Below are 72,089 nucleotides of genomic sequence, written 5' to 3'. Positions count from 1 at the left end.
AGAGCGAAAACTACCGCTGCCAACTCGAAATCATGAGTCGGGTAGTTCTTTTCATGCTCTTTCAATTGTCGAGACGCATATGCGATCACCTTATCTCGTTGGGTCAAAACACAACCCAATCCAACCCCAGACGCATCGCTATAAACAGCGAAGTCTTCAACTCCATTGGGTAGAGAAAGTATCGGTGCCTCACATAGTTTCTTCTTTAGCTTCTCGAATGCTTCTTTATGCTTATCACTCCAAGCATAGGTAGCTCCTTTGTGGGTCAAAGCTGTCAATGGACTAGCGATCAAAGAAAAGCCTTGGATAAACCTTCGGTAATATCCGGCTAATCCTAAAAAGCTTCGGATTTCCGTGGGACTCTTTGGTTGTTCCCACTTCATTACAACTTCAATCTTTGCTGGATCAACCATTATCCCTTCTTGGTTGACCACGTGACCCAAGAATTGGACTTCTCGAATCCAAAAATCACATTTGGAGAACTTACATACAACTTCTCCTTCTTCAAGACTTCCAACACTTCTCGCAAGTGTCTGCCATGCTCTTCTTGGCTCTTTGAAAAAATCAGAATGTCGTCAATGAACACTATCACGGATTTATCAAGGAACGGATTACAAAACCTATTTATTAAATCCATGAATGTTGCTGGAGCATTGGTTAGTCCAAACGACATAACCAAGAACTCGTAGTGTCCATATCATGTTCTGAATGCAGTCTTCACTATATCATGCTCTTTCACCTTCAGCTGATGATATCCTGACCTTAGTTCGATCTTCGAGAAATAGCTTGAACCTTGTAGTTGATCGAATAGGTCATCAATCCTTGGCAACGGATATTTATTCTTTATTATTGCCTTATTCAGCTCTCTATAATCAATGTACATCCTCATACTTCCATCTTTCTTCTTTAAGAATAACACCGGAGCTCCCCAGGGCGATGAACTAGGTCTAATGAAACCTTTGTCCAGTAACTCCTTCATCTCCGTCGGTGCTAGTCGGTAAGGTGCTTTGGTTATTGGCGTCGTCCCTGGCAACAAGTCTATTCTAAACTCCGCTTATCTATCAGGCGGTAATCCAGGAAGATCTTCGGGAAATACTTCTGGATAATCACACATGACATGAATGCTCTACATCACCTTTTTCTCCTTTTTAGCATCGATCACGAATGCTAGATGCGATGTACATCCTTTAGCCAAACACTTTCTGGCTTTCATCAATGAAATGATTCCAGAATTTACTCTGCGTTTATCTCCATACACCATAAACGACTCCTTCCTAGGTGGGTTTACTTTGACTATCTTTTTCTTGCACAATATCTCGGCGTCATTGGCGTTAAGCCAATCCATTCCCAACACGATGTCGAAACCATTAAGTTCTATAGGCAATAATTCCTCGTGGAACTTATTCCCATTCAAGTCAATTAAGATGTTTTTCATACGATGACTAACAGGTACAAACTTGCCACTAGCAACTTCGACTAATAAAGCATTATCTAGTCTATCAATAGGCAAAACTAGTTTTCTACCAAATTCATGCGATATAAAGGAGTAGTTGGCTCCAGAATAAAATAAAATTTGGGCAGGCAATTTGTTTACGAGAAAGGTACCTGAAGCGACATCAGCTTCATCTTTAGCAGCTTCTAGTGTCATCTGGAATGCTCTCGCCTTTGGCTTTGGCAGAATGTTGGGTCTAGCTGCCTCCTCCTTCTTCGGGCAGTCCCTCCACATGTGTCCCTCCTCACCACAACCATAACAAACTTTCTTAGTGAGGTTACATTCATTGGCATAGTGCCCTGGCTTTCCACACTTGTAGCACGTGGCCGCTACCTCACATTTTCCATGATGCTTCTTCTTACATTTGTCGCACCATTTCGCTTCCCCTCCTCCTCCTCTCGAACTAGACTTCAAGAGCTTGTTTTTCTTGTTGGACCCTGAGGTTCCATCAAACTTCCTCTTTTCACCAACATCTATCCTTTCCAGACCCTTTTCCTTCTGTTGGGCCTCTACATTCTTAGCTGCACGAACAACTGTTTTCAGAGTAGTTGCCATCTTGACCGTCGGGCCAAAGTTGGCAGGCAGTCCATTAGCAAACCTCTCAATCTTGGAGAGTTCCGTTGGCACTAGGTACGGAAATAACTTCATTTTCTCAGTGAATGCAGTAGCATAGTCATCTATGCTCATACTCCCCTTCTTCAAGTTTTGGAACTCATTGTTCAGATCAATCAGATCTATCTCTGAACAATACTGTACCCTTAATTGTTCAAAGAAACTCCTCCCATGACATTTTCAGGGCTTCTCCTCGTAGCATAGTATCTGCCAACAACTTCCACCAACTCAAGACTCCAGTCTTTAGTTGTCTAACTGCAAAGACAGTCTTCTGTTTGTTGCTACAGTCGCAACTTTCAAATACCATCTCCATTTCGGAGATCCAATCCATAATCTCAACAGGCTTCGGGATTCCAGAAAGACTTGGCGGCTTGGCGCCCAAGAAGTTCTTGTACATTCACCCATCCTTGTTGTTTCTCCTTTCCGGATCGTTGCTTCGTTCTCCTTGAGTCCCAACTTGACTCACCATGCGACTATTGTTCCCTTCCTCCGATTTCTCGAGAATCAATTTGGGTTCCTCAATAGGTATGATAGGTTCATCCCTATTATCCTGCAACATCTGTCGCATTTCATCCCTTTGCTCGGCTAACATAGCCCGAATCATGGCTTGCACCCCAACCATCGTTATTGGTTCTGGTGCTACTGCTACAACAGGTATTTGCTCAATCACTGGCGGTTGATTCCTGTTTTCATCCGCGTTTCCAACGCCACTCCTTGTTCTCACCATTTTTGATCTACGCACCGAATAAGGTGAAATTAGATCCTCATTCACGATAGATATTCAAATCATCCTTATTACTCCGAAACGTTTACATGTTAGTTCTAATACCGTAGACATACGCTTAGAATCCTACACACATAAGGCTTCCAGATCCGGTCGGCAACAAACCGTAGATCCGAACAAATAATATCATATATGGCAACATATAACATTTAGCACATAAAAGCATTTTAGGCAACTTTCCTAAAAATTCCTAGTTCACTTAAACTAATGCTCTGATACCAACTGTGACATCCCCAAAATCACGGCCAGAAAAGACCGATTTCATTTATGCTTTTAAAAATAATTTCAGAGTAAATCCTTTTGATTTAAAAGAGTTGCGGAAGTTGTTCCCAAAATAAAATATGATAAAATAATATTTATCAAAGCATTTCATCAAGAGATGCATTTTCATTATATAATCAAAACTCGGGATGTCATGTTCCGATACAGACCATAAAGCATAAACGATAACATTACAAGTCATTCAACAAACATATACATATACAGACTTGTAAACAAAACAACTCGATGATTCATCCATCTTATGCCCTTGCGACACTTCCTGTAATACAAATAAAACTGAGTGGGTCAGGCTTGGGAGCCTGGAGAGCATATAGGGTTTTCAACCCACAATAAATAAATTATATTTAATTTCACCAACCAACGATAACCCGATTACCCATTCCCGTTATCCTCACTTTACGTCCCTAAAACAACATCTATCTCAAGGGACCTAATCTAGGATTTTCATCGGGACGGACATTACTGCTAAGGGATTTCCTCAACAATAGATGTCCTAAAGGAAACCATGAGGGGGATAGAGTACACCGGTGAACACATCGTTCACAACACCTATAGGTTATGAACCTGCTAGCGTTCCACATGACTGTCTAGAAAGAGTCTGTGGTCGTTATCTATACTCCGCTGAGTAACTAGATCAACAACAACAACATCGAGGCCTCTCATCTATTTATTACACATCAACTATCTACCCATGTTCTACCCAACATATTAGTAGATAAAAAAATATATTTTTATACACAGTTTAAAACCTGTATAGCATTTTCATTCAATACATATTCCACATAACAAATGAGGCACGCCCACATAACACGTATTTCATAGAAAATAAATCAGATCTATGAGATAGAAGAGAGTGAATATACATTCACACACATAACAACAAAATTATACACATAACACGTATTTCGTATAAAATACTTCATAATTATGCGTTAGAAGAAAGTAACTACACACTCACATAATCAGAAGCTGATCGGACAGCACTACAACTTTTAGAAGTAGTATTCTTCGGTAGATCTGGAAGATCTTCACAAAAACCGGGCTCCTCGCGGGCAGGGCTTCGGCTTGGAAATCTCACTTCTTGGGATCCTCGGGGCTTCGGATCTTGCTTCGGGGCTCGGGAATGATATCGGGGCTTCGGGATATGATTGGCACGCAAATCGAGGCAAAAACTAAAGAGAAGAAAGAGTTTGTTGGGCGTACTCAGTACGCTGGGCGTACTTTAACGTCACTGCGTGCGTCAATTGGTGGAACTCGAGTATTGGCCAGACAAGTTGCACCCCTTTGAGTACGCTGGGCGTACTCAAATTACGCTCAGCGTAATTTGACTCGTCAAACTTCTAAATTGCGTAACTTTCGCATACGAGCTCCGTTTTCGACGTTCTTTATATCCACCCCTTTGTATTTATTTTTTATTATTTTTTTAGTAGGCCGGGACAGGAAAACTTCGCTATAAATTCATAACTTCTTCGTCCAACATTCGTTCTCGCCTGACTTTTCATCGTTTCGCTATTAACAACGAGATCTTCGATTCTCATTTAGATTGTTTCGGCTAAAAACCGCTCGATCTCAAATCGAGTATGTGGGCTGCATATCGCTAAGTCGAAACTTCAGAAAATCACAACTTCCTCATACGAAGTCAGATTTGGGCGTTCTATATATATTCAAAAACCTCGTTTCGGCCATTAAAACTTTATGTAAAGATATCGAGTTTATTTTACATTTAAATTTTGACGCTTATTTTTATTTTTAATTAATCAAATCACATAATTAAGCAATTAAGCACAAAACACATAATACTCAAATAATACACTTCTATTATTTCAAAACGGGTTAGAAAGGTTAACCTAGACTATTATATCAACATTAATGACAAGCCCAGAAACACAGGCGTTACAATCTTGGGTCTGGGTGTGGTACTAATGTAGAGGGGTTAGGTTATTGCTTACGCTTCAAGGCAGCTGAAGCCTCATGAGGCAAACTATCCCACTCATGATTCAGAGTTAGGGGCAGTGGTTTTCTCCCTCAAGATTTGAAGACATTAACTCTAAGGGGTTCGTTGTACCATCTACACAAATCACAAGAGCTTGGGGGACTTGATGGATCAACCAAATCTAAATATGAGGCAACACGTGGGGTGAATTCGATTTGGGTCATCATGGATCGATTGACTAAGAGTGCGCATGTTATTCCCATTCAGGAGAGCATCTCTACGGAGAAGTTAACATATGTTTATATCCGAGAGGTTGTGGAATGACGTGGAGTTCGGGTATCAGTGGTCTCAGATCGGGATGTGCACTTCACATCCAGACTTAGGAAGAGATTTCATGAGGAGTTGGGTACTCATCTGCACTTCAGCCCAACTTTTCATTCGCAAACCGATGGTCAGAGTGAGCCGTCTATCCAAAATTTGGAGGATATGCTACAGGCTTGTATGCTGGATTTTGACAGTAACTGGATACGTATCTCCCATTGGCTGAATTATTTTTTACAAGAACAGCTATCACGCCAGTATTGATCGACCTCCTTTTGAGATGCTCTACGAGAGGAAGTGTCGGACCCCGATTTATTGGGGCGAGGTTGGTTAGTAAGTCATGGGTAGTACAGAGGTGGTGCTTCGGAGTACTGAGTTGATCCAATTGGTGCACGGGAGATTGTAGGCCGCATAAAGTCGATAGAGGAGCTATGCAGATAGGCGCCGATCAAATTTGGAGTTTCGGGTCAGAGATATGGTACTCATGAAGGTGTCACCTTGGAAAGGTATCATCCGGTTCAGGAAGCGAGGCAAACTAGGCCCCATATATATTGGTCATTTCAGGGCTATTGCCAGGGTGGGCATGGTTGCTTATTTTTTGGAGTTTCCCAAAGAGCCCAGTCAGATCAACAACACTTTTCATGTCTCTTAACTGTGGAAGTGTTTGGTTGATGATTTTGTAGTGGTGCCTTTGGAGGACATTCAAGTGGATGAGCACCTGAACTACATTGATAGACCTATTGTGATCCTCAATAGGAAGACCAAAGCCCTAGGAAACAAGGCGATGAACCTGGTGAAGGTGACATGACAGCATCAGAGAGGCGCAGAGTGGACTTGGGATCCTGAGGAGGAAATGAGGGAGCACTACATGAAGCTATTTGCAGCATCGGACTTCGAAGATGAAGTCTGATTCATGAGAGGGATAGTTGTAACATCCGGCTTTGAGGTATGCTTTATTTTACTTTTAAAATTTGACTTTGGTGAGTCGCCATGGCATGGGATGGATGACCATGACGTGGCGACGCATTTTCTGGTCGTGGGTCTTTTTGACTCACCATGACTTAACGAGGAAGCCCATGGCGTGGCCACTACTGATGTTTTAAACCTTAATTATCTATGTTTTGCACCCAATTTAAAGGAATGAGGAGGCTAGGGTTTGCTCACTCTTAGCCTCCACCACCCTCTTTAACTCAAAAGAAAACCTAATTCATTTTCCTCGATTGTTGAAGCTTTCTTAAGTGTTTTTGAGAGTTTTGAAGGAAGAAGCAAGAATGAGTAAGCCAAGGATCAGTAAAAAAGTCCCCATCTCCCTTCCTATCTTGTTTCTAGACCCTTGTAAGTGTTCCAGACTCCACCTTTTTTATTATATGGTGCTAGATCTTGTATTTTGTCCCATTATCTTCTTAATCTTGTCATATGGGATGGTAAGATTTCATAAAGGTTTCAAATTTATGAATCTATGGATCATTTGGCATAGTTCATGGTTTGGATCTGACATTTGGTGGGTTGTTGAGCCATGCATAAGAGTTTGGTCATAAACCCCCATTTTGACCTAAATTGAATCCAAGACATGCATTGGACATGCATGTCTAAAAATCACTAATCTTTAGGTTGGTTGTAGTGTTATAAGCTCTTCTGGAGCAAATAGGCTTGAGAATTAAGGGATTAAGTGTTTCTTGATTAAGCCCATGCCATGGTTGTTCCTTTTGGACCTAAGATTTGAGATATAGACCCCTTGGTGAGTCTCAATGGATAAAGTTGGAAACTTTATCCATTTAGACAATAAAATGATCTAATATGGACTTTGGAACCTTTGGGATCGGAGGATTCGGCTTAACCCGTTAAGACACGTTGAACCCACCTAGTGCCCACGATGTGGCCTAAGTTGTCATAACTTGGGGACTCGGGAAATCATGTCTGTTTAGTCGATTGAGGTCCATGACATGGTCAAGGATGGTCATGATGCATTGATTCTTAATTTCCACATTTGTCATCATCATTGGGATTCTACATCTTGTATCAGAGCGGGTTCTTGAAGTTTTCAAGAAATTAATCCATGATGACATTTTTGATTTGGTGAATCATTAATCAAACTTCAAGTTGTAATTTTTCTTTCTTTGAGAAAGTTTTTTGTTCTATAAATCGAATTATTTCTTTGGTCTTGATTGAAATTCAAATTCCCTCTCTAGAATTCATGTGATTTTCACTTTCTCACTCTAGAATTTCATTTGAAATCACTTTCTCTCTCTTGAAATATCCAAGTTCTTCTGATCTTTTTTGTTTTTGGATTTGAAATGGAAAAGAAATTTTGTGAAAAATGGGTTGTATTTCATTGAGATGATTCATATCCATACAGTTTTGAAGGACTTCTCAATTGTTTTGCAACCAGGTTTCTTAAAGAAAATTCACTCATTTCTTATGGTGAAGAAGATGAATGTGGAAAGATGATTGGTTATCCTCTTGATCATGATAATCATAAAGTTTTTCTTAATCGTTTGGTTGAAATTTATCATGAGAGAATAAGGAATAACAAAGAAGATGAAATTATTAAAGGAATTCATCTTGATGAATGCAAATATGGTTTCCATGTGTTTACACTTTACCCAGATGTTTTTGAAGATCATAATGGTGTTCTTGAAGAAGTTTATCATGTTCATGATATTCTTGAGGTTCAAGACAAGGAGGTTCAAATCAATTCTCATGAAGTTGTGAAAGTTTTTGTTCAATTGGAGTTCAAACCGATGATTGTTTGTGTTCTTGTGATTCATTTGACGGAATGGTGCCTTATAGAAAGCCTTCAATACAAGATGTTCAAATGTATCAACTCCAAAGGATATGATTCAAAGATGCAAAATTCAAGTTGTGAAGAATGTTTTTGGATTCAAAATTTTAAGATCCAAAATTTTGAAGAAGAAGAAGAAGATTAAAACCAAGAAAATGTGGGTTATTAAGAAAAATTCTTCAAAATATGTTTTGATGTCGAAATCTAAATAGAAAATTTAGATTCCCAAGGAAAATTTGTCAAAAGTTGCTGAAGATTCGAATTTCAAAGTCAAAAGTGTTGATGATTATCAAATTCGATGTGATGATGAAGTTAGATCATGGAGAAATGAGAAGAAGTTTCATGGATGGTACAATGAGAAATTTGGAAATTTCTTAGTTCCAACCAAAGAACCTAGAAGTTTATATCATTCTCAAGGATATGTTGTTGGATCTTCCATATTCAATTCGTGTATAGAAAATGAGAAAAAAATTTCAAGGAGGTTTCTGAAATTATCAATCTCAAATGGATAAAATGAAGATGATGCCAAACTAGTCTAGAAATTTGATTTTCTACTATTCATTCAAGTCCATACTATTCATATCGATTGGTTAAGCCCAAAATTGGTTATGTTACTATTCATCATCTCATTTTGAAGCTGATTATCTCCATGTCGCATATTCCTTTCAAATCAGATCATATCGATGTTGATTTGATTTCGATTTCAGTTTTTGGAAATCGACCGTGGATTTCGATTGTGAATGGATTCGATACCACCGTGTTCCTGAGTTTCATTTAAAGGAAAGAAAAGAAAAGAAGAGAAATATGGAGAGAAAAGAAAGGAAATGAAAAGAAGGTAAAGTGTATTTTTCTGTTCCCGAGTTCGAGAGAAATGAAAGAAAAATTATTTTTCTTCGTGTTCCTGAGTTGGAAGGAAAAGAAATGAAAACTAAAAGTGGACAATTATACCCTTGTCCGTGAAGTAGCGATTTTTTTCCTGTAATGTTGTACGTGAATATAGAGGTAGTTTAGTAATCATATGGATTTTTTTTATCATTGATTCTCTTCTCTCCAACTCTCTCCGATTTGGGAGGAAGATTAGGAGAGAAAAAAATGTTGTGATTTCCTTTCCTTTCTTCGCAAATCACTCCAAAAAATAAACTCGGGAACACTCTTGACTCCTTCTTTCTCTCCAATTCTCTACTTTTCTCTCCAATTCTCTTCTTTTCTCTCCACTTCCTTCTTTAATTTCCACTTGGGAACAGGGTGTACAAGTCAAATGAAAAATCAATAACGAAATCGGAAGAATGAAATATTCAAAAGTCAAAATTTGACTTTTGATTGGGTCTCTTTTTTATAGTCTCGTTATTAGATCGTAGTTTATGGTCAAAATTAGATCTTTCATGTTTGGAACAATCTTTTGGAATTGCAACTCGATTTCAGAAGGTTACCATCGAATGGTGGTTATCGGGTATCTAGGTTTGTCTAGCGACGAATTGGAGATTACAAGTGATAGTTGATTGGAGATTGAAATTTTTTGTGAAGGTAGATAAAGGAGTAGAGAATTTCGAATTGAATAGTTTGAAGGATAATCGAAACGAAGGTTGTTGATGGAGTTTTGATAATGGTTAAAGATCAAATGGCATTGAATGAATGGTCGAATGCATTGGGAAGGTACTGAATATTGGATGAAGTTGAAAGGTAACTCTCGATTTATTGATATCCAAAGTGAAGATGGGTTTGAGTATCGAATGTGAAATTGATATCGATGTAGGTTGTTAAATGAAGTTTCTACTGTGAATGATTAATCTCGAGTGGCTGGAGATTTTTGGGATCGAAAGTGGATGATATAAGAGTCCAAAGTGATTTGGGTTTGATAGTCGAAATTTAAATTTCTTGGAAACGAAAGTGATACAGCTTGAGTGTCGAATGTTGTGAACTTGGGATCGAAAATTTGAGTGAATTGAGTTGGAGTCGAAGCTAAGATTTTAATTGAGAGATGATGTGTGCTTTCATTTTTGCATCTGCATCTAGCTAATTTGGGGAAGTAAAGGATTTTTCATTACGGGTCCTTGTACTTTGTGTAAAATTAGTAGTTTCTACCCACAGTCACAATGTTTAGCATCTGAAGTAAACTAGGTAAAAATTTTAAATATGGTCCCTAAAGTTGTTGCTAAACTGACACTTTATGCCCACCTTCGCAAATAGGGTAAAGTCCTGCATCTGGAATGAATTGGGAAGATGATTTTTCACAACTAGTCCCTGAAGTACTTGTGAAAATGGTTGTTTGTACCAAGTTTCAGAATTTATTGCAACTCTCACCGAAAAGTTGAAATCTTCACAACTTTTGAAGATATATTTCTCTCGGCTTTTTCGTGATTGTTTTTGGTGCAAGATTTTTCGTGGTTTCATTTTTGTCACGCATCAAGAGGAAGTTTCATATGGATTACTCCTTGAGTGTTTCTCATACCTTTTCGGGTTTTAGAATCATTTTTTGATTACAAAAAGGGGAGAAAAATGAAATGGGTATTCGAAAGATATTCATTTCAAAGCTGATTTGAACACCGATGTTACTTCGAGGGGGAGTTGGTCTTGATATCTTGGTGCTCGTTTGGATATTGAAGTCGGGACATCCAATCCCAAATTTGAGGGATAGAATGTTCTCTTTGGATGTGATGTAGGCTTACCCTCTTAGAAATGTGTAATGGGTTGAAATATTCCTATATATAGGAAGTGAGTTGCTCCCATTTAAGTAACAACATGAGAGATTAGTCAAATGAGAGAAATACTAGATGACCCACTTTGTAATAACTTTCTACACTAATAAGATCTTAAACCGTTTTATTTACCTCTTGTGTTCTTCAATATTATTTGATTCACATAATCATTACTATTCTGCATTCGTCATCGTTTATAAGATCATACAGTGGTGAGTCAACTTTGACCGCTGTCTTTGACTTCTGACTTGCGTTGACTATTGGTGAAGCCCCTATTTTGGATGGAAAGCTAAGGGTGTACTTTGTACAGTTTTATATGTAACACCCAGATCGGGTTTACATTATCTTTAATATTGTTAAGTTAAACATTTTAATATTTCCCCTTCTCACGGCGTGAGGAATGCCTTCTCACATTGTGAGGAGCGATTTCGACACGTGCATAATTTTAAGGCTCATGACGTAAGAGCGACTGATGGCCAAAAACCCTAATTTTTCAATATTTAAGGTGATGAGAGCGCTAGGGTTTCTCACCCTCAGCCTCTCTCACTCTCTAAACCTCTAGAAACCCTAATATTGCTCCTCCTTAAGATCCTTTGTCATTTGGGTACGTTTCTAGCTTGAAGAAGAAGAAAATAAGAAGAAGGAAGTGCTCTAGTGGTAGTGTGGGCAAGAATCATCATCACCATCTTTTCCTGCTTTTGGTCGCTAGTAAGTATCAAAGGCTCAAACTTTATTGCCTATCATAGATAGAACTTGAGTTTTGTTATTGCATGCTTCAATGGAGTAAATCCATAAAGTTGGCAACTTTACGGATTCTAAGTGTCACAACGAGCAAATTTAGGGTTGAGATGGTGATTCATGTACAAAAATTTCCTCTATGTAACCATGTATCTCTTCAAGCTAAAACTCATGTTTACACACCATTTTCGTGTGTAGCCTCTTAGAACATCACCCATTTTTGAGTGACCCTCAAGTTACACAAGGCTAGGCTCAACAACTTCTTTCCTCTTCTCCCTACAACTCATGAAAAAGACCAAGGTGAGCATCATACCCCCATCTTTTTGTGTTTTTCATACTTTTTTTTGGGGAGGGGGGGGGAGAATACAAGTCAAGTCTCGTTTACCCTTTGGATAATTGCATGCATCATAGTTATGGGTTGAAAATGGAACATGTTCTTGAATAAAAAGGTTCTTAACATGTGTTAAAATCATAAATTAAATGTTGATAACATCTTTGTGTTATAAAAGTTTTATGGTCATGATTTTACACTAAAAATGGCGAAAATATGGGTATTGTGCTCAAGCATGTTTAACTCTTGGACATATGCGTTTTCAACTCTTATACTTTACACAAATATTTGAATATAATAAATTTCAAGCTTATTATATGTGATCTTGTAAAAATCATGACTTATTAGAGTCACAAAAAAATAGATTATTTTGTGTTACAAAACTTTCAAACCCGATTACGGGGTCTTAAACAAACTACAAAGCTTGATATTTTTCTAAAAATAACTTTATTAGTAAAATAGTCGTAACTATGTTGTCACTACTTTGATGGCTTAAAACCTAAGATATTATGCTATTTTCACATCATATATTATAGTTATACATGTTCACTAATGATTATTTATAAAAAGTATTATAAATAATTAAACCAAAATGGTATGCAAAACAAAATTTATGACAGAAAAATTCGTGTGTCATAATCTGCCTATCATAATGCTTTTAAAGCATGAGTAATATGTTGTATGTCATAAAAGTTGTAAAACGCCTGTCATAAAACTTCAGTCATAAATTTACACTAGTCATGTCATTTTCATTATTCAATAATGGGAGTGAAAGTCCGCGTAAATTCGTTAAGGCTCTAGTGAGACATTATCTTCACCGTACCTACCTAGGGTACATTCTAAGTCCTGCGTTATAACCAGAGTGTACTGGATGGAGATCGAGATAGTTGTGTATAAATCTATACGGGGATTGACACCCCCACACCTGAGCTGTCCGCTACAGCTAGATGGGCCAGTCTAGGGTGACAAACATCTTACCTATTCTGACGCTTGAAGAACATCGTACATGCATAACTGTCACATCAAGCATGGTTATAATAACTCGCTTAGGGATTAACAATACTATCTTGATTTATGGGAAGCTTACATTCCACCGGTTTTATAAAATAAAACTGCATTTTTCCTCCCGGTACACTATTGTTTCCACTGCTGGTCTAGGGTTTAAGACCACAGTTTTTCATAAAATAGAAAATATTGGATTTTCTGAGAACATACACTTTACAATTACAAATAAAAGAAAACAAAGGACATGCATGCATATATTCACAGTTTTGGATTGAGACTTACAAACCATTTTCGTAGAAAATATCGGATCTTCTGGAGACATACAAACTATTACAAAAAAGGAAGTTACAAATATTTTCGTACAAATATGCTTATGAACCCACCAACATTCAATGTTGACGATTTTCAAAATGACTTGTAATCTTAGGGAACCAGTAACTAAGCAGGTACCTAAGAACCGAATTTGTTGTATTTTGGAATTCCATACTTTATGTCACTTTTGTGTAATTGATGAAAAGTTACGATATGTAAACAATGTAAGTTGGTATCTCTTAATGGATGATGTTTGGCTGCTATATTTCATTCATATTCAACTGTTATGATACTATATAATGACGTCATCCGCCCCCAGACGTTTCAGCCGTCCTAGTTCGGGGGTGTGATAGATTGGTATCCGAGCTTTGTTTATAGTGAACTAGTATATCTAACCATACATGATATACGACTATAAATATAATGGGACTAAAACACTCTGACTAAAAGTATACTTTAAAAATAAAAGTACTTTATAAAAGTGTACATACATACGTGCATATTAGAAAATAATAAGATGAGTTGGACATCGCGACTAAACATAGACAGTTATGTAATCATATCTAGGGTAAATATAGCCTGATCAAGTATATTTATTCGAGATATGACCAACATGTATCTAGGAGTGGTCAAGGCGGACAACAAATCTAAAACTTGCCAATTGTAAATCAAAAGAGTCTAAGAACAAAACATAAAGAAATAAAATACTATAGGAGAATTTAACATTTTGTGAATCTTTCATATGTCCTCCTATGCTTATATATTCTCGTACTGACGCCATGGCAGGCTTTTATCACCCAGGAGATCCTTACTTCCCCAACCAAGGGAATGCGGGGTGTATAGTTGAGGATCCTGAGGATCCCGAGGAGATTCTCGAGGAAGAATCAGAGGAGGAAGTCGAGGAGGATGTAGATGAGGAGATAGACGAGGAGGAGGAGGATGATGATTTGGACGTGGAGTCCGAAGTCATCGACCCCCCTACATGGCGAGGGCACCAGCACATCGATGGGGCTACAATGGACCTACACCCCCTGAGCATACGATCTAGAGCGATGGAGCCGGCACCAGGGACAGCGTCCACCTTTCAGGATTGAGCGAGGGTTTTATGACCTTCGCCATGGAGGGCTCGCAGACCAAGCCCATCCTGTCATGGTCGGGAGGATTACATGCATCGGAGACCAGGCTCAGACGACAGCCCATCGAGTCATGGAGATGAGGACTGCTATGGAGGTCACAGTCGCACACACTCGAGACCTCCGGAGGGATTACTACCCCATGGAGCAGCTCGTCAAGGACCTTAATACCGCGTAAGCAGAATTGAGGGAATATTAGGAGAGGCATGCTGCCCTGGAGGAGCGGGAGTGGGTAGTTGAGCACGATTTGGCCGAGTTGCACGACACCTCTAAATTATCCCAAGCATCACAGGGGACGTCTCGGCGTGAGTAGGATCTATCCTACTCACCAGTTGATAGACTAGATGTTTGGGTATGAGTTAGTGCTATCCCTTTTCATTTATTTTGTATAAAGGATCAACCCTACGTCTAAGTGATTACACTATTTCGAGGGTTGTTATGCTGTCAGATTTTATCTTGATGTATTGTAGACCTTATAAAGGTCAAATTTTCCAAAAATATATGTACCAAAAATTTATTATTAATGAAACAAGCATGTGTTTTATTTATAGATGATGTTATCTGCTATGTCTTATCCATTAATTTTTATTTGGTAAAACAAGATTTCAGTTATATGTACAAAATAACACTCGATAATCACTAGACTTGACATATCTAAGTGCGATGTTCCGTTATCCACATCATAACCCTTATCAAAAACTTATCAAATTCCACTTGTGGCAGTAGAATGTCGCCTGAAGATACAAACGTCGAAATAACAACGAGATAGCACCACCATCTCTGCCGCCTCCACCACAAATGGATTCGGCCGCATTCCAGGCAGCAGTTTCAGCTGCAGTAACTGCGGCTCTGGAACATATCAGGTAGACAACCGGGGATGGTGCAGGTAGCTCCAACCAGGGAGACAACCGAGGTCAACCAAAATAATGCACATACAAAGATTTTGCCAACTTCAATCCTAAGCCTTTTAATAGAAGCGGAGGTGTTATCGTCCTAACGTGGTGGTTTGAGAAAATTGAATCGGTGTTCGAAATATGCACTTACCCCTTAGTGAGCAAGGTGAAATTTGCAGCTTGCACCTTTGCGGATAGGGCCCTTACATGGTGGAACGACCATGTCAAGGACCTGACTCTCCCAGTGGCAAATTCAATGAGTTGGGAAGACCTCAAGATTCTGATGCTCGCAGAGTACTGCCCCCGGGGTGAAGTCCAGCATTTAGAACAGGAACTGTGGAATCTTACTATGGAAGGTTCCAACATCGAAGCATACACAACCAGATTTAGTGACCTGGCGATCGTATGCCCCGGAATGATCACAACGGAAGGCAAAAAGATAGAACGATGTATTTGGGGCTTATCTCCCTTGATTCAAGAGAATGTGATTGCTTCAAACCCCACAAAGTTTGACAACGCCAAGCACGTTGCCCAAAAACTTATTGATCATGGGATAAAGAAGGACACGATGAATCCTGCAACGGAACCAAAGAAGGAAAATGAGAATAAGAGGAAGTTTGGAAACAATAAAAAGGGACAGCCAACCCAGGAACCCTCCAAAAAGAAACAAATAGTGGTGGTTCACGTCGCTACTACTCCTGCCACATCAGCTCCCATGAAGCAATATGCTGGTAATCAGCCAAAGTGCAAAAAATGTCCCTTCCACCACCACGGAGCCTACAGGGAGATGAAATGCATGATATGCAACAAGAAAGGGCACACTGCCCGATACTGCAAGTCACTGGCACAATAGAACAACCAACCCAACAACACTGGGGAAGTCAAGCATGTTATGGGTGCGGAGAGACGCCACTTCAAAAGAAACTGTCCCAAGGCCAACAATTGAAATGCAGGGGGAACAAGCAAAATCCTAGTGATAGGACATGAGGAGGCTATAAAGTATCTGATGGTAGTCACGGGTACGTTCCTCCTAAACAACATCTATTCATGCATTTTATTTGATAGTGGGGCAGAAAGAAGTTTCGTAAGTCATAAATTTAAACACTTACTCAATCAAAATCCCCAAAAATTAAACGACACTTTCATGGTAGAAATGGCTAATGGGAAAATAGAAACAATCAACGACATATTCCTGGGTGCACGTTAACATTAAATGATCACTCATTTCAAATCAGCTTAATGTCGGTTACTATTAGAAGCTTTGATGTTATCATCGGTATGGATTGATTAAGCCCCCACCGTGCGATATTACGTGTTACGAGAAGGCCGTTCGCCTTTGCCTATCCAACAATGAAACCCTGATTATCTACGGTGATAAACCCGATGCAAACCTCCATCTCATCTCGTGCATCAAGGCACACAAGTGCTTGCATAAAAGGACCATGCCTTCCTAGCCTATGTGGTGGATAAAAAGAAAGAAGAAAGAAGCATCAAGGACATCCTGGAAGTGCGTGATTTTCCCGACATGTTTCCTGAAGACCTTCCAGGAGTACCTCCCGAACGGCAAGTCAAATTTCGGATCCTCTTGATACCCGGGGCCACACCAATCGCCACATCACCATATAGACTAGCTCCTGCAGATATGCAAGAGCTTTCCAGTCAATTGAGCGAATTATTGGACAAAGGGGTTTATAAGGCCATGCTTCTCTCCTTGGGGAGCTCCAGTCTTGTTTGTAAAAAAGAATGATGGTTCGTTTCGTATGTGTATGGATTACCATGAGCTTAACAAGCTCACCGTCGAGAACCGATACCCTCTTCCCCGGATCGATAATCTAATTGACCAACTGCAAGGAGAAAGTTACTTCTCGAAGATAGATTTGAGGTCCTATTACCACCAGCTACGGGTTCGAGAGGAGGATATTCCCAAGACCATCTTCCGAACTCGTTAAAAGCGTTATGAATTCATGGTAATGCCCTTTGGTATGACAAATGCGCCTGCGACATTTATGGACTTGATGAACCGAGTCTGCCGACCTTTCCTTGACAACTTCGTGATAGTTATTATCGACAACATACTGGTTTATTCTCGGAGTAAGGAAGAGCATAGCCAACATCTGTGGCAGGTTTGGAAACACTCAGAGTGGAGAAGTTGTACGCGAAATTTTCCAAGTGCGAGTTTTAGATTCGCAAAGTGGATTTTCTGGGTCATGTGGTCAGTGAAGAGGGGATACATGTGGACCCTTCCAAGATCAAAGCAATTGAAGGTTGGGCAACCCCAAGAACCCCAACACAGATCAGGCAATTCTTAGGCCTCACGGGTTACTACCGGAGGTTCATACAGAATTTCTCCCAGATTTCCAAATCACTCACCGCTTTAACTCAAAAGGGCGTACCCATTATCTCGGAGAGGAAACAAGAGGCTGCTTTCCAAACTTTGAAACAAGCTTTATGCAGCGCCCCTGCCTTGTCTCTCCCCGAATGAATGGAAGACTTCATTGTTTATTGCGACGCATCCAATCTAGGGTTAGGTTGTATACTTATGCAGTGCGGAAAAGTTATAGCCTATGCATCAAGGCAACTAAACACCATGAGGTGAACTATACCACACATGACTTCGAGTTGGGAGCAGTCGTGTTTGCGGTAAAGATTTGGAGGCACTACATCTACGGTACAAAGCGCATCATCTGCACGGATCACAAAATCCTCCAACATATCCTAAACCAGAAGGAACTAAACGTGAGACAGCGACGATGCGTTGAGCTGCTAAATGATTATGAATGTGAGATCCGTTACCATCCGGGCAAAGCCAATGTGGTGGCTGATGCCCTAAGCCAGAAAGAGTACTCGGGTCGCCGAGTAAGAATACTAACAATAACCATCCACTCCTATTTGTCTTCGCAAATCAAGGAGGCTCAACTGGAAGCCTTGAAGCTGGAAAACATCGCCACCGAAGCCTTGAGTGGGATGGACAAGAATCTTAAAATCAAAGAGGATGGAGCCTACTACCTCATGGACTTGATCTGGACCCCAAATTTTGGTGGGTTCAGAGACGTACCCCCCTTTGTAAAGGTCTGATGAAGTGCCAAGTGAAGACCAAATCATGTAGAAGACTAAATGATGCAGAAGTACCCTCATCTTTTCCCTAGATCTTGAAGGCTACTTTAGAACGAATTTCGGGACGAAATTCCCTCTAACGGGGGGATGATGTCACAATTAGCAAATTTAGGGTTGAGATGGAGATTCATGTACACAAATTTCCTCTATGTAACCTTGCAACATCAAGTTAGTGAAATTCAAACTACCATATTATTTGAATTAAAATGAGCATACATTTAGAATCAAGATGAAGTAGCCTCATGCAAGCCCAAAACTTGATCCAATAGCTAAGCCTAATCAATTTTGGGCCTTGGCCCATGAATTCTCGGCATAACACCCTATTGGACCGAAAACTCTTCCTTGGGCCTTAGCGGGCAGAATTTTTTTCTTTGGGCCTTATTGGGCCAATAACCCTTTTATTAGACCCAATTAAACCCAAAAAGGCCATACATACTCCAAAACGAAAACCCTTTTACCTATGTCATTTAATGGACCAACAACCTCTTAATGGGCCAAGCCAAAACCCGAAAGCCCATGAAAGCCCACTATGGCCGAAAACCATATAGGGTTCGGTTAGGGCATGAGAAAAAAAAGGAAATACCAAAAGAGTGACACCTCATTATTATCCCAGAAACCTCCAAGTAATTAGCCATTGTGACAACCCGAAATTTCTATTCTGTACAAACCATATCAAGCCAATAGAAGTAGAACAGTTACAGTGAAAACTCAGATTTCGAGTATAAGTTTGGCAGTTTTCAGGATTTTACACTTAAGGAGATATTAGGAGAGTGGATGCACTAGGGTTTTGTGCAACACTGTTATTCCAATACTCTAGGACATTAGAATTCGTTTCAGGAATAAAAATATTTTCTGCCAAAAATATCTCCGGACTATAAATAGAATTCTGAACCAAATTGGTTCATTTGTTTGATTCCATTTAGAGAAAATTCAAAATTCTCTCTCATGGATCTTCGAGTTTTTATCCCAAATTGTGAGTACTTCGATCTAGTTATGTTATATAGCTTAGATTGTGTTTAGAAACACCAATTACATATCAAATCTGTGAGATTCAGGAGTTTACCACCCAAGAACGTTCTTGGAGAGTAAACTCCGATAAGTGGCTTAAATGCTACCTAGTCCTTTCCCCGTTATTTGTAACTATCTTAGACTTGTATGCTAGTGTGTATATGACTAGAAAACATCAAAATCGGATTAAGACCCCAAGATTTGGGAGTTTACCGCCCAAGAACACTTGGGGAGTAAACTCCATTTTAAGGTCCTTAAGGGTTCCAATGACCCTCAAAGCTTTAGAACTCGAACTAGAAGCCTTCATTACATATTTAGGACACCAAAATCAATTAGAAACAATGATGAAAGTAAGTTCACGGCCAAGGAGCTTCTTGGGCCGTGAACTCCATGTTTAGGTGCCAAAATGCTTTGAAACACTTCCTAAGGCTTAGGCTTAAATTAGGACAAGTACTCTAAAGTGTTTATAGCCTAGAAAACAAAAGAATCACATGTATTAAGGAGTTTATGGCCAAGACAAGTTCTTGGGACGTAAACACCTATAAAGGGGTCAAATGACACCCTAACTCCTTCCTTATGCCTAGAACCCAACATAGATCATAAACCTTGAAATGTTTGAGTCTTGAAAACACCATAAACACCCTCCCAAGGGATTTTACGGCCGTAAAATCCAAGGGAATATGGTTCCAGGGCCGTAAACTCCTCAAAGGAGTTAATAGGAAGCCCAAACACTTGTTTAAGCCTTAAAGCAATTCACCACATGAGTTGTATAATTGTTAGAGTTCATTTAGGGACTTTGTTGAGAGTTTACGGCCAGGAGTTTACTCCCCTGGGCCGTAAACTCCAAAACATATGGTCATTTGACCATAAACTCCCATTAGAGACATTGCACTCCTTTGTTGCAACCCATTTGCCTCCTAGCACTTGACCAAAAGTGTTTTCCTCGCGTTTAAATGTTTATACTTGTATAATTAGTGTTTTAATCACTAATTATTTATATACATATGTCTTCATATGTAATTAGGATCATTGTGTGTGTCTAAAGTCTTCACTTGACACCAAGCACTTACCCGATCATTCCTTACGATAACAGTCCGTTCAATTCCAGTCACTTACTGCAGGTGAGTTCATACCCCTTAATCAATGATTTAAACTGTTTTTAAATGTTTTATGGGGGGATACAAGTAGAATTATGATAGTTATTATATCAATCACATGTGATTAATAAGTAGAATTACGCTAGTTATTATATCAATCACATGTGATTAATATGCAACATTCAAATGATTTACTACACATTAGCCGTTTTACCAAACAGTTTCCTTCAAATGATTTTTATAAACATTTTATATGTTTTAAACTCCTTATTACACTGTACTTTTTACTCTGTATATCACATTTCAAACTTATTTACAATTGTGTTCCAAACAAATGTTTCCTTATACTTAAACTGTTTTATCAAACCAGTGCCTTCAAACTGTTTTATTGGTTGACATCAAGTCGATCTTTTCTGAAAATAATAATTATGTTCAAATGTTTTACAAAACTTATTTATGCTTTTATATTATAAATTGCATGCTTCTATATGTATAGTTATATAAGAAATTTTTAAAAGACTTAGGAAGGCTATCCACCCTATTTCCTTTTCGCGCTTGAGATGTGGTCTGGTGGGATATCGGGTACTCGTCCGAAGGTCGTTTAAATATTAGTTATATATCATGTGTACATATATAGTCATAAAAGGTCCTTCCAGTTCATCCCATGCCCTTGGGTAGCAAGGGTATACACCCATGTTCATACGTACCAGTTAGATTACTAGTAAACTACCATATGGGTAGTTTAGGAAGATACTAGAACTATTACTAGAACGCGATATCATACAATGAGTCAGTTCATTCATGAGTCTATACTTGCTAGATAGAGAGCACATACATTACAGCTAGAACATTTCATTACTATGAGTACATATACAACTATACTAGGAAGAGAACATATATAACGATACTAGAACGAGTACATAACTATACTTGCTAGATAGAGAGAGAACACACATTACAGCTAGCACACGTCGAACATTTCCATATGTTACACTTACATTAATACGTTCATAAAATTGTGATCCACTATATCGGAGCATGCCTTAAATGTCATGGCCCGAGTTGTAGCCAGAGTCTCTTGAAGGGAGAGCGTGAGTTTGCATATAGATCTATACTGGATTGACTATCCTCCACCTTGCTGCTAGCTACAGCGGGACCTGCAGGTCTGCGGGTGCCAAACGTCATTCCTTATTACGACCATTCTTATGTCGTTGTTACCAGTCGATAGTATGGTGCAATTAATCACATGATGCCTTAATATAAATCCGGTTTAAGGTAGTTAGTACAGCAGTAGTTCTTATAGTGCTATGTTTTAGTACTACATTAATTTTCCCGTACATATATTTAGTGATCTTTTCACTTAAACTATAAATGTAAAAACTATATTTTGATAATGATAGTTACACTTGGGAAAAATTACACACTTTTACAAGAGACGAACATATAGAACAGTTAAGTCTTGGTAGAAGACTACATTGAGAACAGTTAGGTCTTGGTAGAAGACACCCTTATATAATAGTAGGAATCATAGGGATTTCTAGAGTTTTTCAAACGTTTACAGTTGTTTTACAAACATTTTCATACTTACAGTTCATATACATTTTCAATACTTACAATTCATTTACTTACAAATTCTTACATACAAATTAAGACACTAAATACTTATGATCTCACCAGCTTCAAAGTTGATACTCGCTTTCAAAATTACTTGTATCCTCAGGTCATCATAGACAGGTACCGATGCAAGGAGAAGGGAAGATGGAGCTTGTTCAAGACTCATCTTTCATTTTGATTTATGTTTTAGTGGTTATCAAAATTTAACAGAACACTTGTATAATAATTATATTATTAATGCAATGGATGATGTTGTTGCTTGTTTACTACTTTTCATTGTTGTGATACTATACATGACGTCCTCCGCCCCAGAACGTTTCCGCCGTTCTTGGTTTTGGGGTGTGACAGCCATCATGTATCTAAGATCATGTACTATTAACCTCCATATATCTAAGCTAAAGTAAAAGTCAACCAATCCCCCCATATAAGAGAGAGATCGGCCGAACCCTCCCCCTCACCCTCACAAAGATCATTTTCACTCAAGTTTACTCTCAAATTCTCTCTCACTTCCTCTCAAAAAATTTGTGTGCTACTTCCAAATGAAGATACATCTTCAAGGTGGTCCATAAAATTTGGTAAGTGTTCTTGTAACCTCCAAGTATTCTTACATCTCTTCAAGCTAAAACTCATGTTTACACACCATTTTCGTGTGTAGCCTCCTAGAACATCAACCATTTTCGCGTGACCCTCAAGTTACACAAGGCTAGGTGTGTCAACCCGAAATTTCCATTCTGAACAAACCATATCAAGCCAATAGAAGTTAGAACAGTTACAGCGAAATTCCAGACTTTTGGTATAAGTTTGAGTATTTCAGGATTAGCACCTAAGGAGATACCAGGAGAGTGGATGCACTAGGGTTTTGTGCAACACTGTTATTCCAATACTCTAGGATATTAGAGTTCATTCCGGGAATAAAATATTTTCTGCCAAAAATCTCAGGACTATATATAGAAATCTGAACCATATTCGTTCATTAGTTACAGTTACAACTAGAGAAAAGCCAAATTCTCTCTCACGGATCTTCAGGTTTTTATCCCAAATCATGAGTACTTCAATCTAGTTGTATTATATAGCTTGGATTGTGTTTTATAATATCAAAATCATGTCAAAACCCCAAGATTTGGGAGTTTACCGCCCAAGAACACCTTGGGGAGTAAACTCCATTTTAAGGTCCAAAAGTGTCCCAATGTCCCTTAAAGCCTCAGAACTCAAACTAGAAGCCACCATTGCATGTTTAGCACACAAAATCAATTAGAATCTAAGGGTGAAAGTGAGTTCATGGCAAAGGAGGTTCTTGGGCCGTGAACTCCATGTTTAAGTGCCAAAATGCCTTAAATGCCTTCATTTAGCCAAGAGACTAGCATAGCACATTACCTTGATGTGTCTAAGACCCAAAACAATCAAAATACCAACACCTAGGGGTCTTCACGGCCGCAAACACATGGCCAAATGGTTCATGGTCCGAAAACTCAAGTTATGGGTGTTTTGATGCCACAAACACTTCCTAAGGCTTAGGCTTGAATTTAGACATGTACCCTAATGAGTTTAGGACTAACACACTTAGAACACCAAGAGTAAGGTGTTCACGGCCCAAAAGGTTCTAGGGTCGTGAAATCCATAAAATGGTGCCAAATGGTGCCATAAACTCTTCTAAAGCCAAGTACAAAAGCCTAGTTTAGTTCCTAGTTAATTTAGGGACTTGAAAACACCATAAACATCCTCCCAAGGGAGATTATGGTCGTAATCTCCAAGGGATATGGTCCCAGGGCCGTAAACTCCTCAAAGGAGTTAAAAGGAAGCCCAAACACTTGTTTAAGCCTTGAAGCAACTGACCACTTAAGTTGTACTAATTTTAAGCCTCATTTAGTGACCCAAATTAGAGTTTACGGCCAGGAGCTTACTCCCCTGGGCCGTAAACTCCAAAACATATGGTCTTTTGGCCATAAACTCCCATACGAGGCCTTGCACTCCTTTATTGCAACCCATTAGCCTCTTAGCACTTGACCAAAGTGTTTTCCTCGCATTAGAAGGTTTATACATGTTTAATTAGTGTTATAATAACTAATTGTTTATATACATATTTCTTCATATGTAATTAGGATCATTGTGTGTGTCTAAAGTCTTCACTTGACACCAAGCACTTGTCCGATCCTTCCTTACGATACAGTCCGTTCAATTCCAATCACTTACAACAGGTGAGTTCATACCCCTTAATCAATGTTTTAAACTATTTTTAAATGTTTTATGGGGGGGATACAAGTAGAATCATGCTACTTATTATATCAATCACATGTGATTAATAAGCAGCATTCAAATGATTGGCTACTCATTAGCTGTTTTACCAAACAGTTTCCTTCAAATGTTTTTCATAAACACTTTATGTGTTTAAAACTCCTTATTACATTGTACATTTTACTCTGTATGTTACATTTCAAACTTATTTACAATTGTGTTTCAAGAAACGACATTTAGAACAGTTAAGTCTTGGTAGAAGACTACATCAAGAACAATTAGGTCTTGATAGAAGACACCCTTTATATAATAGTAGGAATCATAGGGATTTCTAGGGTTTTTCAAACGTTTACAGTTGTTTTACAAACATTTCTACACTTACCGTTCATATCCATTTTCCATACTTACAGTTCATATACATTTTCAATACTTACATTTCATATACATACAAATTAAGACACTAAAATCTTATGATCTCACCAGCTTTAAAGCTGATACTCGCTTTCAAAATTACTTGTATCCTCAGGTCAAACATAGACAGGTACCGATGCAAGGATTAGAGAAGATGGAGCTCGTTCAAGACTCATCTCTCATTTTGATTTATGCTTTAGTGTTTATCAAAATTTGACAGTACACACTTGTATAATAATTATATTATTAATGCAATGGATGATGTTGTTTCTTGTTCACTACTTTTCATTGTTGTGATACTTTACATGACGTCCTCCGCCCCAGAACGTTTCTGCCGTTCTTGGTTTTGGGGTGTGACACTAGGCTCAACAACTTCTTTCTTATTCTCCCTACAACTCATGAAAAAGACCAAGGTGAGCTTCATACCCCCATCTTTTCGTGTTTTTCATACTTTTCTGGGGGAGAATACAAGTCAAATCTCATTTACCCTTTGGATAATTGCATGCATCATAGTTATGGGTTGAAAATGGAAAATGTTCTTGAATAAAAAGGCTCTTAACATGTGTTAAAATCATAAAGCAAATGTTGATAACATCTTTGTGTTATAAAAGTTTTGTGGTCATGATTGTACACTTAAAACTAGCAAACATATGGGTGTTGTGCTCAAACATGTTTAACTCTTGTACGTATGCATTTTCAACTCTTATACTTTACAAAAATATTTGAATATAATAAATTTCAAGGTGATTATATGTGTTCTTGTAAAAATTGTGACTTATTAGAGTCACAAAAAATAGAATATTTTGTGTTACAAAACTTTCAAACTGATTATGGGGTGTTAAACAAACTACAAAGCTTGATATTTTGCTAAAAATAACTTTATTAATAAAATAGTCGTAACTATGTTGTCACTACTTTGATGCTTAAAATGTAAGATATATGCTATTTTCACATCATATGTTACAATTGTACATGTTCACTAATGATTATTTATAAAAAGTATTATAGATAATTTAACCAAAATGGTATGCAAAACAGAATTTATGACAGAAAAATTCATGTGTCATAATCTACCTATCATAAAGCTATTAAAGCATGAGTAATAAGGTGTATGTCATAAAAGCTGTAAACGCGTGTCCTAAAACTTCAGTCATAAATTTACACTAGTAATGAGTAATAAGTTGTATGTCATTAATCTTTGGCTTACAATCTGATTGTTATGGTTTCAGGTACATTAGAGGATAGAGCCAAGGCAAAGGCTTGATCGTGCACATCCTTCGGATTTTATGAGATTTGATTTTGGGATACTTTGATTTATTATTTTGACATTTGGGAACCATGTTTTGTAAACAATTATAGCTTTTGCTTTGGTTTTGAAATTGGAGAATTTACCTTGATTTTTGGGGTGTTACAGAAGAGCTGTGACATCCCCAATTTCACGGCCAGAAAAGACCGATTTGTTTATGCTTTGTTTTTAAAATCAGAGTAATCGTTTAAAGAAAACTGTTGCGGAATTTGTTCCCAAAAACAAAAATATGATAACCATTTATCCAAACATTTCTCAAAGAGAATGTATTTTCATTAAATAATAAAACCTTGGGATGTCATGTTCGATACAGACCAAAAGCATAAACAATATAAAATAGACCTTACAATAGTTATTTAACTACTGATCTATAATCCAAAATCTCTCGTCAAGTCCACCAACTTATACCCTTGTGCCATTACCTGTAATGAAAAGAAAACTGAGTGGGTCAGGCTTGGGAGCCTGGTGAGCATATAGGGTTTTCAACCCACAATAATATAATTATTATATTTAATCAGCAAACAATCAACCCAATTACCCATCCCCATTATCTTCTTAAGGTTTTACCCTAAGAACCAACTATCCTTCATTCATTTATTCCTAAGGAATTGGCACGAAATCCATTGCTGCCAAAGTTTATTTATCAAGTACTAAATCCATAGTTATCAGGCGCTAACTCCATAGTCACCAAGGTTCACTTAACAAGCGCTAACTCCATAGTCGCCAAGGATTACTCAACAAGCGCTAACTCCATAGTCGCCAAGGTTTACTCAACAACCGCTAACTCCATAGTCGCCAAGGTTTACTCAACAACCGCTAACTCCATAGTCGCCAAGGTTCATCAAATAGGCACGAAGTCACATCGTCGCCAAGGTTTATACAATAGGCGCTAACTCCATAGTCACCAACTATCCCATCTACCCAAGTTCTACCCAACATTTTCGTAGATATAAATACTTACACAGTTTAAATCATTTAACACTTGTATAAAACATCAATTCCACGCCCATCTCAAATAGAAAAATAATAGATAAACACATAGCACGTATTTCATAGCAAATACTTCATATTTATGTATTAGAAGAAAGTAACTACACACTCACGTATATAAACAACAATATACTTAATACACTCAAACCATACTTGTATTATTATCGTGTTTATGAAAGGTAGTGTACACTCACTTGATCAGAAGATGATCAGACAACACTACGGCTTGCAGAAGTAGTATATCTCCACAGATCTGGAAGATCTTCACAAAAATTGAACTTCTCGCGGGCAGAGCTTCGGCTCGGGAATCACGCTCTTCGGGATTCTCGGGGCTTCGGATCTTGCTTCGGGACTCGGGATTGAGACCGGGGCTTCGGGACACTTCGGGCACGCAAAACGATGCAAAACGGGAGAGAGAAGAGAGAAAAAGAGCAAATGAGCCGGCTGCCCTCGCATCCTATTTATAGGAGGCTGGAGCCTCGGAGTACGCGGGGAGTACGCGTCCGAAACGTCACTGCATGCGTCATCCGAAGAACTCGAGTGCGAAGGTCATCATGCTTCACTGTACGCGGGGCGTACTTCGGATGAGTCCGATGACTCGCCTTCGGATAATACCGGGATTTAATAATTAAATTTAATTATTAATTATTTAATAAACTTCGAAAATTCATATCTTCTTCATACGAACTCCGTTTTCGACGTTCTTTATATCCACGCGTAGGTGAGACTATGCTCTACGACTTTCGTTTAGACTCCGTCGGCTAATTTTGAATTTTATTTTTATTATTTATTTTTAACAGGTCGGGACAGAAAATTTCGTTATAAATTCATAACTTCTTCGTTTGACGTCCATTCTTGCCTAACTTTTCGTCGTTTTTCTACTAACAACGAGATCTTCGATTCTCGTTTAGATCGCTAAGGCTAAATATCACTCTAACGTAAATTCACTTTTTACGTCATTCAGCGTTGTGCCGGTTCTGTCGCGAAACTTCAACAAGTCATAACTTCTTCGTTATAACTCGGATTTTGGCGTTCTTTACATGCACGGAAACCTTGTAACATATACTACAACTTAGTTAGGATTATTCATCCTAAATAATCTTCTATCAAAAAGTCATTTTTGACGCTTATTGTCTCTAAATTGACTAGCCCTGATCTACGGGCGTTACAAGAGCCATCTTGGACATGATAGATTGTAATTTGAATCGTGGCAATGTCTTGGTTATATTGTAACATCCTAAAAATCAAGGTAAAATTTTCATTTTTAAAAATCAACTAAAACCCATGACCGTTTTCAAAACATTTTTCCCAAAAGTTATAATTACATATCAGAGTCTCGTAAACTGAAATATCATGAAATCAGAAGTACGTGCATGGTCACGCCTTTGCTTTCTCCCGATCATCAGAAGTACCTGAAACATAAAACTGAAACTGTAAGCCACATCTTAGTAAGTTCCCCCAAAGTATCACACACAACCAAAAAAATATACAAATATGCATGCTAGGTCCAATCGGTTATCTAACCGGAATAAACTCAGGCCCACATCCATCGAGATGGCTTACCCCCGGCTCAATCAGTCACCGGACTAGAATGCCAATATGTAATGGGTCCAATCAGTCATCAGCCTAGTATTCCCTCGGGTCTATAGCCATCATCTGGATTACCCCCGGTCTATTGGCTCACGCACATAGTTGTAAAGCCTAAACCCCAAACCGTAATATGTCGACATATGCAACAGATAAACATATAACCAGTCAAGAGGCAAACAGACAGATCAACAAATCACTACCACATGGAAACATCCTATAAACCAGAATACAGATCTAACACATCACTACATCATAAAAATCGTCCTATATACCATGATGCATAACCTAGTGGGCCGCCATTGGTGCCTTCGACCCACAAGTATAGTGAGCAAGACTGACCTCACAGTCTGACGAAATAGCTGAACAATAAGTTGCTCCAAATACCAACTCTACCGGTCACCATTACAACAAACATTGACCAAATCTCAAAACTCATATCAAAATACCCAAAATACCCCTATGTCAAAATCATAGTCAAAGTCAAAGGTAAAAAAGTGAACTTAGTCAACTTAGGTTGAGTACACCCAACGTACTCACTATCTAGAAACGGGGACTTAAGGGAGTACGCACGGTATACTCAGAAGTACACCCAACATACTCGACTTAGGTGCAATCCTTCTATTAAGTGCTTATTCTCTTAATTCCATTCGTCTAAAGCCAAGATCTAGTCCCAAATAGTGTTCTAAATCATAAAGTTTCCAAATTTATGACCATGTATGGCTATTAAGTGCATAAATCTTAAAACCCTATCTTATTAACCCATTAAGACATCATATCATTTGCATGGTTTGAAAATAAGGGCCAAAATCCATTTTTCATCACTCTATACACTCTAAAATATCTGAAAGGACAACTTATTTGGTTTAGAGTATCTCATACCTAAATAGACCACGATTATGGGGCTAATAAGCACAAAACTCCACATCTAACAAGATCAAAAGAAATAACCAACAAGTTTAGAGCTTTATAACTTCTGGAGGTTGCTCAAGGATTGAAGAACTTAGATCTACCAAGCTTGTAGTTCCTTCTTTGCTTTCCAATGGTTTCCATCCTTTAAAAGTGGATGGCAACACCAAAAATAAGCTCAAAACACCACCAATGGAGATTAGGATTTGAAAGGGATGAAGTGGGCAATGGAGGCTGATGAGGGGAAGAGGTATTGGGAGATATTGATTCTTAAATAGGGTCTAAACCCTAATAATTATGGTTTTAACCTTCACCACATACGCTTGGGTACACCCAGCGTACGCATGCAGCCCTCGTTTCTCATTAAAGTGCCTAGGACCATGTTGCAAACAATTTTATACTAAGGGACCAAAGATGTCAATTACATGAATAATGAATGTTATAATTCTCCCCCACTTGAATCACACTTCGTCCTTGAAGTCCGCTGCATTGAACAACCCAGAGTAATACTCTCGCATCTCTGGATCGGGTTCCTAAGTCCATTTGGAGCCCTTTCGATTGTTAGTACCTGAAAGTGAACCTCTAGCAATCACACAATAAAGTTCTGAGATCAGTATTAAGTTCTGAAGTAGAAAATGTTCCGGAGTCAGCTTGTAATTAGAAGTGGAGTTGGCGTCAAGAGTAAAAGTTTATGCTACGAAGTGAAGGAAGTCTGAAATGAAGAAGATGTTTAGAATTGATGTATCCTTCCATAGTAATTTATCTTGTCATTTTGTTTGATGTAAGTAGTCATAGGACTTAATCTCTGTTTTCAACTTGAATAATCAGAGTGTCAGAAATAATTCTTTTATTCGGTGCTATGTATGTTCAGAAGTTCGTATGATGTAACCTTTTCACCTATTTAAGGTATGTTTAATGAAAAGACTATCAGATGGATTGTTGTTCCAAAGATAAATACTTTTACATTTACTTCACTACTTCTTCTCTTTCAAATCTATATTTCAAACATTCTTCTTGTTCATTTATTTTCCTTACTCTGATCATTATCTTTATTCTTCATTTATGGCTTGAATACTTTGTTGAATCTCTTACTTTAGACTTGACTGGTTTACCAGAGTTGACTGGAACTTTCATTTAGTAGCAAACATTAATCTTAAACACTAATTCAAGGTTTGAGTTTTCGAACCCTGTCCCTGCTCAATCAGATCCTTTATCATCACAATTGGTATCAGAGCTTGAGTGGTTGTCCTTTGAATCCAAAATATCATATTATAGTTGATTTGAACTTACCGTGGTATTTCAATCATTTCCGTGTTCTGGATAAAAGTTCTTCTATATACCACTTTAGCTTGAGATATCTTAACTTCAATGGATGCTTCTAATACTCAACTAAATGTATTTAATGTAAATAGAAAATAGCATAGGTTGCCCTACACGTGCCCCACTGCTAGTTGTTGAAGAGTATGATCAGTGGAAAGTCAAAATGAAAAGATTTTTACTTGGATAAGAAAAAGGTGAATCTATCTGGAGATTCGTTAAAGAAGGTCCTCATGTTGCAGTTCGAACCATTGTTAGAGATGATGCTGCTCAACTCATTGGTCAAGATGAACAACGTCAACCACCTCTCACTGTTGATGATCTTGAAAAGCTGCATGCAGATCAAATTGCTTTTTTCTGAAATGGTGTTTAGTGTTCCACCTTCTCTCTTTGAGCACATTAAACTGTGTAAATCGGAAAAAGTGATTTAGGACACACTTCAATATTTGTTCGAAGGGTTATAGAACATGAAGGATAAGCTTCTAACCTCGGTTTTCAATGAGTTTGACATTTTCACTACAACACCTGGTGAATCTGTTGCCTCAGCCTCAAACAGATACCGAATCGTCGTCAACAACATGAGAACTCATGGGATAGTTCGAACCCCACTTGAGTACAACCTCAAGTTCATCAACAGCCTCAGAAAGGGGTGGGGAAATGTGAAATCATGTCTTTAAAGTAGTGGATCTTTGAAGAATCTGAAACTCTACCAACTCTTTAACGAAATTCAAGGTCATGAATCAAATGTTGCACAAACCTTGCGTGAACTCACTGGAGGCCCTCTAGCTCCAGTCAGTTCCTACGATCCACAAACTCCAAACCCTGCTATTTCAGACCCTTTCTCAGATGTTATTCCATCTAACCCTCCTTTTGAACCCTCACTTCCAACCATACCTGCTCCCCCCAACAACTACCAATCAACTGGTGACCCTATTTCGGAAGATGTGGACTCCGAACTCCGTTTTCAATAGGATTTTGCCTTACTTTCCATGAAATACAACCGTCCTTTCAACAAGACATACAACAATCATTTCAAAGCTTCTCACCAAAACAACCGTTTTCAGGCACCTCACCAAAATAATCCTCAACCGTTCTACCAACCTTCAGAAAATCCTCCTTCCTACAAACCCAACCTTCCTTCACCAACTCTCACTTCGGAATCTTCACAGACTCCCAAGTCCGAAAAAACCAAGATTGTATGTCATAAATGTGTCCCACAGAAACCTAGGATCAAGGATTCAGCTTACTATGCACGAAGAGCTCAAGAAATGGTAGAAAGTGAAAAGGCTTTTGTCACCACTATATCAAGGGATGTAGAAGGGTATTGGTCATCTGGAGATGATGAAGTAACTATTGGTAGAAACATATGTCTTATGGCTCGACAAGAAATTGAATGTGATGAAGGCTATTGGCCATTTGGGTCAGAAAGAGATGAAGAAGATGCAGAACCAAACTACTGCTACATGGATAACAACGATCCTCCTGGCAGAAGCATCGTTCAACACGTAAAATCTATGATTACTGATAATAATTTTGATTTATCTCTTTGTGAGCCATACCTAACCCAAATCCAATCAGACATGAACATCATATTCAAATCCTCTGAGTCAGCCATAGAAGCCAGTGAGAAGAAGGATTGTGAACTGAGTTGTCTTAGATTATGTTTTGAGGATAAAAAGTTAAAAATATAGTCTTTAGAACGAGAGCTTGTAATGTCAAAAGATGAATGTATCATTCTTAAAGACAAATGTAAAATCACTTATTCTAAAAGAAATGTTTTGATTTCTGACAACAAACGTCTTAATGCTAAAATAGATGCTTTTCATAATTCCATTGACATTCTTGAGACAAATAAACGGATGACTCACAATTTTTGTCATCCTTGGTCAAAAGCTCCTAGTCTCAGAAGCGAGCTTCCCAAACTAATTGTCATTCCCTTCAGGGAGTTACAGAATCTATGTTTTATAGGAGACGTTCCAAACATTAAACATTAGGATACCCCTGTCTCACCATTGTCACCCCTTCCTGAGACTTCTAACCAATTTGCATCTCTAATTCCTGAGTTTAAGCCCATAGTTGTCAAATGTCCCGATTCCACGCCTTTTCCGCTTCTGAAAAACCTAGACCTAAATCGGACCTCGGAACCTCACTCTAATAACTCAGCTACAGTTATTCCATTTCCGAACCACTATCCTCCTAATAAATGTGTTGTTGAGGAAATTATTCCGGAGACAACCAGATCTGGATTTTCCGAGGTTGTTTGGGCATCTTTAGAAATTGATGTTGATAATTCATCTGGTTCATGTGAATCTTACACGCAAGTGGTCTCCAAAACCAAACTTGTTCCAATCAAACCTGTGTTTGACAATCCCACTATTGGTCAAACTTCTAAATCTTCACTTCAATCCAAAAAGAAACCCATGTTGAGTAGGAAAGATGTTGTTGATCCTTTGGTAGAGGCCCGGAATGCTCACAAAAAGGAAGTCAAGTCAAGAGAAAACTCTAGATTCCATGAGAACTCCAGAAAGAGTGTATCTCGGACTACCAACTCGGAAACTAAAAGACAGAACACCTTCGCACCCACTAAGACTCTCAAAAGACCATCCAACACTCCCAATCTAGTAGAACAAAAGAATGTGGATAGTAATTCCTTGAAAAATTTCATTGCAAATACTCAATCCACTCGAACCAACTCTCCTCGAACTGTTTCATCCGTTTTTATAGCAAAAGCAGATGGTATAATTTTTAAGCCTAAATCACTTTCAAAATCAAGTGTACCATTGAACAAGGAAAGAATTTCCAAAAAAAAAACAATTTCACAAAAATCCTCAAAACAAAAAACTATTTGGAAAATAAAAAATCCCATTGATGAAACTGTGACTCCGGAACGCACCACTGCTCCGGAAGTTCCTTGTCCAAGAAAAGCTGTTCCGAACCCTCATATTATTGAGTATGATTATTGGATAGATGATAGAACAATGTCCTTCTATTTATTTCCTAAAGTATCTTGGAACAAACCTTCTAAACCATCTGTTGCTCAAAAATCACAACCGAAACATAAGACTCGTGCCTTTGTCCCAAAAACCTAACTCGAAGCCTAAAAACTCCAAAACTCACTAATTTTTCAGGCACTCTGAGCTTTGGAGCAAGAAACAATATGGTATATTGATAGTGCGTACTCCATGCACATGACGGGGCAGAAGGACTTTCTGCGAGATCTCAAACTTTCACCAAATGTTGGCTACGTTACGTATGGCAAGAACTCTAACTCTTAGATCAGAGGTTATGGAATCCTTACAAATGGAAACTTCTCCATTTCAAACGTGGCATATGTGGCTGACTTGAAGCATAATTTGATAAGTGTGGCTCAACTCACTAATGCAAATCGACGAGTTGAATTCTGCAAGAAACACATCTATGTCATGTCAGAAGACCGGAAGGAATGTTTTATCAAGTCAAATCGCAACAACAACATGTATCCTCTTGACATCAACATGATCATCGGCAAGCCCCAGCTTTGCTTACTTTAAAAAGCAGTTCCTGACATCAGTTGGTTATGCCACATGAGGCTTGCTCACCTAAACTTTAGATATATGAATGATCTTGTTTTCGGTGAGATGGTAAGAGGTCTGCCACTCCTCAAGTTCGAAAACGATCATTTATGTGTTGCGTGTGAGTGTGGAAAGAAATCAAAGAAGGTTCATCCAGTTATTATTCAAAAATCCATTTCTGAACCGTTAGAACTTCTAAACATTGATCTGTGTGGACCCTCAACAGTAAAAAGTTTGCATAACAAAAAATAAATTCTTGTAATTATGGATGACTTTACTAGGTTCACCTGGGTCTTCTTCTTAAGGCTCAAATCAGAATCAACCTCCGAACTCATCAACTTTATCAAAGGAATATAAGTTCTCATCAAACTCCCAGTAAGGCGGATCCGAAGTGACAATGGTTTAGAATTCACTAATTCCAGCATTGAGAACTTCCTCACCGAGAAAGGTATTGACCACAACTTTTCTGTTCTATACACTCCACAACAAAATGACGTAGTCAAATTTCGCAATAGAACACTTGTTGAAGCTTCTCGATCCATGCTTAACTTTGCAAATCTTCCACTCTATCATTGGGCTAAAGCTGTTTCTACTACATGCTTTATTCAAAATAGAAGTATCATCAATCGACGCCTCAACAAAACACCATATGAAGCCATGAATGGTCGGAAGCCAAGTATCTCTTTTCTTCATCTTTTCGGATGTAGATGCTTCATCAAGAGCAATCGTGATCAGCTTACTAAGTTCTAAACCAAAGCTGATGAAGCCATCTTTCTGGGATACTCTGCTAAATCAAAGGCTTATCGAGTTCTTAATCGACGAACTCGTGTTCTGGAAAAAGTTTTGACGTTACCTTTGATGAAAATTTCATTCAGAATTCTGGCCCGACCCATGTTACAACTCACATCATGGATTCCGATGCTCCAGCGCCAGGATGTCCGAACCAGCAAACAATCTATGAAGTTTACTTTGAAACCTTATTCGGACCCTCAGAAACAGCTCTTGATTCGGAATATCGAACAAGACACACGTCCTTAATCGAAGCTCCGGTCTCCCAAAATGTTTCCGGTCTGACACCCAGTCTTCCTCCATTTGATTCCAAATTGTTTCAACCTTCTCAGGTTGAGGGGGAGAATGGTCAACCTTCCCTTGAATCAAATGTGGATGGATTCCAAGATGCAACTGTTAAATTCAACTCTAATCCTATAAATAACGATGATGATGCAAATTTCTTCAATTTCTTACTTGAAGACGATGTTAACCTATCCGGTTCAGAAGTTCAGGGGGAACATCATCCACAAGTTCAAACTATTTAGGGGGAGCAAAATAACCCCATTGTTGTTATTGGATCATGTGTTGCACAAGAGCTTCTGAGACTACATATTTGGACTAAGGATCATCCTCCGAAACAATTTATTGGAAACCCAAATGCTGGTGTACAAACTGGTTCTGCCACAAGTGTTCAAAATGAGTGTATTTTTTCGGCTTTTATCACCATGGTTGAACCCAAATCCATAAAAGAAGCACTAGAACATGCTGATTGGATTACAACCATGCAAGAAGAATTGGCAGAATTCGATAGAAATGAAGTTTGGACTCTTGTCCCTCCTCTTCAGAATCATCCCATTGTTGGTACTAGATGGGTGTTTTGGAACAAACTAGACGATGCAGGAGTCATTATTCGAAACAAAGCAAGATTGGAGGCAAAAGGATTCACACATATCGAAGGACTTGACTACGATGAAACCTTTGCTCCTATTGCACATCTTGAAGCCATCAGAATCTTTCTTACTTATGCTACTCACAAAGGCTTTAAGGTTTACCAGATGGATGTTAAAAGAGCTTTTCTAAATGGCGCACTTGAAACTGAAGTGTATCTTCAACAGCTTCCCGGTTTTGTCAATCTCTCATATCTGAACTACTGCTACAAACTTTGGAAAGCAGTATATGGCCTCAAGCAAGCTCCTCACGCATGATACGAGACTCTCACTGACTTTCTCAAGCGTTCAGGTTTTCAAAGAGGTATTCTCAATCCTACTCTATTCCGAAGGACAAATGGAAAACATCTCATGCATGTCCAAATTTATATTGACGACATAATTTTTGGATCCACCGATTCATCAATGGTTGCTGACTTTGCTAAGTTAATGGTCAGTAGATTTCAAATTATTATGAATCGGGAACTAACCTTCTTCCTAGGTCTCCAAGTCAAACAGACCAACAAAGGAATTTTCATTCACCAAGAGAAGTATATTTTAGAAATCCTCAAAAAGTACTCAATGGACACCTGTGCCTCAGCCAAGGTACCTATGGGTTTCGGACACAAGATCTTTTCGGACCCTTCAGGTGTAGCAGTTGATGAAAAGAAGTACAGAGGAATGATTGGATCCCTACTCCATCTCACAGCAAGTCATCCGGACATCATTTTTTCAACATGCTTGTGTGCCAGATTTTAAGTCAATCAAAAGATGTCTCATCTATTGGCTGTTAAGCAAATATTCCGATACCTCAAAGGTACAAATAATCTCGGAATCTGGTACCCAACAAATGAGAGTTTCCTCCTTCAGGCATATTCCGATTCGAACTATGGCGCTCTTCAATTGGATAGAAAAAGCACATCTGGTGGCTATCAATTTTTAGGTGGTACATTGGTCATCTGGTCATCCAAGAAACAGAACTGCATTGCACTTTCGACAGCCAAAACGAAATACATTGGTTCTGCTAACTGCACATCTCAAGGTCTTTGGATGAAATCTTAGGTTTTGGATTATGGTTACCGGTTTCAACAAATTATAATCTATTGTGATTCTCAAAGTGCTATTGCAATCTTGCACAATCCAATTCAGCACTCTATGACGAAGCACATCGATATACGGTACCATTTTGTTAAAGATCATGTTTTAAATGGTGACATTGAATTTATTTTTGTTCCATCTGACAACGAAATTGTTGATGTCTTTACTAAGGCGTTAGACGAGACCAAATTTAATGATTTTCTGAAGAAAATGGGTATGATGATGCCTGATCCTTAGTTTTTTCAATAGGTATGCACTCTCTGATGGAACCATCAGATAGTAAAAGGTTCCAAATTCAAATTGCATTTCATCTCGGAATTGTCACCTCTCAGAATAAAAAGGATCATTTACGTGTCTTTTTGTCTAATCATCGTTTGTAGTTTTAAGTTATACATTTCATCTCATCACATCAAGTCCAGAACCAATATAGTCACATTGGTATCAATCTCATCTCGGAACTTACTTCCTAAGATCATCCCGAAATTCAATTCTGGAACGGTATTGAACTCTTTTCAAAAGTCACTCCGGACGCTCCTTAAAATTTCACTTCGGAAGTTTTTCAAATTCAATCCCATAAGTTTTTCAAATTTCACTCCGGAACTATTTCAAAGTTCATTCCGGAACATTTCAAAACTCATTTCGGAATCTCATAAAAAAATTTCTCCGGAATTTCATTAACATTTCACACCGGACTCTCGACTCAGGAATTTTCCAAAATCACTCCGGACCATTTTAACTCAAATGCTTCATTCCGAAACAAGTCTAAAAAATCTTTCATGTTTCGTGATCACTACATTTCAACCCGTACTTGTCATGATAAGAAACTGTTTTCAAAACATTCCGGAACCCTATTGTTCCGAAATTAAAACACATGTTGAAGTCCAAAAGGTTTTAAGGTGAAACGTTTTCCTAACGGTTACTTTTTGACGATACCTATCCTCTCACCCTTGAAACTCGCACCTCGTTGCATGCACCCCTAAAAAGTTAACATCACATCACCCAAACAACGACTTCTATTTTTTGCTTTGAGCCAGTAAGACCTTTAGTCTTTGTAGGTCAACTCACCTGAAAGTGGAAACATAATTAATGTGATCCTTTCCCTTATTCAGATATCATCATTACCTTCCAACCCGACCCGTTTTCCTAACATATATAAACCCCTCTCATACCTCATTTTACTCTTTACGCGCACAAAAGAGACAAAAGTATTATTATTCTTTCTCTCATTAGTGTTCTTGAAACTTTCAACCACCTGCAACAATGGCGTCCTCATCTCCCTCCAAAATCACTCAAACCGCCCCTAAAATTGCTCAAACTACTTCCAAAATCCCCAAAATCGTTGCCAAAAAGAAATCCTCCAAGGGAAAGGGATCGTCTTCTTCACAGTCCATTGAACCCTTCTTTAGGGACACAACATAGTTGTTTTCTCTCAAACCAATGGATTTTGATTAGCCTATTCGTGTTATGATTGAGTTCATTGCTCATCATCTAATCGTAGTGCCGCTTACCAAGATTCCAGAACCTCCAATCCCTCTTCGACTTATTCACACCACTTTTAGATGTATCAAGATCGTCAATGACGTTCTGGAAACAAAGATTACATGTGATCGAATTGTTCATGTCTACAAGTCTACATTTCTCAAGGTGATTGGAGTCAAAGAAAACCCTTACAACTTCAAGGTACAAGAACCTACTGCTCAAGAATCCCAACAATTTCTCAATCAAATTGGATATGGTCAGGAATAGAAGACCAAAAAGTTCAAAAAGTCAGTCATATCAGGTCTTTGGACGAATTTGATGCACTTCATCATTCGAGGCATATCAGGAAAACACGGGGGTACAGACACCCTTTGCAAGGATTGTCTGTATGTGGTTTACAACATCTTTTTCGGCAAGACCAACGCCGTTGATCTTCCCGAAGTCTTATGGAAGGAATTTCACAAATTCGCCATCAAGAGGAAGCCAAATGAAATTTCGAGCCCTAGATTTTGGGTCCTGATGCTCCAAGAGCCATACCGTGAAAGGTTCGAACCAATTCCAGTAGATATGATTCTGAGAGAGGTATTTGTCTCCTTTAAAACTATTAGACATTATTCGTATTCCGGACCAAACTTCTTTCGGACAAATTAGACGTCTTCCGGAACATATGTTGGCTATCCTACCTTTCGGATCCATTCATTTCAAATATCAAATAGAGACCTCGGTTGTGTTTGACCCAACACAATCTGCCTCGGCCTCCATTGAGCCCACTCCGGAAGTGGAACAGACAGTTCCCTTAGCTGGAAAGAAGAAGAAACCAGCCAAGAGGAAATCCTCTCCTTCCAAACATAAAGCCAAAAAGAGAACCAAATTCGGTTAATCCTCTCAACAGGTAGGATCCAAGGACATTTTGGCTGACTCTGGCCATCAGAATACTCCACCAACCCACTCTTCCGAGGTACCCCTCGGAGTTTCAAAAACACAAGCACACCCCCACGGGGAGTCTGCACATAATCCACCCTCACATTCCCAACAAAGTGATGTACGTGTTGAACAAAGTTCCTTGACCCCCATGGAACAAACCCACGTGTCACATTTGATACACCACCTTCTTTTACACATGCACAGTCCGAAACCACTGTTCCGGACCCCAACAATTCTGAGGCTGGAGTAGTCCCTCCAACCTCAAGTGCCTCAACTGGTCTAATACCTAGTAAGCGTACAAGACGAACAGGTGCTAACGACCCACTTTGGGAAGATTATGTTGACAGAGTGCATTCAAGGCATCCTAAACGCACTAGGTCCCAAGTTAAAGCAACTCTCATCTCAATGAGAAACATGGGTATTCAAAGCAACTTACCATTTGTTGCTCCTACTGACGATATCACACACTTGGAGTTCACTTCCGGAGAAACTCCAAAGACTCAACATCATGATTTGATGCATTCCAATCCCAAAAAAGAACTTTCAGAAGAAATGATTTTCGATGATGACAGTATCTCCATTGCTGATGCTTATGTGCTCCTCTTTGTTCACTTTCAGTCTAAACCATCTCCATCAAAATCACTTTTCGATTTTGGACTCTATTCATCCTCTTCTGAACCCATTGATGAAGAAATTCAAATAAATGATCGTGTTCAAGTCAATACTAATGTTGAAACTGATTCAACTCCGAAACCCCAAGATGATGCTGCTCCAACAAAGCATGGACCTTCCAAACCGCCAGTGAATCCGGAACCAATCAAAACAAGGTCTCAAGATTCCACTTCAGACACCGGATCTTCTGTAGGGACCTACATCGATCCGTTTTCCCTCTTAGATATTCAAGCAAATGTCTCGGACACCATGAAAAAGGTTGATGCCCTTAAAACATCAGTAGCCGGACTCAATTCAAAGATTGATGAAAAAGTTTCCGGATTGGATTCAAAATTGGATGTGATTCTCTCCTCACTGTCCGAAGCAAACAAATCAGTTCCCACCAGTGCTGAAAGAGAAGCTCAACTTGATCAGCTAATTTCTCTACGTAGTAATTTATCTTGTCATTTTGTTTGATGTAACTAGTCATAGGACTTAGTCTCTTTTGTCAACTTGGATAATCAGAGTGTCATAAATAACTCTTTTATCTGGTCCTATTATGTTCAGAAGTTTGTACAATGTAACCTTTTCACCTATTTAAGGTACTTTTAATGACAAAAATATCAAACGGATTGTTGTTCCAAAGATAGATACTTTTACATTTACTTCATTACCTCTTCTCTTTCAAATCAAGATTTCAAACATTCTTCTTGTTCATTTATTGTCCTTACTCTGATCATTATCTTTATTCTTCATTTATGTATTGAATACTTTGTTGAATCTCTTACTTCATACTTGATTGGTTTACCAGACTTGACTGGAACATTCATTTAGTAGTAGACGTTGATCTTAAGCATTAATTCAAGGTTTTATTTTTCAAACCTTGTCCCTGCGCAATCAGATCCTTTGTCATCACACTGATGTTGCCTCTGGACCTTGATCAAAGATACCACCTTGTTGCCCAAGGTTTTCTTATTTTTAACCAAAACCGCCACTGACCTCTCAATATAGTTCAGGCGATCATCCACTTGAATATCATCCAAAGGAACCACCGTTGAATCGTCAGCCATACACTTTCGAATCTGAGAAACATGGAAGGTGTTGTGAATCTGAATGAGCTCATCAGGCAAATCTAGTCGATAGGAAACCTTGCCAACCCTGTCAATCACTTAAAATGGTCCAATATATCGGGGCCCTAACTTTCCCCTCTTCATGAAGTGTATTACACCCTTCTAGTGTGATACCTTTAGTAAAACCATATCATCGATCGGAAACTCCAACTCAGATTGACATCTGTCGGCATAACTCTTCTGCTGACTCTGAGATGTCTGCAACCTCTTTCTGATATGTTGAATAATATTTTTCGTCTAAGGACTACCTCGGTCCTTCCCATAACCCTATGATCTACCTTTCCCCAACAGACTCGGGTATGACACTTCCTCCCATAAAGAAGCTCGAACATCGGCGCACCGATGCTGGAGTGATAGCTAATGTTATAATAGAACTCAACCAAAGGAAGGTAGGTATCCAAACTCCCATCGAAATCTATGAAACACGCTCTCAACATATCCTCAAGTGTCTTAATGGTCTTCTCGCTCTAGTCGTTGGTTTGCATATGATAATAAGTGCTAAAGTGCAACCTCATACCCAGTTCCTCGTGGAACCTTTGCCAAAAATGAGATGCGAGCTGAAAATCTCAATTAAATACAATGGAAACTAGAACACCGTGCCAAGCAATAATCTCGCTCACATAAACATCAGCCAATATCTCAGCTGAGAGCTCTCCTGAATAGCTAGAAAGTGAACACTCTTGGTCAAATGGTCCATTATCACCCATATCGTATCGAACCCCTTAGTTATCCGAGATAACTTGGTGATGAAATCCATGGTGATCCGTTCCCATTTCCACATGGAAACCTCCAAAGGATGAAGCTTTCCATGCGGCCTTTGGCGCTCGACCTTAACCATCTGACAGGTCAAGCACCTCTCAACATACCAGGATATCTCCCTCTTCATGCACGACCACCAGTAACTAAGTCTCAAACCCCGATACATCTTGGTGGATCTAGAGTGTATCGAAAATATGGACTTATGTGCCTCCTCCAACATAGTCTGCTTGATCACTCCAAAATCTAGTACCCAAACCCGACCGCACCGAGTCAAAAATCCATGACTGTAGGTCGAAAACTTGTCAATCTTGCCCCTGATTAGTTCCTACTTATAATTCTCCTTCTTGACTCCCTCGGCCTGAGCCTCCCTAATCAACTCCAGCAGTGGCGAATCAATGGAAATCCCCATACATAGGCTACCAACAAAATAAGTAGTTGACTTGCGACTCAAAGCATCAAATACTACATTTGCTTTCCCCATGTGGTACAGAATCTCACAGTCATAATCATTGACTACATCAAGCCACCTACGATGTCTCATGTTCAGATTTGGTTGATCGATGAGATATATCAAACTCTTGTGATCTGTGTACATGGTATACCGGACCCCATATAGATAATACCGCCAAATCTTGAGGGCAAATATTACCACCCCTAACACCAGATCATGCGTCGGATACCGAACCTCATGCGACATCAACTGCCTGTAAGCATAAGAAATCACTCTCCCTTTCTGCATCAGAACCGCCCCCTAATATAGTGATTGATACATAAAAATATACAGCAAAATCCTCTACACCCTTAGGGAGGGTCAACACTAGGGCCTCACATAACATCTGCATAAGAGTCTCGAATGCAGCAAGCTGCTCAGGCCCCCAATAAAAATCCACTCCCTTCCTTGTCATACGAGGGAGGGGTAAAACAACCTTTGATAAATCCTGAATAAATCCCCGATAATACCCGACTAAATCCAGAAAACTCCTGATTTCTGATGGAGACTTCGGGACCTCCCACTGCATTACAGCCTCAATCTTGGTCGGGTCGAACAAAATCTCATTCTGTTTAATGAGGTGCCCCAAGGACTGGACCTCCCGCAACCAAAACTGATACTTCGAGAACTTGACATACAGTTGTTCCTGCCTCAAAACACCCAGAAGCTCTTAAAGGTGCTCCTCAAGCTGCTCCCTAGTCTTGGAATATACCAGGATATCATCAATAAAAACAATGACTGATCCATCGAGCATCGGCCTACACACTCGCTTCATCAAATCCATAAATGTTGTCGGTGCATTGGTGAGTCTATATGACATCACCATAAACTCGTAATGACCATAACAAGTCTGAAATGTGGTCTTCTCTACGTCCTCCTCTCTAACCCTCATCCATTGATACCATGACCTCAAATTGATCTTGGAGAACCAAGATGTACCCTACAGCTGATCTAAGAGATCATCAACCCGCGGAAGTGGGTAACGGTTCTTCACCGTCAACTTGTTCATGTAACAGCCCAAATTTTTCAACAAATTTACACCTTTGAAAAGCAACCCATTTATTAATAAATGTTTTTAAAAACTACTATTTCCAAAACGTTATTTAAAATCAAAGTCTCCCAAGATCCACTTAGGTGTAAAACCAAGGATGTGTACAGTCACACCTTCGCCCTGCCACTGTCCACTGAGGTACCTGAAACCATAAACCAAACTATAAGCACGAAGCTTAGTGAGTTTTCCCAAAATACCACCACACAAATAGATAACCTAGCAAACAACAACATACATACAAAGCCTTCATCCTGACTGGAATGCCCTACCGGCCTACAGTCCATCTGGTGTGCTCATAGAGCCTTCAGACTGACTGGAACGCCCCACTAGCCTACAGCCGATTTGGTATGATCATAGAACCTTCAGCTTGACTGGTACGCCTCATCAGGCCTTCAGCCTATCTGGAACGTTCTTCGGGCCTTCGGCCTAACTGGTACGCCCCTCAGGCCTGCGGTCTATCTGGGACGCCCTGGGTCTCTTGGCCTTCAGTACATAGCAGGACCGCCTCAACCTAACCACACACAACATGTCAACATATATATATATATATATATATATATATATATATTTATATATATATATATATATATATCCAAAACACATATAACCCTAGTAAAGCATAACAACATATCAATATAAACATTACCGGGTTTGTTGACTGACATCACAAAACACTACAGTTTCAACCCACCCACACCACAATGACATATACACAACTAAACATATAACCAGTCGATAGACAATTAGGCAGATCTTACAGATCACTAAGCATAACATCAGCCTATATACCAGGATACAGATCTAACACATCACTACAGAATACCAACATGCGAAAACAAGGATACAATCCAATAAGTCAGCTTGGTGCCTTCGACCCAAAAGTATAGTGAGGAAGACTCACCTCGCAAACCAGAAAAAAGTTGATGAGCTCCCGAATCTGAATCCCAGCTCTCAAACCAACACCTACTCCAACCAAAAGACCAAACACAATCAAACTCCCCAAAATACCCTCAAGATCCAACTTGGTCAAACTTGGTCAAATTCAAAGTCAATAGGTCAAGGTCCAAAATTCAGTATCTCTTCCCAGCGGAGTACGCCCTACGTACCAAGAAGCATACTCTGATGTTGACCAAAAGCGTGTCGCTAACCGCGTGCACGCAACGTACCACCAAGTACGCCCAGTATACGCAGCCTAGTCCCAAAACTCCATTAAGAGCTTATTCCATTAAGTTCTTACATTAAAAACTCAGATCCAATCAAAAAAGTGACGTCCTAAGTCATAAAGTTTCCAACTTTATGACTTTTCATGGCAATTAAGTGCTTAATGTCCAAAACCCTAAGTTCTTAACCCAAGAAGACATCACAACTCTTGCATGAAAGGGATAGAAGGGCCAATATCACATTTTTATAGTTCATAATAGCTTTATAATGTATAAAGTTTGCAACTTTATAAAGTTTCCATCTTTATCCATTAGAATGGTCCCAACAAACATGATCTAGTCTTTAAGTCTCAAAGGGACCCAAAAATTCATTTTTTTCAACTTAATCCATTAAGTACAAGTCTCCAAATTTCAGATTTGAATCAAAATGATGTTTAGATGGATAAAGTTTCCAACTTTATCCATAACAAGGTCACAAACTTTCAAGATCTAAACTTTATGTACTAAAATGATTAAAAGCTCATAACATCCCAAACTAGTTAGATCTAACAAATGCATCATCAAGATTCAAACTTTATACCTGTAGAAGATAGATCAAGGTGAACAAAGTCCAGATCTACAAGCTCCAATGCAACCAACACTTCTACAGGAAGTTCCTTCTTCTCCAAGGTGCACCATGCATTATCCAAAGCACTCAAAACACCTTCTTTTAGCACACAAGGCTCAACTAGGGTTAGGGTTTCATGGAAGGGGTGTTGGAGGGGTGGAGGATGAGAATGGAGTGGGTTTGGGGAGTTAAGGAGCTTAAATAAGGCTCAAAACCGCGAAAATATGTTTGTGTACTGATTACATATGCCCAACGTACTTCTGTTATGTCCAGTGTACTCAGGGTGCCTCTGTACGCCCAACGTATGCCCCTCTGTACGCCCAGCGTACTCAACGTAACCCAAAACTGACCAAACTTCAAATGAGCATAACTTCTTCGTTATAACTCCGATTTTGACGTTCTTTATATCCACGAAAAGGTAACGAGAAGCTCTACACTTCTATCAACTCATCCTTGCCTTAAAAATTTATGAAAAAAAATCCAAAATTCACAAAATCCGAAAGTGACAGTTTACCAAAATACCTCTTGGCACCAAAACACGGACCAAACTCCTGGATCGTCCAAATTACATTACCCACATCTAAATGGGTCTAAATCTCTTTTATCAAAGGACCTAATTTTGATGATACTCGGTCTTGGGGTCACCACCCTCACATAGGAAACGATTTGGAACAGGGCGTTACAGTTCAACTCTCAATAATCAATACACATGTGATGAGACCCATACTCCTTCTTCACAAACAAGATCCGTTCTCCCCAAGGCGAACTGCTTAGTATGATAACCTGTTTACCCAATAGCTCTTGAAGCTGAGAGGACAACTCCTTGAATCTTTGGTGGTGTCAATTGGTACGACACCTTAGCAATCATGGCCGCACCGAGGACCAAATCAATCCTGAACTCAACCTGCCTCTTAGGAGGCACATCAAGAAATTCCTCCGGAAATACATCTGGGAACTCTCTGACCGTTAGCACATCTGAAACCGAAACCTCCTTCCCGACTCAAGTATTAACCACATATGCTAGATAAACCAAGCACCCATGCTAAATATATAGTCATGCCCCGAATGTAGAACAAAAGCTTGATCCAACCCTGGTACCCTCTTTATAAATAATTAGTTCTCCCCCACTAGGGGTTCGAACTACCACCGCTGACCCTCACAATCAATCATCTCACCAAACCTGCTCACCCAGCCTATCCCTACTACCATGCATACATCCCCCATGGGGATAGGGATTAGATCAATCGAGTAAGACACCCCGAAAATCTCCATAGCACAACCCCAATAAATGATTGATGCAGAAACCCCGTGTTCTTTGGCGATAGAAACCCACAATGGACACTCGAACTCTCTGAGAGTCATATCAAAACTCCTACTGAAAGACTAAGATACAAAAGACCGACTCACACCCAAGTCAAAAAGCACAAGATCTGGCTAGGAGTTCACTAAAAATATACCTAGTAGAATCATAAACATAAGAATACCATAAATAATTGACAGAATAATAAATGAAAGAATACCAATAACGACATTTGGCGTCTCCCTAGCCTCTTCCGCTGTGAGATGGAAAGCACCACCCCGAGCCCTCGGGGGCTTCGCCATACCTTGGCATCCATCCGTTATCCTCAAAGTAGCTTGTGCCAGTCTCGCAGCTAGCAAGGGACAACTGGACTTCACATGACCAACCTGCTCATAGTGGTAACAATTCCTAGTGCTCGTCAGCGGGTGCCTAGCAATGTGTCCCTCCATTCCATATTTATGGCACCCAGAAGAAGATCGACAAGCACCCTCATGAACCTTGCCTCACTTGCCACAAGTGCGGTCCTTCTGTCCTCCGAATCGTGAATCAGTGGGCTTCAACCGCTTCGCTGCATGTTGTGACTGAATAGCAGCATTCCGCTGCTCCCTCGTCTAGATCTACATCTCAATCTCTCGCTCCTCCCAACATCTTGAAGATCAGCGAGGGTACTGTAATGTTGAGTGGACATGAACTGTCGAATGTCAATCTTGAGTATACTCAAGTATCACATCATTTGAGCCTGCTCTGAAGCAGCAAACTCGGGACAGAATAAGGCCTTCTCTGTGAACATATTGGTGATCTCCGTCACCGACTCTATTGTCTGTCTTAGACCCAAGTAATCCTAAGCCAATCTCTCGCTCTCCACCAGGGGAACATATCCTCTACAAAATATCTTCAAGAACTATGTGCAAGTAACAACATCTCTCTGCTCAGGAGTATAGGAACCTGTCACCAATCTCCACTAATCATTCACCCTTAACTGAAGAAGGTTCAGGGCGTACTTGACTTTATAGTCATCCGAGAAAGAACAACTGAAGAAACTGATGGGTTTTGGTCATAAGACATCCTATGTGCTCATACAAACCCTAAAGCTTGGATCTAGGTTTCTCTATTGTACATACTTTGAATCCAAGACTATAAACCCTAATTCTAGCATATGGAAATCAATATTAACATATAATTAGGTTTAAGATATTACCTTGATTGTTATGTAGCAATAACAATCCCAATTCCTCCTTGAATTGACTTTGGAAGGCTTAGAGTCACAAGTGTCACTCCTCTAATGGCTTACAAACACCATAAGCAAGTGGAGAAGGTATAAAGAGAGAGGAGGGAGGTTAGAATTCGTCCTTAGGACCTCTTGGGAAGGGTTGGCCGAATTCCTAAGCCCTAGGGGGTTTATATAGGTGTAAAGATTAGGGTTTTAGTCTTTATCCTTATCTAGTTGCTTGTCCACCAAGCAACCATAAGATAAGTCCTAGAAACCCTTATCCTAGTCGAATTCTAAGGGATTTACACCTCAAATTCGTTCACCATATATATAAGATAATCCTTACCTTATTTTGTAACTATCACATAATTACAATTCAGCCCCTCTAGTTTAATTAATTACACTTGATCACAAAATTAATTCTTAATTAATTATTGACCAATATTAATTAAACAAATATGATTTCTCCTTTAATATATTATTCTTATAACATATTAATAAATCATAATAACCTCTCTCTCTTTATTTATTTCTCCAATCAAGTTGCTTTGGTGAAGGCAACCCAAAAGGACCATGAACCATCGGGTCAAGTACATACCAAAATAGTTATGGACTTAGACACTAATCCAATAGAAACAACCCTCCACATTAGACAACGACCTCACTTCGACAATCAGGTCCTTGGCCTCATCAAACTCCGAGGGCTTCGTATAGTTAAAGTCTAGATACCAGAGTGATCTCTCCCCTCGAATCCCCACAACAGCAACAACCGTGGTAGCTGTAATAATAATAGGCTTAATGAAGGAAGCATAGCGATCATCAAATAGCTCAATCATAGTGGTCTTGATAGACCCAAAAAACTATAGAATAGAACCCTGGACAGCAGTAGCCACCTCAGCGACAATCATCTCTCGAATATGGTCGTCTGTCAACCCCGACCTATCATGACCACCCGCTCCAGATCTAGAAACAAATCCTCTCATAAACACCATACTGAAAAAAGAACCAAAATATATAAGAAATGCCACAATTCAAACCCTTAGGGTTTGTAACTTCCTTGCTACGCATACGGGTATTGTGCTTCCAATCGTACATGCCCATACTACCGTCCATACCTAACCGTATTTGTCTTCATGGATCATCACAAACCGCCAACAAACAACCCATAACTAGGATACGCATACATCCTATCCTCACTCTCTCGAGAGTGCCTAATCATTCCTCAACTGGCCTTCTACACCCACATACTCACTCATGAAACTTCCACCAACCCTACAGCCACTCGTGCATGTTAATCATACATAACGTTGGATTACATAGACAGTCAAATACTTGATTCTACCTTAAGCCCACAACCATAAAAGGAACAAGAAATTAGGTTAAATAAAAAATTATCAGGCTATAGAATCTTATTTATGTGCAACTATGATACACACACTAAGCAACATTGTTTATACATAAAAAAGGAGGTCTCTTTTGTTTTACTAATGGACAGATCATACAAAAATGTTTATATTTCTTTTTATTCAATGACAACTCATTACTAAGATGCATGGGTTTCTTATTTGAAGGGTGCCCAAACCTTTGATGTCATTATTGTAAAGAAATAGTGTTGATAAAGCTAGTTTGTAACTCTTGATCAAGCATATAAAGACCTTCCTTCACACTACGCTTGCTGATCATCATCTTGTTGTTTATCTGTTGTATAAGAGCATAATCGTGATAAAGAGCAACCATGACAATTTTGTCCTCAGTTAAGGAAGTGACAGAAATGAGATTCAACTCAAATTTGGGAACATAAAGAACATTTTTGAGGATGAGATGATCATTTAGTTGTAAATTACCCACTAAATGCACTTGAATAAACATATTATTTGGTAATTTGACATGATTATTAAAAACCTTTTTAGTGTCAATAAAATGATTTTCATCATTGCAAATGTCTAGAGTCTATGATCCAAACACTAGACTTATATTTTCTAGATGTAGTATTCAAAATATAATGAGTACCTGCTTTGAATTCATGAGTAGTAACTACATTGGAAGAGGCTAACTTCCTTGAAAACATAGCAATAATTTTCTTGCATTGCTCATCACTTAACCTAGTTACAACATCATTAAAACCAAAGAAGGAAGAATTATTCATTTGTTCAGTAGAAACATAATTATATCTTAAATTGTTGTTGCCATTTATGAACTTAAAACCAGGTGGAAACCTATGCAGCCTGTAAGATTTTTCTAGTGTATGTCCCGATTTCTTGCAATGAAATTGATTCTTTTTGAAATTGTTATAGTGATTGTTGTTAATAGACTTTGATCCATTTATATCTCGAACATTAAAGGCAACAGTAGATTAAGATATTTGAGAAACACTTACACATCTATGTCTCTCTTCTTTAATGATAAGAGAAAAAATTAGATTAACACTTGGAATAGGATCCATTAATAATATCTGGCAACGGATTTGTGAGAAATCATCATTCAAACCCATTAGAAAATTCATAGCATGCTCAGTTTCTTTAGCTCCACCATAGGTGCATAAACCACAAGTACAACGCATGTTGTAGTTTGACATTCTTCCCATAATACCTTCAATTTGGTGAAGTATGTACTTACAATATCTCCTCATTGAGTAACATTCATGATATCATGCTTGATTTGGAAAATTCTAGAGCCATTACTCTGCTGAAAGCGATCTTTAAGTTCCTTCCAAATATCATTTGCAATCTTGAGATAGATCACTAATGCTGCAATTTCTTTCAAAATCGAATTGAGGATCCATGAGATAATAATGTTGTTTTTGCGAGACGAAGATTTGAATCGAACAAGATCTGTTGTAGCTAGTTGATTAATCGTTCCATTAATAAAATCTAATTTGTTTTTCACTGATAGAACTATGGTAATAACATGACTCCAAGAACTATAATTGCCTCCAGTAAGAATTTGAGAAACAAGAACAGTTCATGGATTGTCTGAATGATGAATATAGTGAGGATCATCTGAATTCTCTTGTGTATTGCTTTGATTTGTGCCTTCACTCATGGTTAAAGTCAAATAATCGAGACCTTGAATCAAATAAGAAAGGAATTGAAAATTTCAATTAACAAAGTAATCGAAATGGAACAACGAATTAAAATATGAACTGAATCCGATTGAATAAAATTGGAATAATGAAGTGCAAAAGAAGAAGTGAAAAGAGAAAACAAGATGAACAATCTATAAATGAATAATGTTCATCGTAAATGTGGAATTTTGCTCTGATACCATTTTAGTATTTGAAAATTGAGTAAAACTAGTAACTTGCATTAAGAGAGAGCTATACAAAGTTTATATACACAGATTAAGCTACACGTTATCTTCTAACATAAACTCAACTAATTGCTAACAAACTAACAGATTAACAATTAACAATGTCTTAACAACAAACATAACATAAGACTAATGTCCTTTAAGTTATAATTTCAATAAATAGAAATGAGGGAATATTGTCATTTTGACGAAGACTTTTCTAATAGGAAACTCCGTAGTTAGTGAACCATTGACTATGAATAACTGTCAATATAATCACTTCTCTTTCCAAGTTCTCCATCTATCATGAAATCCCATGATAGATCATCATATCCTTTAAGTAACCTCCACATAATATTATTTTTTAATGAATACATATCTTATTTTTTTCGTTTAGACTATCTTTGTGTTTTTTTTTATTTATTTTTGTTATTTTTTTTTATTTTCATTATTTTTAATAAATACATATTATTATTATTATTATTATTATTATTATTATTATTATTATTATTATTATTATTATTATTTACAATAAAAATATATTTTTTTCGTTCGGATTATTTTGTGTTATTTTTATTTTCATTTAGACTATCGTTGTGTTACTTTTTTTCTTCGTTCTGACTATCTTTGTATTGTTTTTCCGTTCTGATTATCTTTGTTTTATTTTTTCGTTCGGACTATTCATATATTATTATTTTTTTTTCATTCAGACTATCTTTTTGTTATTTTTTCATTAAGACTATCGTTGTGTTATTTTTTTTCCATTCAGACTATTAAAGAGACATCTAATCAAACTAATAATAATAATAATAATAATTATAATAATAATAATAACAAAACAAAAAACAAAAAAAACAAAATATATCTAATAAAAAAGACTTTAAAGGCAATAAAATGACACACACACACAAAAAAAAAAAAAAAAAAAAAAAAAAAAAAAAAAAAAAAAAAAAAGACATGAAAGAATTCTATGAATTATTTACATACAACAACAACAACAATGAACAAATATATAAATATAGTCATAACCCTTGGCAATGTACCTTAACAGCCATAAGTTTCGAACATACTTGACTAATGATTTTTAGTATCATTACATACCTAATAAAGCAAAAATGATTCGGTTATATAGATTTATTCATTGTTGAATTTGAAACCTAATAATATATCCTAACAGAAGTACGTAGCTAGCCATAAAAGCAAGCTACAGCCGTATAAGGAATCAGGACGTAAAGATACCAAACAGGCTTGTCAATAAGGAAGTTGGAGCTAAAGTTCCCCGATCAAAGAATCTGTCATCTTTAGTTTTATATATTGTACATGTCCAAAGAAGGAAATACCCCTTATGAAATATTATAGACGTTGACGATGCAATTACAAAAATACAATTATGAAAGTTGATGTGACACTAATATTACAGCTTAGTCAACTATCGGAGCACCGCCACAACTCATTTGGTGGACCAACTTCACTATCTCAACTACAAAGAAACAGAAGTTTGCAATCCAATCATGTTATAGTCCAATTATCGAAAACTTGAAGCACTCTTCATGCTCTAATTGTAATTTTACTACTCTTTAGTTTGACACTCTGAAACACCTTTAAAAACTGTTGGTTTGTAAATTTTACTTCTCATAAATATATTCCTAAATGTTCGCTTAAATATATTTTTAATAGATGTTTGATAAAAAGCGACGCATGACATAACTACAAAAGTCAACATAGTTTACTTTTTTTTTTTTCAAAATTGTTTAAGGGGTTATATATATATATATATATATATATATATATATATATATATATATATATATATATATATATATATATATATATATATATATATATATATATATATGGGTTCAATTAAGAAAATAAAAAAGGTTGCGAATGGGGGAATCATTCTCAGCCACTCATTTTATTCAAGCATAAAAAGACACGGTGGCAAACTTGTAAATATGATAACAACCTTCAATCTCAAATACGTATCTGTAGTTCAAACCCATTCATCGTTCATCATCCAAATTTCTTCTCCAACTTTCAACAATCATTCAAATTTCTTCAATTAAACCATCATCAACATCATCCAGTGCTAATCAATCATCGATCTTCGTTAATAATCAACACGATTCAACAGTTAACAACAAAAATTCGTTTTTGGTTCTTTTAATTCAACCTTCAATTGTGCTTGAATACGATCAAATCTTCAACATCTATGATTAATTATACTCCCAGCGTTATTAGATCAACATCATCGATAATCAACAAAAATCCACTTCATATCATTCATTCAACATCGATTATCAAATAAAACTTGAAAACTGAGGTTAGAAAAATATCAAATCGTTTTTTTTAAAAAAAAATTCATATAATTCTCTATCAGTCTAATTCTTTTGTAAGATTTAAATGGTCAAAATATCATGTTTTTAACATTTTTAAAAAAAATTAAATTGTATGCACTCTAACTGTTTGATGAAATGCATGAACTAAATTACCACGTTATATTCATATATGAATATGTTTTCTCAATATATGATTATTAAAACAAAAAAACAAATATGCAAGTCTGTATGTTATTCATATGTGAATAACATATAAAAATTATATATATTTGTGAAAATACCTTGTAATATTCATATGTGAATATACTGTGTATTATTCATATGTGAATATACTGTGTAATATTCATAAGTGAATATATCATCTAATATTCACAAATGAATATATTATGTAATATTCACATGTGATATACCATGAAATACTATGTAATATTCAGATATGAAAATATTATCTAATATTCATAAGTGAATATATCATCTAATATTCACAAGTGAATATACTATGTAATATTCATAAGTGAATGCATCGTCTAATATTTAAATATGAATATACTATGTTTATTATATGCTATATTCATATATGAATGATACTTAAATTATAAAAAAAAAGTTAATCATAGTTTTTATTAATAACTGAATAACGAATGTATTGTACTAAAAATCTGATTCATTTTTATTCACTTATGAATAACGATAGCTGAAAATATAAAAAAAATAAATTTTTTATTTTATCTTAAAACTATATCAATATGGATGTCTATTTGTAGAGAATAAAAAATCATGAATTTTAGTATATTTAAAATCATTTTTTGATAAAAATAGCTTATAAAAATTAAAAAAAAAACGAAAAAAAACTATGTTTTTGTATATATTAAGGTAATGATTAGCATAGTTTAAGGAAATATGTTATGTTGGAGTTTCCCATTTCCGTCGGTACGTTGGAGGATTTTTACGGCAAAAATAAATAATTGGCTGAGAATGATTCCTCCATTCTCAACCTTTTTTTTCTCAATTGAACTCTCCCTATATATATATATATATATATATATATATATATATATATATATATATATATATATATAGAGAGAGAGAGAGAGAGAGAGAGAGAGAGTTAGGTTCAAATGTTTTCACTATCTATTGTGTGCATGTATGATTGATTCTGGACCAATCATTTTAGTTATTTTAAGAAAGTAATTAATGCATATTAAATGCTGAAGATGTAATTAATACCTAATATATCTTCAACATGTAATACATTAATTACTTTCTTAAAATAACTAAAATGATTGATTCAGAATCAGTCAAAAATGCACACAATAGATAGTGAAAACAAAATAACCTAACCCTATATATATATATATATATATATATATATATATATATATATATATATATATATATATATATATATATATATATATATATATATATATATATATATATATATATATATATATATATATATATATATATATCTGTGTGTGTTTTAATTTAAAAACTTTTCATTTTCTTGTATCTATCAACCATTGTGATTAACCTTCTAGAAGATAATGAGTAATAGACTATAATTACGAAAAAAAAATACTTGTTGATGGACCCTCAAAAAAGTCAAAGCACACTTCCTTATATAGTGTACTTCATCTACAAAATTATATTACCGGTAGTTTCAAAATGGAATAAAACTTTTTGGTATTTATCTTTAAATGAATTTAAGTTATAAAGAAATTGCTCGGCGGTATGAATTTTATTATCTTTTGTAATTTTTATTTTTATTTTCATTTAATCTTATTATATTATTATTATTATCTAATTTTATTGAACTTTTAATATCAAAAAAATATCAAAGTTTAGGGACTTTTATGAGTTTGATCGAGCTGAACCGGCTTGTTTTGAGTTTGACCAACTTTGATTGGTTTTGTAATTTTTATTTTTACAAATTTTCGAAAAGCTATCTTGATACATACCTGATTTCAAATATTCGGCCAAGTTTCAAGACACATACAATATTCATACAATATCGATACAAAAGAAGTTCATTTTACGTGACCTATAGAATATCAAGTCAATTATGTTGGCAACTTTTTCCATGGTTAATCCAGACAAATGTGAAAAATTTTAAATTTAGTAGTTATTTCTATGAAGTGGCCTATATTTGACATAATAATGTAAATTACAAAAAAATGTTTAATATAAAAAGCTTAAAATACACCATTTATTGTAATACCTTACAATACTTTATAATTAAATTATATTGTCGTAGCAACAAATTGATAACATATAACAAATACAATATATAAATTACATACTTCTTATTTCATATTCACTTTTTAGTTATTATAAGATTAATTATATATAACACATACTCATACCAATTATTAGTGATTACATATTTAATCAACTAGGCAAATGTACGAAAACATATTTAATCAACTAGGCAAATGTACAAAAACAAGAGTACAGAGTGCAAGAATTGCTTGTAGGGATAAAAAAATACTACATCACAACTTGTTACCAAATGAATAAAAGATTTCAGAACGATATATGAGAGTGGGCCACAAGAGATTGTATTGAAAAAAAAGAAAAAGAAAATGTTTGGGTGCCCTAAACTAAGCCACTGCCTCTTCATCGCTTTAAAGTGAAAGGAGCCGCTTTTCAAGATTTCTTCATTTCATTTTTCAATGGTGTTAGGTGCACACATTAGAACCTTCCACATATATATATATATATATATATATATATATATATATATATATATATATATATATATATATATATATATATATAGAGAGAGAGAGAGAGAGAGAGAGAGAGGAGGGTTCACTTGAGATTAAAAAAAAATAAAGATCTTGAAATTCAACCACAACCACATATTTCTCATTTGCCACTAAAAAATCCCAGCATATCGGCAACAACAGCGTATGCCTAATAATAAATGATTATATGGCATATAATCATATACGATTATATATATTTATACGTATATCTCTAATCATAAATGATTATACATATATGTATGTTCACAGATTGAGTAATCATTAATGATTATGACAGTTTGTGCCAGAAGAGGTGGTGGTGAAAGATATGGCAGTGGTATAAATAATGGATATGACTGTGACGGGGTCGACTGGTGTCAGAGTTGGTGGTAGTGGTGGTGGTGGTGATGGTGATGGTGATGGGGATGGTGGCGGAGGAGAAAGGAACGAGCGACATTATATAATCATTTATGATTATACCAGGTCTGCCGTGCCGGTATGCCAGAGGGTTAGAGCGGCAGATGTGAAATACATGGCTGACATTGAATCTCAAGATCTCTATTTTATTTTTAATCTCAACGGAACATACCTCTCTCTCTCTCTCTCTCTATATATATATATACATATATATATATATATATATATATATATATATATATATATATATATATATATATATATATATATATATAAAGATGTAGTTTCCGTTGAGATTCAAAATAAAATAGAGATTTTGAGATTTAACCTCAGTCATATATTTTACATCTGCTGCTCTAACCCTCCAGTGTACAAGCATGGTGGGTCTTTTATAATCATAAATGATTATATAGCGTCACACGTTCCTTTCTCCTCCGCCACCATCCCCACCACCACAACTGTCACCGCCACCACCACCACCATCTCTGTCACCAACCGACCCTACCACTTATACCACCACCATCTTTGCTAGCACCATCTCTTCCGCCACCATCTGTCATAATCATATATGATTACTCAATCTATGAACATACATATATGTATAATCTTTTATGATTAGACATATATGTATAAACGTGTATAATCATATATTATTATACATTTTTTCCATATAATCAATTTATTATTTGGCATACCCCGCTGCTGCCGGTACGCTGCAACGTTATAGCGGCAAATGAGAAATATGTGGCTGATGTTGAATCTACAAATTTCTAATTTTTTTCTCATGTGAACTAACCCATATTATATATATATATATATATATATATATATATATATATATATATATATATATATATATATATATATATATATATAACCAAATGGTATTTGGTCTAGCGGTAATGAGTGATTCTCTCAAATAATAGATTATGAGTTCAAGTCTCTTAGGAGACATAGGTGATATATTTATGAGTAGGTTTATATATATATATATATATATATATATATATATATATATATATATATCTTAAATTTTAAAAGGTATAAATTTCAAAGGTTTTTGTACCAATCAAATATACATAAATAATTCATTAATACTTTCCAAAAGTTTAAAATACTTAAATTAAGGAATGTTATTAAAAAATTATATTTGAAGCAAAATGAAAATTTTAAAATATAAAATTCATCTATATAAATTAATTTACATTTCTTAAAGTAAACATCAATATTAATTAATTTACATCAAAAGTATTAAAATACAATATAAATATAATGTATAAACATAAATATTTTATTTAAAAGTAGTAATTTCTTTATTACATAATAACTAATAATAAAATTTAATAATTATTTCTCCGTAAGAAACTATTCGTCAAAAAACTATTTATCGTCGTTGTTTTACGTAGACACACATCTAGTGTGTGTGTGTGTATGTGTTTGTGTGTGTGTGTGTGTGTATATATATATATATATATATATATATATATATATATATATATATATATATATATATATATATATATATATCAATCAAGGGTGTTAAGATCGAGATTCTAAATATGATCGTTTTAAGGTTCGCAAGATCAAGATCGTAAGATTGAGAACGGAATCGTAAGATCCCACAAAAAATTACATAAAAAAGTATTTGATTATATATAAAACTTTTTTCCCTATATTATGGTTAAATAGCTCGAAAAATAAAAGTAACCAGTCATGTAGTCATGTAGTCATAAAGTTATAAAAAGCTGATACAATAAAAAAATTTAGGTAAAGTAACATAAAAACACTTTGTTTTATTGATTATACTGGAAATGCTTAAAAAAATAAAATGAAACGCCTGATTATCTATAACTGTTGAAGGACCTCTTTGTAGACAATATTTTTTGTTTTATTGGTTGGACGACCTTCCTCGTCACATATGAGTACATTCAAGCCTTTTTTACTCTTCAAGCAAGAAACAACTACATATAACTGACCATGAGTGAAGACGGTATTATACAAATACAATCCAAGAGTTGATAATGACTGTATTTGACTCTTGTAAATGGTCACAACAAAACAAACAACTACGGGGAATTGCCTTCGCTAAAAACGAAAGGGGATTCTTTTATTATATGAAGTTAACTTCATGCGAGGTATATAAGTAGTCTCATTGAAGAATCTGTTGGAATAGTGTCTAAGGCTGCAACTATATTAGGCAAGTATTTGACCCGGTTGTGCATGGTCCTTTTGGGTTGCCTTCACCATAACAACTTGATAGGATGATTTATTACGAGAGAGTAAATATTATTAATATATTATGAGAATAATATAATGAATAATATATTTGTTATTTGATTAATATAAGTCATAGAATTAATTAGAATTAATTTGGTGACTTAAAGAGATTAATTAAATAAAGGGGTATAAACTGTCAATTGTTTGATAGTTAAGCTTTAGACTGTAAATCCTTATGGATATGCTAGGAACGAATTCTAGAAGCTAAAAGGATAGCTAATTCGTCCAAGGCTTATCTATGGAAAGGATTTGGATAGCCTTAAGAGAAGATTATCCAATTAGGGTTTAGATTGTAACCCTTAAGGAGTCTACAAGTATAAATGGACCCCATGGCATAAGGAAATCGGCACTTCTCCTAAAGCAAGAGAACCCTGGCCGAATTTCCTCCCCTCTCCTCTCTCCTAAATCATCTTCCTTGCTATTGGTGTTTGTAAGCCATTAGAGGAGTGACATTTGTGACTCTAGAAGCTCCAAGACCTCAAGATCAACAAGGAACTCAAAGGTATGATTCTAGATCTGTTTCAATGTTGTTATTTAACCTAATTAGTCATTAGAAGTCTTGGATTCAAAGCATGTTTATTAGAAAGCCTAGATCCAAGCATTAGGGTTTTGCATGCGCACATAGGAAAGTTCTTATGGCTAAAACCTATCAGTGGTATCAGAGCCTGGCTTGGTTTTCTTTAAATTGTTGCTTGATTAACTGAAACAAACCTGCAAAATTCGCTTTTTTGGTTTCTGAGTCATGGACTCGGCGAGTTCCAAGGTGGAATCGGCGAGTAGGCCTGACTCGGCGAGTCCCCTTGTGCACTCGGCGAGTCCAGGCGTCAGGAATGGCCAGATTCGGGATTTTTTTCATAATTATCTTATGGAAACTTACCTTAATCATAATAGATCAATCTAAATCCGATTTTTTGATATATATGACTATTATCTTGATCTAGTTAAAGGTATTTATCAACTAATAAAATATTTAATTTCCTTATATGATAATTAATTATTTATTTTAATTATTTTGGTAATTATCTTTCAAAGAAATCTTGAATAAAATCAAATATAGATAATTAGGATATTAATTGTTAATTGGAATTATTTGTTATTTGATCCTCCATGTTTTAAATGTTTAAAACTTGCCCTCAAGTTTTGAAATTTATATTTGTGATTAAAAGTTTTAATTTAGACAACTTAAATTTCAAAACCCTAGATTTTAAAAGGTTTAAAATACAACCCTATACTAATATGATATTACTAGTATAATATATATATATATATATATATATATATATATATATATATATATATATATGTATAACTAAATGCTAGTCTTACCGTTAGTAGGCCTCATTCACGAAGCCGATCTATAAGGTGGGTATAAGGTTGCGGCCTATAAAATGGCGCTTAATGGGTGTACACTCACACCCACCGCTTGCTTGATTGGTGGAGGGTCGTTAGCCGAACGGGTAGGATAGGGCAACCTCATCCTCTCATTAAAAGTATAATAAGTAATACAAAGTAACTACACTTTTTAAAAATTTCCCAATCTTAGTTACTTTAGGAAAAGTGAATTGATGCAATCCCATGAAATTACACTTTGCACCTTGCTAAGAAGTTAGTGGAGCGTGTGTGGTTTACCGGCACACTAATTGGTTCTAAGCGAAGGTGGCAAAGGGTGATTCATTGTTTATCATAGTTCGATGGAGCGTGTGTGGTTTACCGGCACATCGAATAGGTGATCGTTACAATGAAGGCACCGTGTGAATTTGCATGGTAATTCACACCCGCTTTGTGATCCTCGGCATCCTAGTCACAAACAAGAGGGGCATATCGAGATTTAAACATGCCATTGAATAGTTTCAATGAATCTCATCCGAACCTAGGAATTCTCAAAAACACTTAGGACTAATAGTTTAGGTTTTTGTGATGGAGAATTAGTGAATCGTCATTCACTTACCTTCAATTTATTTGCATGTTAGATTACGGCATCCCTTTTCTAATATGTAAATGTTATTGTTGGATCCTAGCCCTAATTTTCTTATTGGGTGATAATTAGGGATTCTTATTCTAATCTATCTTTGTCCTTTCTAATTGTAGATGTCAAACGCAAACAACTCTGCTGCTAGTTCTTTCACGTTGATGAGCCTTTGCCAAAAGGTCACCTTCGATGGAACGAACTTTAGCGAATGGATAAGATACATTCGCACCATTGCTCGCTATGAGGATAAGGAGTATGTCCTCGATGAGAAGCTCGAGAAAATCAACCCCGAAGTTGCTACTCCCGCCGAAATCACCGCTTTTGAGACTCATGAGCGAGATGCAAAGAAGGTACATTGCATCATGATCGCTACCATGAACTCCGAATTCCAAAAGTCCTACGAGGACATGTACCCGTACGAGATGCACCAAGACTTATTGGAGAGGTACCACCAAAACGCGAGACAAGAGCGTTATGAGATTTTCACCAACATGATTTCCGCTAAGATGGGTCATGGAGAATCTCTTACCGTGCACCTGCAAAAGATGCAAAGGTATGTCAACCGCCTTCGCAAGTTAAATGTTGACTTCGGTGAAGACTTGGCGATCGATATGGTGCTTCACTCTTTGCCTCCGATGTACAACCAATTTAGGATGACCTACCACATGAACAAAGAAGAGGTCACCCTAAGCAAACTCCAAGGTCTCTTGAGGGTCGCTGAGAGCAACTTCAAGGACAAGTCTGTTGCACCTACTCCCAATCCGCCCGCTGCTCCTGTCTTGGCTATTGGTCAAGGAAAGGGAAAGAAGAGGAAAGCTTCATCGAAGAACTATCGCAAGGTCAAAGCCCGAGATGGTGCCTCTTCTAGTGGGACCAAAGTTGATCCCACTAAGCCCTGCCCTAACCCGAAGGAGGCAGAGTGCCACCACTGCCATAAGATAGGACATTGGAAGAGAAGCTGCCCAGAGTACCTGCAAGCAATCAAAGAAGGAAAGATCAAGCCATCTTTCGCAGGTATATACACAATCAAATCTAACGATTCTAATCATGCTATTTCTTGGGTTCTTGATACCGGTTGTGGTTATCACATTTGTTCTAATGTGCAGGGACTAAGAAGAAGTAGGGATGTGGAGCAAGGAAGGATAAATCTAATCATGGGAAACAGAAGATCGTCGCCTGTGACCAAGATTGGAGTGTATTCTTTAGTGCTTAGGAATAGTTTGGTTTTAGATTTGAACAATTGTTGCTATTCGCCATAAATGGCTAGAAACATCATTTCATTTCATGGTTTATATAGACAAGGATTTAGATTTTCTTTTAATAATGAGAATGGTTCTATTTTGGCTTATCTAAATGGTGTCTTTTACTTTGAAGCTATACCATGTAATGGAATATATGAAACCATTATGATTGTTGATAACTTAGGAAATGATGTTTTAAATATTGATTCTTCCACTAGTATGGATAAAGCATCCTTGTGGCATTGTCATCTTGGACATGTCAACAAGAAACGCATAGCCCAACTCCAAAAGAATGGAGTGTTGGAGTCATTCGACCTTAGGGAAGATGACACATGCGAGTCTTGTTTGCTTGGAAAGATGACTAAGTCACCCTTCTCGAGTACATGTGAAAGGGGCGAGGGTCTATTGGACCTAATACATACCGATGTATGTGGACCGTTTAGATCAACCACGAAGGATGGGAACCGCTTCTATGTGACTTTTACCGATGACTATAGTAGATATGGGTATATCTACTTAATCAAGAAAAAGTCAGACACCTTTGAAAAGTTCAAAGAGTTCAAGAATGAAGTAGAGAATCAATTGGGCAGGAAAATCAAGATGCTTCGATCCGATCGAGGAGGAGAGTACCTAAGTCTTGAATTCCACGATTATCTCAAGGAGTGTGGAATAGTTTCACAATTGACGCCTCCTAGGACACCGCAGTTGAATGGTGTGGCAGAAAGGCGTAATCGAACCTTATTGGATATGGTTCGCTCTATGATGAGTCGTGCTTCACTACCTATCTATTTCTGGGGGTATGCCTTAGAGACTGCCGCCCATATCCTTAACCGAGTCCCTACCAAGAAGGTTGCCAAAACACCTCACGAGATGTGGACAGGGAAAGCTCCCTCGTTGGCACATATCAAGGTTTGGGGTTGCGAGGCTTTCGTAAGACGAGATACTCACGACAAGCTTGAACCTCAAAGTGAGAGATGTATTTTCATCGGCTACCCGCAAACATCCTTTGGATATCTCTTCTATAGACCGAAGGACAATGTGGTCTTCGTTGCGAGGAGAGGAGTTTTCCGAGAGCGAGAACTCATAAGCCAAGGAGACAGTGGGAGGCAAATCGAGCTTGAAGAGATTCAAGAGTCGATAGATGAAGGAACCTCTACCGCTGGCACTCAACCCGAGGAGGAAACTCCGGTTGAACCGATTGACGAGTCCTTACCTCTTAGACGTTCCGATAGAGTTAGAGTTCTACCCCAGTTTTATGGTTTTCATATTACTACCGAAGGGGACACGTATATTAGTGATGGTACACTAGTAAACCTTGATGAACCTAATAGCTATAAGGAAGCCATGGCAGGCCCGGAGTCTGCAAAGTGGAAAGAGGCAATGGATAGCGAGATCCAATCCATGTATGATAACCAAGTTTGGAATTTGGTTGATTACGTGCCCGTACGTAAGACCGTTGGGTGCAAATGGATCTTCAAGAAGAAGACCGACGTGGATGGAAACGTACACACATATAAAGCGCGATTGGTCGCGAAGGGCTTTACTCAAGCTCCCGGAGTTGACTATGATGAGACCTTCTCACCAGTTGCGAAGATTAAATCTATTAGAGTGATGCTAGCAATTGCCGCATTTCATGATTATGAAATTTGGCAAATGGATGTCAAGACCGCCTTCCTTAACGGAAAGTTGGCTGAGGATGTTTACATGGCTCAGCCAGAGGGGTTTGTGGATCCGAAGCATCCGAATAGAGTGTGTAAGCTAGAGAAGTCCATTTATGGACTTAAGCAAGCGTCTCGTAGATGGAATCTTTGCTTCGATGAGAAAGTCAAAGAGTTTGGATTTGTACGAAGCGAAGACGAATCTTGTGTATATGTCAAAGCCAGTGGGAGTATAGTAAGCTTCCTCGTTCTATATGTCGATGACATATTACTCATAGGAAATGACATCCCGACTCTGCAGGAGGTTAAGTCCTGGCTCGGAAGTGTTTCGGTATGAAGGATCTCGGAGAGGCTTCTTACATTTTGGGAATAAGGATAGTAAGAGAAAGAAGTAAGAGACTAATTGGACTTAGTCAGAATACTTACTTAGAGAAGGTACTAAAACGTTTTAGTATGGAAAACTCAAAGAAGGGAGAACTACCGATACAAAGTAATGCCAAATTGAGTAAGACTCAAAGTCTGAGTACCGAAGCTGAGATAGCAGAAATGAGCCGAGTACCATACGCTTCCGCAGTTGGCTCAATCATGTACGCTAGGACTTGTACTCGCCCTGATGTAGCCTTCGCTTTGAGCATGGTTAGCGGATATAAAGGGAATCCTGGCAAAGCACATTGGATTGCGGTGAAAAACATCCTTAAGTACCTTCGGAGGACGAAGGAATGGTTCTTAGTCCTCAGAGGGAGTGATGACTTGAAGGTGCGAGGGTATAGTGACGCCAGTTTTCAGACCGACAGGGACAACTACCGTTCGCAGTCGGGCTGGGTCTTTACCCTAAATGGAGGAGCAGTGACATGGAAGAGTTCCAAGCAGGAAACCGTAGCTGATTCAACGTGCGAATCAGAGTACATTGCAGCGAGCGAAGCATCGAAGGAGGCAATATGGCTGAAGAACTTCATCGGTGATCTTGGAGTTGTTCCTGCCATAAAGGAGCCAATGGAGATTTTCTGTGATAACGAAGGTGCGGTTGCCTTGACCAAGGAACCGAGGGATCATGGTAGATCAAGACATATCGATAGAAAGTATCACTTCATTAGACATCGTGTAGAAGAGGGACAACTCGTAGTAAAGAGGATATCATCAGAAGATAACCCAGCAGATCCGCTTACAAAGGGACTGAGTAGGGTTAAGCACTTGCAGCATGCTAGGAGTATTGGGCTGAAGGATGATATTAGCATAGATTAGATAGTATTAGAAACATGTAATAGATAAATGTAATTGACATTTGATGATTAAATAAAGGAGTTTTATTTATGAGTAACATTACTATCTTATGTTAATTGTTTAGCTATTGTTTCATTTTGCACGTTTTGACTTCCAGAATAATTAAGATTATTAAGAATAATAGAAATTGTTCAAATGGTCCACAATCGTTCATATGTTGGGAGTAGATATGAATGAAGATTGTCATGAATTGGTGTGTAGAATGTCTAAATGGTGCTAGACATAGCAAAGGATTGCTACAACGTTCATGAGTGCTTATGAACTAGTTTTGAGCATTGGAACAAACCCGCACTTGCTGGAATCACCTTATGGAATACGATATAAAGGGTGATCGCAAGACGATAATATCATATAGTCTTGAAACCTAGATATATGGTTTGTTATTTGTTAATTGATTGTACATTGATAATACGAAAACGCATCAGTAACTCGGTGTTATAAAACGTATTGTTGTGTATAGTTGGTTAATGAATAAGTAAATGCATATAAGTCGAAGTTTATTTGTAACTTTTATCTAAGAAGGTAAAAGCGATATCTCGGCCGCTCGATGATTTGATTTGACTTATGTGTCGGGCCCGGTCAGAACTGAATTGATGTGTTCGATTAAGTTCTATGTCAAATAAATCAGAGATCGAGAAACCTAAATGCTTGACTAACCATTGCATAGGATTGTCAGCATGATATCTAACAGAGGATTGTACGTTCCCTTATCTAAAGGACAAGATTGATTACATCAGAGTTTGACAGCGTCTTTGAGAGCTACGATTGCAAACCGAATTGTACTTGTATAGTTACTAGACTTATCCAAGTGGGAGACTGTTGGAATAGTGTCTAAGGCTGCAACTATATTAGGCAAGTATTTGACCCGGTTGTGCATGGTCCTTTTGGGTTGCCTTCACCATAACAACTTGATAGGATGATTTATTACGAGAGAGTAAATATTATTAATATATTATGAGAATAATATAATGAATAATATATTTGTTATTTGATTAATATAAGTCATAGAATTAATTAGAATTAATTTGGTGACTTAAAGAGATTAATTAAATAAAGGGGTATAAACTGTCAATTGTTTGATAGTTAAGCTTTAGACTGTAAATCCTTATGGATATGCTAGGAACGAATTCTAGAAGCTAAAAGGATAGCTAATTCGTCCAAGGCTTATCTATGGAAAGGATTTGGATAGCCTTAAGAGAAGATTATCCAATTAGGGTTTAGATTGTAACCCTTAAGGAGTCTACAAGTATAAATGGACCCCATGGCATAAGGAAATCGGCACTTCTCCTAAAGCAAGAGAACCCTGGCCGAATTTCCTCCCCTTTCCTCTCTCATAAATCATCTTCCTTGCTATTGGTGTTTGTAAGCCATTAGAGGAGTGACATTTTTGACTCTAGAAGCTCCAAGACCTCAAGATCAACAAGGAACTCAAAGGTATGATTCTAGATCTATTTCAATGTTGTTATTTAACCTAATTAGTCATTAGAAGTCTTGGATTCAAAGCATGTTTATTAGAAAGCCTAGATCCAAGAATTAGGGTTTTGCATGCGCACATAGGAAAGTTCTTATGACTAAAACCCATCAGAATCTACCAGCTATAATTCGTGCCTTAATGACATGTTTTCCAAGCCTAACTATTTATAACCTAGTACTATTGCATAGACCTTTGGTTTAGTCAATATTACGAAGCAACATGACCGAAACACTTGTTTTTAGTGTAAGTTTATTTTTGAGAATTCTAGATGCCTTAAAAGCATTAAGTACATCCAGAGAGTAAACTGATTCCTCAAAACAATCTTGTTGACTCTGTCTTACATAGAAATCCAAACTCATATAAGTTTTCATTTTATCTTTCATTAATCCTAACATGTAGTCATTAATAACATCAAATTCTTCATTTGTAGGGACCAAAATAGTTTTATCTTGAAAATATGATGGATGTTCAAGATAGTTTTCAAAAGACGGATAAATGGTTGATACAATTGAATGAATATGGTCACCTATAGAGTGAATGATAACTTCTTCTAGAAATTCAACTTCATCTTCACCATCATTAAGACCAGCTATATTACATTCACCAATTTTAAGAATCCATTTAACAAATGCTTTCGTCTCATACAAATCATTAGTTGGACAACCAATTTGAAGCCTCATGTTTGTTGTTAAACGTAAAACTATACATTCACGCCATAATTTGATGAATGTAATGATGCTTGCAGAATATCTAAATGATTGCCTCTTTGTATTACAAGAAGAATTTGTCTAAAGTCACCTCCAAATACAATGCTCTTGCCTCCAAACAGTTTGTTCATCTCTGATAAACAAATAATGTCTAAGTGTCCTATCAAAAGCTTCAAAAAAATGATGGTGCATCATCGAAGCTTCATCCTAAATGATAAGTTTGGCATTATTCAGTAGTGCAGCAAGATCGTCATCTGGAGCGATTGTACAAAATGAATCCTCATTCAGGTTAAATGGTATATTAAACCTTGAATGAGTTGTCCTACCACCAGAAAGCAAGAGTGATGCAATTCCAATTGAAGCAACGTTGATAACAATTTCACCTTTGGATCTAATAGCATCAAACAAGGTCTTCCAAACAATTGTTTTTCCAGTTCCTCCATAACCAAAAAGGAAAAAGACACCACTTTGTTTGTTGTTAACCACATTCATTATGGTGTCATAAACATTTATTTGCTCGATATTTAATTTGGAATGCAAATATTGATGCTCAACTTCAAGAATAGGGGGATCATAGTTAAGCTCATCTTGAATTAACATATTGTAGGACTCTGGAATGTATCTATGATCAGGAAATGGCATGTTTGGTATCTGCATCAAACTCAGTCCATAACTCAATAATGATTTCTCAATGTATAACAAGGTAAGGTTGAAAATTGCATCCTCTTTTAGCTTCAAGCTTGAAAAGGCAATAAACCACGAAATTAAATATAGTTGTACATATATAAATGGCTTTTGTGAAGACTTTTTAATAACAGAAAATAATGTAAAATTATTTTGCTTTGTTTCTTTGTTTTACATGCATACGGTAAAAATGGTGCAAAATGAACAATTTTTATGAAAATGGTAAAAAAAAGGTTGATTATGATCGACATCAAATTTGTGTAAAAAATGTCATTTTAGATCAATTTATAGAAATATACTTCCGTTAAAGGGGCATTTGTATATGAAGAATAATAGGGTTTTTTTGGCATCAAGTCAAAATGTTGGGGAAAACGAAGTTTTACAGGAACTAATAGCAATGCATTTCAATTAAAATGACCATTTAAATATGAAGTAAAAATGTGCGTTTTGGCTTTCTTATTTCATTTACTATAATACTAAACAGACAAAATAATGTCCTTTTGCTCATTAGATTCTATCCATTTTATTTAAAGTTGAAATTACTTTCTTTTTGCAACATAAAAATTATTAGTTTTAATTAAAAATAACTATAAATTAGTGTATTTACCTGTGACGTCGACTTCTTGTTCACAAACGTGAATGACATCATTTGAAAGACATTTATACTTCTCTTTAAAAACATGAGCATACATCGACAAACTATCTAATGTAATCAACATAACAAAGAAAGACCTACAGAAAAAAGCAATGGCCTAATGATGTGTTTCGTTTATTGACGAAATACTCTCTATCATCATCTGATATTACATAAAAAATTTGCAATGTAATATCATTTTCATATTTAAAATATGTCTTAAGTATGCTATGATATAAAAAATAAAATCTTCACTAAATGTCAATATAATAACAAAAATAACAAAAATCATAACTAATTTAAGCATATAATTATCGTATTTTGCATTAAAATAAATCATCCTATAAATAAACTGAAAATAGGATATGAATTCATATGAAAGATAAATATATAGTAAAAAAAATGTATGAAAACATCCTTAGACAAACGAATGTATACAACCGATTATTACTTTCAACACTGGAAGTATTTATATTTTAATAAGATTTAAATGCAAGGTGATTGTTTTACCCTTGATGAATTTTGGTACCATCGATGTACACTGAGATAAAAATAGAATAATTAAGAAGATATATCATGTTGATTTGCAAACATATATAACATTTGCAAACATATATAATAGTCGGTGCATAAATTACCCCTTTAAATGTGGGAGGATTTGAATTTTGAATTTTATTTTAGGGATAGAGGAAATTGATAAAGGTTTGAGCGGAAACATTGATGAACAACGTGTTTGACCAAATATTGGTCAAGATGATGTAAGCAATTTGATCTAAGGGTAGAAAAAGTATACGTGAAACACAATCAAAAGTCTATATTGCTTTAGATGATGAAATAAAGTTTATCTTTTATACATAGAAAACTCAATATTCTATTTTATAAATTTAAATGTCTTAGTCTTCGCCTCTCTCTAGCGTCATTGTAATAGGTTTTTTTATTTAAATCTGTAAAATTATAGGTTATCATTAATATCTAAAAAATAATAATATTTCAATGGTAAATGTTTACTAGTTTATTTATCAATAAATTCACAAGTAATTATAAATAATTGTTTTAGAACTATTAAAAGATTTATAAAACTTTACAGTTTCATAAAAAGTAGTAGTTTTTTTAATATTTATATTGAAGTTGTAATTAATAACATTATAACAATGTTGACAAATTCACATTCAAACGAAATAATATAGTATAAAATGATTAAAATTCTAAATTCATTTCATAAAAAGTAGTAGTTTTTTAATATTTATATTGAAGTTGTAATTAATAACATTATAACAATGTTGACAAATTCACATTCAAACGAAATAATATAGTATAAAATGATTAAAATTCTAAATTCATCTAAGTTTAAACCCAAAAGACATTAGATAAATAATTCAACATTTCATAAAACCCAAAATGTATTCAAATGATCAAAATTTTAACCCAAAAACGAATAGTATGAAACAAAGTCATCAAAAACCAAATAGTATGTAAACATAATATGAAATCAATAGTACTCAAATCACCCAACTACTCAAACAAAATCATGAAAATCATATATTACTTTTCTTTTTTTGGAATTAACAGTTTTGACTTGTTTTCTCCAAAAGTATGATCTGCCAATGATGATGATGGTCGTCTGGTTGAGGACATTGTTGTCGATTTGTCAACATTGTAAACATCTTCCACGTTGCGTTTTAATTCTTAATGTCCAGATACTTTTTTAAAGGATATCTGCTTAGTTAGTGAACTTGTTGCATTACTTTTATCAAGATTCGAAGCGGGTGTGACGTTATCACCAGTAAACGAAACATCTTAAATGTAGAAAATAAAGTCATATGTCAATCTAAAAGTTAATATTATTTTAAAGTATTTAAAATATTAGAATTAATTATATTATATTTAAAACTTCAAATTTAACATGTCTTAAGATCCGAATTCTGCCGACAAAATGTTAAATGAATCGAATTTTGGCGCCTACATTTGTAGTACATAGAAATATGTTAGTTGATCAACTAAAATATAAAAAATGAAATTTAATAACTGTAGTGTTTGTAGTATTCTTCGGAAAAGAATGTTACCTAGTTCGATGTTAAAAAAATTACAATTTAACAATGATTGTATTATCAGCAGTGAACTTGGAGATTGCATAACCATCAACTTTGTTCATCAATTTATAATGTGAAATTTGAATTTTGAACACCAACTTTTTATCTAAAAGTATATTCAAAGCAGATGGATAAATCTTCATACTCTCCTAAAAATGAACGGTTATAAAAATAGATAGACAAAAAGTAAAAGTTAGTTTTATGTAAATGAAGTTAATATCGATAACCTCATTAAACTTTTAAAGCAACTCTTCTACAGTTTTTTCCAGAAGTTTCTTTGCGTGACGATCAAATAATATAAGTGACACCACACCGGTAAAGTCTTATAATTTAATGGTGATTTTAAAAATAAAACCATTGATATTAACAAATCTAGTAATATAAAATTAGGAAATTTAACCGAAGATTATAATAATATGTATAAAAAATTATTTAAAACCTTGGAACAACATATATGTCTTTGTTTATGCAAGTTGAAGTGTAACCATTAAAAACTTCTTGATATTGTTGTTGGATTAATGTCTAAGTCCATAACTATATTTGGTAAGACTTGACCCGACCCGGCATGGTCCATTTGGGTTGCATACCATCATGCACTTGAATGAGAGAAATAAGACACTTATGGTTATTAATATATTATATGTTCTAGTATATTAATAATAAGAATAATAAGATTATTTAATTAGTATTGATCAAGAATTAATCTAGGATTAATTAAGTGATCAAAAGAAGACTAATTAAATATATGGGTTGATTGTGTAAATCATTCATACTTGTATAGTGGGCTAATGCTCCATGGATAATCAAGTTGGGCTAAAACCCATAGGATGGTCCATGGATGCTCCATGGTGTATTTGTACCCATGGATCCAAAGAAATGGAAAGTCATGACAATTAGGGTTTGCCCTAATTGTAACACTATATAAGCATCATATTATTCACCAAAATCGGCACTAGTGGGTGTACTAGAAGGGCTAGCCGATTTCATGAAGTGTGGGTTTTCTCTCAAGTCATTCCATGTGTTTTGATGATTGTGAACCATTTGAGGCATCACCACTTGTGGTGCTAGGCTCACAAGGTTTCAAGGAACACAAGCAACAACGAGGTATGTACTCTATCTTGTTATATTCATTATTTTGTATGCTAGATTAGGATAATACCTTGGATGTTCATATTTGTATGTATAATAGAGAAAACATAGATCCAAGGTATTTAGGGTTGCATGTACACTTAGGAGTGTTAGAATGCTCAAAACCCAACAGTGGTATCAGAGCC

Source organism: Lactuca sativa, chromosome 3 (assembly GCF_002870075.4).
Source record: "Lactuca sativa cultivar Salinas chromosome 3, Lsat_Salinas_v11, whole genome shotgun sequence".
NCBI lineage: Eukaryota > Viridiplantae > Streptophyta > Magnoliopsida > Asterales > Asteraceae > Lactuca > Lactuca sativa.
The sequence above is the reverse complement of the archived record's forward strand: the minus strand, read 5'-3'. Positions refer to the sequence as shown.